The sequence below is a fragment of the Amblyomma maculatum genome, chromosome 10, assembly GCF_055883805.1.
Source record: "Amblyomma maculatum isolate TAMU_Amacu chromosome 10, ASM5588380v1, whole genome shotgun sequence".
Taxonomy (NCBI): Eukaryota; Metazoa; Arthropoda; class Arachnida; order Ixodida; family Ixodidae; genus Amblyomma; species Amblyomma maculatum.
Genome location: NC_139353.1, coordinates 8,018,696 through 8,090,784, shown reverse-complemented (window position 1 = coordinate 8,090,784; position 72,089 = coordinate 8,018,696). Strand labels below are relative to the sequence as shown.

At 45.4% G+C, this 72,089-nt stretch overlaps 3 long non-coding RNA genes and 1 pseudogene across 3 annotated transcripts; all 4 read right to left on the bottom strand.

Moving 5' to 3' along the window:
• Positions 1-34,745: 34,745 nt before the first annotated feature.
• LOC146175516 (uncharacterized) lies at positions 34,746-43,093 on the bottom strand. The gene is made up of 4 exons (XR_014701145.1): positions 43,064-43,093; positions 41,759-41,829; positions 38,262-38,351; positions 34,746-34,919 (listed from the first exon to the last, which is right to left on the bottom strand). It is a non-coding gene; the product is annotated as an uncharacterized LOC146175516 (long non-coding RNA).
• Positions 43,094-45,666: 2,573 nt separating this feature from the next.
• LOC146175514 (uncharacterized) lies at positions 45,667-58,735 on the bottom strand. Its single transcript, XR_014701144.1, has 3 exons — positions 58,699-58,735; positions 47,526-47,620; positions 45,667-45,812 (listed from the first exon to the last, which is right to left on the bottom strand). It is a non-coding gene; the product is annotated as an uncharacterized LOC146175514 (long non-coding RNA).
• Positions 56,551-57,384, bottom strand: LOC146175515 (uncharacterized; annotated as a pseudogene).
• Position 58,736: 1 nt separating the features above from the next.
• LOC146175513 (uncharacterized) lies at positions 58,737-62,143 on the bottom strand. Its single transcript, XR_014701143.1, has 3 exons — positions 61,972-62,143; positions 59,574-59,663; positions 58,737-58,889 (listed from the first exon to the last, which is right to left on the bottom strand). It is a non-coding gene; the product is annotated as an uncharacterized LOC146175513 (long non-coding RNA).
• Positions 62,144-72,089: the final 9,946 nt, after the last annotated feature.

The window sequence follows — 72,089 nt, the reverse complement described above, 5'->3', positions numbered from 1 at the left end:
GGCGGCATCTGGTAGCTGGCAAGTGGCATGGCCGAGCACTGTTTTTTTTTTTCGGTTTATGCGACATAAAGAGACCACGTGATAACAAAATGTTGGGAGGAAATGCGAAGTTGGGCTGCTTGATTGAGATGGCCGTAAAAATCAATATTCCAGTGCTCTTGAATGTCGAGTATGGCACGGTACATCTCGGATACGCCGGCATGTCCCAAATATGGCTAGAAGAAAACGGGGATGTACCGGGTGTCCAAGCTAACTTGGTCCGAGGAATGAAACATTACATAATTGAGGGTGGCTAGGGAAATCGATTGCATACAGCTTCCAGCCGTCTAGCGCATCATAAGCAATTTCTTGTGTCGGATAAATTTAATTAATTAATTAGGTTAATTTTTCTAATTTAGTAAATATTGCCTTCAGACTGTAAATGTGATTTGAGAAGTTGGAGAGCACCTTCAAAAACCCCATTCCATTTCTTTGCGATAAACAAAGCCTCATGTGCCCCGCCGTCATGATGCATGGTTAGGCGCTCGGCTACTGTGCCCAAGGATGCGGGATCGAATCCCAGCCGTGACAGCCGCAATTCGATGAAGGCGAAAAGCAAGGCGCCCGTGTATTGTGCGACGTCAGTGCACGTTAAAGAACTCCAGATTGTCGAAATTTTCGAAGCCCTCCCCTACAGCATCTCTCATAGCCTGAGTCGCTTTGGGACCTTAAACCCCACAAATCAAACCAAACCAAAGATTCACGTGTATCTTTTCCGAGCTCCAAAGAAAGCCCGCGAATTAAAAAAACAATACCGTTACTAGGGCATTCGCGCGTCACGATTGCCCTGCTCTCAACGGTGGATTGAGTGAACCAAAATCGCCTGCGGTTGTACCTGGATGGCTCCGTTCCATCATTAGGCTCATAAGTTGGCGATAGCTGCAGCCCGCTCCGCCATCTCACCGCGCTCGCTGCAATTTGCACCGTCGCATGCGCCGACTGGCTCACGCGGACGAAGGAACCACCGATGGCTTATAGGCTTGCCGCTGCAAACCACAGGAGCAGCTGATTTTGTCGTCTCAAGCCACCGTTGAGAGCAGGGAAATCGTTGCACACGAATGCGCAACGCGGGCGAAGGAACCACCGATGGCCTATAGGCTTGCCGCTGCAAACCACAGGAGCAGCTGATTTTGTCGTCTCAAGCCACCGTTGAGAGCAGGGAAATCGTTGCACACGAATGCGCAACGCGGGCGAAGGAACCACCGATGGCCTATAGGCTTGCCGCTGCAAACCACAGGAGCAGCTGATTTTGTCGTCTCAAGCCACCGTTGAGAGCAGGGAAATCGTTGCACACGAATGCGCAACGCGGACGAAGGAACCACCGATGGCCTATAGGCTTGCCGCTGCAAACCACAGGAGCAGCTGATTTTGTCGTCTCAAGCCACCGTTGAGAGCAGGGAAATCGTTGCACACGAATGCGCAACGCGGGCGAAGGAACCACCGATGGCCTATAGGCTTGCCGCTGCAAACCACAGGAGCAGCTGATTTTGTCGTCTCAAGCCACCGTTGAGAGCAGGGAAATCGTTGCACACGAATGCGCAACGCGGGCGAAGGAACCACCGATGGCCTATAGGCTTGCCGCTGCAAACCACAGGAGCAGCTGATTTTGTCGTCTCAAGCCACCGTTGAGAGCAGGGAAATCGTTGCACACGAATGCGCAACGCGGGCGAAGGAACCACCGATGGCCTATAGACTTGCCGCTGCAAACCACAGGAGCAGCTGATTTTGTCGTCTCAAGCCACCGTTGAGAGCAGGGAAATCGTTGCACACGAATGCGCAACGCGGGCGAAGGAACCACCGATGGCCTATAGGCTTGCCGCTGCAAACCCAGGAGCAGCTGATTTTGTCGTCTCAAGCCACCGTTGAGAGCAGGGAAAGCGTTGCACACGAATGCGCAACGCGGACGAAGGAACCACCGATGGCCTATAGGCTTGCCGCTGCAAACCACAGGAGCAGCTGATTTTGTCGTCTCAAGCCACCGTTGAGAGCAGGGAAATCGTTGCACACGAATGCGCAACGCGGGCGAAGGAACCACCGATGGCCTATAGGCTTGCCGCTGCAAACCACAGGAGCAGCTGATTTTGTCGTCTCAAGCCACCGTTGAGAGCAGGGAAATCGTTGCACACGAATGCGCAACGCGGGCGAAGGAACCACCGATGGCCTATAGGCTTGCCGCTGCAAACCACAGGAGCAGCTGATTTTGTCGTCTCAAGCCACCGTTGAGAGCAGGGAAATCGTTGCACACGAATGCGCAACGCGGGCGAAGGAACCACCGATGGCCTATAGGCTTGCCGCTGCAAACCACAGGAGCAGCTGATTTTGTCGTCTCAAGCCACCGTTGAGAGCAGGGAAATCGTTGCACACGAATGCGCAACGCGGGCGAAGGAACCACCGATGGCCTATAGGCTTGCCGCTGCAAACCACAGGAGCAGCTGATTTTGTCGTCTCAAGCCACCGTTGAGAGCAGGGAAATCGTTGCACACGAATGCGCAACGCGGGCGAATGAACCACCGATGGCCTATAGGCTTGCCGCTGCAAACCACAGGAGCAGCTGATTTTGTCGTCTCAAGCCACCGTTGAGAGCAGGGAAATCGTTGCACACGAATGCGCAACGCGGGCGAAGGAACCACCGATGGCCTATAGGCTTGCCGCTGCAAACCACAGGAGCAGCTGATTTTGTCGTCTCAAGCCACCGTTGAGAGCAGGGAAATCGTTGCACACGAATGCGCAACGCGGGCGAAGGAACCACCGATGGCCTATAGGCTTGCCGCTGCAAACCACAGGAGCAGCTGATTTTGTCGTCTCAAGCCACCGTTGAGAGCAGGGAAATCGTTGCACACGACTGCGCAACGCGGGCGAAGGAACCACCGATGGCCTATAGGCTTGCCGCTGCAAACCACAGGAGCAGCTGATTTTGTCGTCTCAAGCCACCGTTGAGAGCAGGGAAATCGTTGCACACGAATGCGCAACGCGGACGAAGGAACCACCGATGGCCTATAGGCTTGCCGCTGCAAACCACAGGAGCAGCTGATTTTGCCGTCTCAAGCCACCGTTGAGAGCAGGGAAATCGTTGCACACGAATGCGCAACGCGGGCGAAGGAACCACCGATGGCCTATAGGCTTGCCGCTGCAAACCACAGGAGCAGCTGATTTTGTCGTCTCAAGCCACCGTTGAGAGCAGGGAAATCGTTGCACACGAATGCGCAACGCGGGCGAAGGAACCACCGATGGCCTATAGGCTTGCCGCTGCAAACCACAGGAGCAGCTGATTTTGTCGTCTCAAGCCACCGTTGAGAGCAGGGAAATCGTTGCACACTAATGCGCAACGCGGGCGAAGGAACCACCGATGGCCTATAGGCTTGCCGCTGCAAACCACAGGAGCAGCTGATTTTGTCGTCTCAAGCCACCGTTGAGAGCAGGGAAATCGTTGCACACGAATGCGCAACGCGGGCGAAGGAACCACCGATGGCCTATAGGCGTGCCGCTGAAAACCACGGGAGCAGCTGATTTTGTCGTCTCAAGCCACCGTTGAGAGCAGGGAAATCGTTGCACACGAATGCGCAACGCGGGCGAAGGAACCACCGATGGCCTATAGGCTTGCCGCTGCAAACCACAGGAGCAGCTGATTTTGTCGTCTCAAGCCACCGTTGAGAGAAGGGAAATCGTTGCACACGAATGCGCAACGCGGGCGAAGGAACCACCGATGGCCTATAGGCGTGCCGCTGAAAACCACAGGAGCAGCTGATTTTGTCGTCTCAAGCCACCGTTGAGAGCAGGGAAATCGTTGCACACGAATGCGCAACGCGGGCGAAGGAACCACCGATGGCCTATAGGCGTGCCGCTGAAAACCACGGGAGCAGCTGATTTTGTCGTCTCAAGCCACCGTTGAGAGCCGGGAAATCGTGGCACACGAATGCGCAAGTCCCGTGAATGCTTCTTTACTTCGCGGGCTTTCTTTGGAACTCGGGAAAAAGATACACGTAAGCCTTTCTTTATAGCAAATAAATGAAATAAGGGTTTCATAAAGTGCTCGTCTACTTTGCATACGAACTGATTGTCTGAAGTCAGTATTACGTTAATTAGAAAAATTAACCTATTTAACTAATGAATCATTTCCGAAACAAACCTTAGCGGTGTTTTTTATTTTCAAGAATTTCCCCCCAGAAGAGCCAAGCACCAGACCTAGGGAAGTATTCCACCCATTGAAAAACTAATGGGCACCCGGTGGCACCAGGGATCGAACATGGTACCTCCAGAAGGAGAGGCGGATGCTCTTCAAGGCCACCGCTTTTGCTTCATTACACAAACCAATCGCCTCGGTCGCAAGCAGGCATCAGCGTGGTTAAGATGGGCGGTATGCTCGGTGTTATGAAACCGGGGCAATATACGATTTTTCGCATACGAAATAGCTTTGTTTTGTGATAATTGAATGATAATGCGACGCACGCTCTGCGCAAGCAGATTTGTGGCATCACGTAAGCAGTAAGGTGGTCCTCAAGCTACCAATCTACCAGAAAAATACGTACTGCGAATATATCTTTGGATCTGGTCACCCAAGTTTGCAGGGTGCCGATGGGGGCGACCATGCCGAGGAATCCGTAGTTCTGCACGTTGTCCGGTGCCAGCTTCGTGATAGCGAGCGTATTGTTTCTGACGATGGCTAGTGTGGTGATTCTGCAAAATAAAAAAAAGGCGTGCAATATGGAAACGGCTTGCCCGACTGGCCACGCGTCGTGAGGTGGCACGTGCTTCATCAGGCATGTCTTGGAAGCCATACGAAGATATAAACGGGCATAACGCCAAGGTGCCTTTGGCGCACAGTTCCCTTTATACGCTTCGGACTGCCAGCAAGACCGAGCATTTCGGCAATTACGGCGGTCAGTTCGTTTTTCTTTTCTTTCTTTCTTTCTTTTTTGTTGAAGCGACTCGAGAATTATGTTCTGCTGTGACATTCAGTCCAACCGCTTTACAAGTCACTCCGGGCCGTTCAACGCCTGGCGATTCTTTGTCTTTCTGCCTCTCTCTCTTTCGTTCTTTTTTTTCTCTTTCTTTCTTTCGTTTTTTTATCAACTTAGCTCTCTCTTGCTGTGCGATATGTCAAGGAACGAAAAATCTCCGATGGTCGAAATTTCTGGACCCCTCCACTACGGCGTATCTCATAACCTGAATCACTTTGGGACGTTGAACTCAATTAACCAAACCACCATTATCACGCATACTGACCAAGTAAGCTTCTAGAATTTTCCCCTCTCCTTTGCCTCTACATATAACAAGCAGGGTATCATCGATGAACAGAGGGTAGCAACCACACCTCTTGCCATGGTTAGACATATCTGCTGCATTATCAACATAACCCTAGAAATTGCTGTGTTACCGTAGTTGATAACTGATGCACCTGCCTGTTTGGCTGATGTAAACCTCCTCGCAGGCAAGCGAAAACCTTTAACCATGTGGCATATGACGTGAACAGGTTCTTATGCTGCGTCAAACAAGATTCTTTGACCGGCCTTTTGAGATGCACGAGCACAACCAAGGGAGGCAACGAAAAAACAATGAGGCCCTGCTTTACAACTACCAAGGCTAACTTGTAAGCGTACGGCGAAACCTCTAATTTCCTTCACTGAGTTGCAACACAGTCCTCGTGCTTCACATGCTCCCTCTTTATCCTCTGAAGCCCCGACTAAACCACCACAGTTAAAAGTGCTTAAGAGAATCCCGCGGCTTCCATAAGTTGGAATTGTTTGTCAAAGCTGTCTTTCATAGCGTGATGACAGCTTTTCGCCGGTGTGCTGTGAAAACAAATGATTGCAATGCCTCTTTGCTCTAGCTTTTACTGATCATATCCGAAAGAAAAATGTGCCTTAATTCTTGCTTCTAGGTAAAAACATCCAGTATGAATGCGCATGGTCATAAAATGTTAGTCGAAGTTCAGTAACCTTATGTAAAGGTTGTTAGAAAGTTCTAGGGTGAAAATCAGAGTGGTGAAGTTTTGAAAGCGTTTACAACATCGTGTACACCCCGCCGGGGTGGCGCAGTGGTTACGGTGCTCAACTACTATTCCCAAGGATGTGGGATCGAATCCAGGTCTCGGCGGCCGCTTTTCGCTGGAGGCGAAAAGCAAGGCGCCCGTGTGCTGTGCGATGTCAGTGCACGTAAAAAGACACCAGGTGGTCGAAATTTCCGAAATCCTCAACTACGGCGTCTCTCATAGCCCGAGTCGCTTTGGGAGGTTAAACCCCACAAACCAAACCAAAACATCGTCTACAAGTAATGAAAGTGAATCATTAGGATAAATTTCTGGTATCAAAAAATCGTCAGCGAACTTATATTGGTTTCTAGCTGCCTATTTTTTATATATATTTGCAAAATGATCCTACAAACCCACATTTTCTGTGTGACCATTCACACCATCGCGTTAGAATAATACATTGAAGTTTAAAACAAGACGTGGCTTGCTCGCATGCTGCTTACTTGATGTCAAATGACAGGCCGCCTTTCGTTGCCTTGTAGCCTTTGAGCACTGCTTTAAACTTGTTGAAGGATGTTTGAATTTTGCTCGCTACCACCTCTCCTTTTTGGAAGTAGACATGTGTGTAGTAAATGTAGTTGCAGAGGTTGTCCGGTGGGTACACGGTCGAAAGCGTGGCCGCAGGGCCCACTGTGCAGACGAGCTCCTTGACTGCAAAAAAAAGGACACGCTACGCCCACTGGTACACCATTAACACTGGTGCATTAAGGAACGCATTCGTTTCATATTAAAACGGAATCACGGCATTTTGATGAGAACAGTATTCGACACTGCTGTATTCCCTAAAGAATGCACCATTATTCGCGCTGTGAATAGGGCACTCATAGTACGCAAACATGGTGTCCATCGGTATGCCATGCAAAAAGCGACTGATAATGATCATCGCTTTTAATGTGAGGCCGCTTGATTTTGCTCATTCGCGCTTATATGTATGACGACTTTGCGAATGTCCTATACAACAAGCATGCGCCTGTCGCCCGCACTCAAATCGCTCTTAAGCTTCTCAGGTTTATGCAGATGCATAATGAGACCTGTGTATGTGCAAGTTTAAGGAATTGGCTGATACAGTATGAGTAGTTGGGCACATCCGATTTAAATCTAATGTAGAGACGTCGGTAAATGAGCAAGATTATTTTTCAGTAGGTCTGCAAGCATCCACAGAAATTATGCTTTACCCCGGTCAATATCACCACCGCACTTAATGCATGATTACTCATGGGGCTCTACCGGTTATCCAAAAAAACAGCGCGAACAAACGGGGACGACAGGAAGAAACAACAGAAACAGGCGCTGTTTCTGTTGTTTCTTCCTGTCGTCCCCGTTTGTTCGCACTGTTTTTTTTTTTTTTGATGATGTATCACCAACTCGCCCGCTTAACTATCCTGTTGAATCTACCGGTTAACCTCGAGCGCCTTCCATGTGCTGAGGTGCTATTCTTCTCCCTGTTATATGTGTGCCGACCTAACCAACATCTGCGGATTGCTACTACTTGGTTGGATTAGCACTGCCGCCTGATGCAGTATCGCTTACCCGGTGTCGGGGTAGTAGTCGTCGTTGTAGTAGTAGTGGTCGTAGTTGTTGTGGTCGTAGTAGTCGTAGTCGTCGTAGTAGTTGTCGTCGTAGTAGTCGTAGTTGTCGTCGTAGTCGTCGTAGTAGTCGTAGTTGTCGTAGTAGTTGTCGTTGTAGTAGTCGTTGTAGAAGTCGTAGTCGTCGTCGTCGTTGTAGATGCGATAATGTTTATCAATGTTGCCGTCGTTGTGGCTGCAATTGCATGCCCTGCCGGAATCGTATCGGTCACTGTCATCTCGGTAGTCGGCTTTTCAATCTCCTTCGGAGCAGTTTTCGGCATGATTATAACCACACCTTCACTGGTAGCCGCGCCGCCACTGCTGTCGCCGCCAACGGCGCCACCGCCGCCACGGCCTCTACCGCCACCGCCGCCGCCACGGCCGCCACCGCCTCCGCCGCCGTTGCCAGCACCGCCACGAGAGATGTCAGCATCCTCATTATCGACGTCCAAGTCTGCATGCATCCGATACTTCCTCAACAGTCATTTTTTACTCGCCTCTTAAAACATACAACATAACGCAATATAATTATAACGTTAATATTATTTTCAAACATGATCATTCTGCGTTGCTAAAAAGTCAGGTGTAATGCCGGATAGGAAAAAAACTTCAGGTGGGAGAAGACTTGATTGAGACATTAGCAAAGACACCGCATGGGCAGAGCCGTTGAGAGCGTCGGGTGGTCCTGTTTGTCATCTTGGCAGGATGATTTGCACATCTGGCGGCGTTTAAAATTCGTGAGCGTTTAGCGACTAGCACAGGAACGAGAATTTCATTCAATTTTACATACATGGCTATGTTACTACATCAACAATTACCTTCTTTGGGGGATTCGGGAGTTTATTCGAAAACATTGCAGCGATGTTGAACAAATATGCACTTACTCGAACTGTCATCTTGTCAGGGCCGTGAAAATGGCGACGATTGCGCATGACTATGACATCTGGCGGTGATTGACTCCCTCAATAGGGCTCGGTTGGCGCACCATGCAGCGGCCTTATTAGGCGGGTATACAAGCAGGGGAATAAGAGGTCCAGCCTCCCCATATCAATGCGTTCTATAGTACAGTTCCCCATTATGGCGGGATTCTTTATAGTCTGTGGACGAGCCCTGAGAAGCTGAGAAGCACCCTCAAGCTTAGGTGTCAATGAAACCGAGGACGAGACTTAGAACGTGAGTAAGGTCTGTCGAACTTTCAAGGACACCAACTAGGTTTCGGCGAGCAACTTGAGATCGGATCGGTTACAGCAAAATGTTCCTGTCACTAACCTCTCCTAAATTAGATGGTCGGAACTTGTTGACGGCGGGTGACTGTAAATGAACAGCGTCCTCGGCATTACGCCCAAAGCAGCTAACGACCTTCACTGGGGGATGGGATTGCCTCATGCCAATCATCTGAAAAAATATCTTACAGGCAGGAGTCCTTGAATTGTCGGTTAGTGCGTTAGCTCTAGATGGTTCACTCTGCCATTTAGCCACTGTGTGAAGTCTGAAACTTACAGGATCGGGCTGCAGCGCTGCGCGTCTTGTACGTGTCAGTGGTTTTTATCACTTCACGAGACTTGGTGTCATTGCCAAATAAGCAGGAACTCCCAACTTGGGGAGTACATTTCAGATGGGAACCGAACCCATCGGGACCCTTGGAGGCAGCGTCAGATGCGCTACTCCTATAGGCCACGCAGGCACACTCGCACTGCATGCTTATATGTAGGGCGGTCTCGCACACAATTTGGCCGATTACGACTGCCTCCTAATGAGTGAATGCGATCCAAAACCAATGTGAAAACAGAAATGCTATAGAGCACATATATCGGGTTTAGTTTAATCACGGTAAATCGCCGCACATTCTTTTTTGTGTGTGGTAAGAATCAGCACTACCCTATATTGAATTGTGACAGATATACGTAGACTACAACAAGAAATGGGACATGTATAAAATCATGACTACAGGTTAGGGTCACGCAAGCAAGAAGTGATATGCAGTATTTAACAATAGGAGAGGAGAAGGAATAGCAGTTAAAATAAAACCAATTTTACCTCGGAAGCTTCAAGAAAAACGCAACTGATTCTGTCAGACAGCAGTAATCTCTTTGTAAGGGCTCGAGCAAGTATGCTTCCCCCAGGATTAAGCAAAATCTAGCGAAACAGGGTAACATGACCAAGCCTGCTGTCCGTTACTTCAAATAAAGAAAAGGAAATGCATTTGAAAATTGTTGACCAAGATGCTTCATAGAAAACTATTTCTATCCAACCTAACCATCTGCATACACCTTAGTTTATAAACTTAACCTCCTTCAATTATGGACGTGTGTGGAACACAATGTATCGAAGCAAAATACAGCAAAAACCAAGAAAGAAACAAAAATAATTGATGGGAACATTCTTAGCATGCATCTAACCCCTCAGTGGGGTCGCTGATCCTTATGTATATCATTCGTCTAAACTTCATTACCTCCCTTCCATACATTTTTCATATGCAGCCACGTTTATTTAGTCAGCACTAGGATGCATAGTCTCACGATAAGTCGTTGTTTGTCTGTTTCTCTGATGTCACACATAGGTAGACCATAGAAAGAAATAAAATGCATGACCTGACTACGCCCAGCCTTCGTTTTCAAGCTAGTGGCGGGAACAGGAGAGCTCCGCTGGCCATTCAAGAGAACACCATGCTACCACTGCAACCGATCATAATTCGTGGTTAACTGCCACTACCCATCACGCTGTGCATTACATGTTGTTTTTTTTCATCTACCTGAAATCCCTGCGGGGCCAGAACACACACTGCTGTCACACTGCCCAAACTACACTAAGCCGTTCCACAGTTTCATAGTGCACTACCGCCAAGGTCTCCAGGTACCGATTTTGCCTATCTTTGCCTTACTTATGACCTTAAAACTCTCAGCCTCGAAGCGAAAGCGAAATGAAACGCGACTTGCTGCGGCATACAATTCGTACTGGACCAATTTAGGTAAATCAACAGCATTTCTTATTTTCCTTACAAAGTCACTCCTCCACACTAAGCTGTGCTTTTATTTTAAATCTGCTCTTATCTCACCCATCCTACAGCAATGGTAGGGGAGAAGTATACCTTATTAAACTAACGTGAAAAACAAAATGTGATTTGTATGTTTTAGAAACTATCGCGAATCAACATTTCCTGGCCTTGTCACAGCTGCGTACGTACCTTCGCTGCCTGCGGTTAACATGTATGCTACTCCAGCACTGAAGACGAGGAGAAGGCAGCATGCGATGACCGCTAACATCATGGTCTTGTTGTCCTCCCTGCAGTGCATTTGAGGCCCGATAACCACGTCAGTGCCAGCATCACTTTTCATGCAAAAATTTACAGCCACGGCTTTTAAAACATTGTAGCATAGGGCACACATAACCTTGTGGTAGTGTATAGCTTACAAAGGCTAATGTTTTCTGCTGCTGCTCAGGCGCGAGTTATATCGCCCAGTAGCGACAAAAGGGTGCAATCGCCGTTCTAGGACCAAGAAAAAGTTAGGGGGACGCTTAATCTTCGACTTGCGAGCTAAAGTAATGGCGCATTTCTTCCTTTTTAATTACTTTATTTTAAACTTTTATTGCGAAAGCAATACTACGACAGCCAAAGCGAGGGCGCGGGTGGACGCAGCTACGCCGTGAAAAGGCGTAGCTTCGGTCTCCTCATTAAAACATCAGCCTGCCATGACATTTGAATTCACGTTACCCCTATGCCACGGGCAGGAGCTGCCAACTCGGGTCGATCCTTTCATATGGGAGGGTGATATCAGAATTAGCCAGCCAGAATCATCTGCATTCTCATTACCCCTACGACACTCAGGGACGTGTACGCGGCTTGGTTGAAGCGTTACTTTATATTCGGGCTGGTAGCTTACGATGAGCTCCAGTGTCCCCAATAACGTAGCACCTTACACTGATAGGGCGTGATAGGGGAATAATGTAGCAGGCAAAAGAAGCTTCTGCCGTTGCTTTCACAATTCAATTAGGGTTACCCAGAGCTAAACTACCACAAATTTTTGTTTCGAACATTTAATTTTTAGAATTTGATTACTGTAACATCAGTACGCACCCCAAAAACTATTTAATAAGTTATCCACATATCAACGCCTTTACTGGGTGCCTAGCACACTTGGCAAAAACGGCTCTTCGGGAACCTATATACACTTGGTGCCCGCTGGCATGCGGAATGTATGCATTCAAATATCATTGGCCACGAACTCCTTTTATTGAATTTCTTCGCCTTTCTTAAATACCCGTGTTAGAGGAACTTGTTTCCCAATAAGAGCTTCATCGGGACACATTCCCAATTTTCTTTAGTTTTATTTGAATATGGGGTATTTGAAATTCCGGCCCGGGTCATGCTATTGTGACGTTATGACCCTCTGGACCCATCAGGATATTTCTCCACCTCCGTCAATGGCGTCGGCGCCTTTTTGGAGGAACGATCTGTCTACGCTTTCGCGTATTATATTCCCCTCCCCTGCTCCTGTGCCTCCGCTCACTTCATACCTTGCCTCTCTTTGGACAAAAGCCGATGATTCGGAAATTCCGCTTCAATGAAACGCATTTTGAGACCGCCAACGAACGCGACATTATTCACTCAAAGATGACTTTGTAAATGAGCCGGCAACAAGAAAGGAATAATTAGGTAACAACAACCATGATATAATTTGGATAATGATCTTGCGATTATTTAGAGGATAAGCGTAATATAAGCCCTCATCCTGTAGATCCGCAAAGCCTTATTCTTGGCACTCATCCTGCTGATACTCAGCTGATACGCAGTTTTTGTATGAAATTCAAACACATGTAGTCAGAACGAAAGGGACTCTGTAGTCTCTGCCGCTGAATCAAGGGCCTTCTAGTCTGGCCTCAGAGATCCGACAATAACCAATTCGGCGCACCATAGCCGTTTCCAAAAACAGCAAACTGTGGCGGCCCCTGCGCTTAGGCATTCTGGTACGTTTCGTGTTTCTCAAAGTGCTTTCACGGGAACAATTTTGTCCGGATTAGATTTCAGTGAATCAGACCAGCTTCAAATTTTTAATGGTGACATAAAGCCAAAAGAATGATGCCGCTACAGCGTTCCCAGTGGTTTTCTGTGGTCCTAAAATGTTCCGACAAATTTTGCCTAATTTGAACTTCGCCTCAGCTCATCCAGAAGAATGACTTGTGTAATACTTAAAGTACGCACATTAGGGTATGTAAAAGTTTATTATAAGGAGTATTCTGATTTAAGGCAAATTTACTCCATCATTACAGGCAGCCATTTCTCTAGGCGCCATTGCTGCATTTCAATCTCCCATGGTTTGAATTTGGAGGAGCGATAAAAACCATGCGTAATATAAGCGTAGATAAGACTCGCTGATTTCAGATGCGATTAGCACTTAAAATGAAGACTCTGGCGCGTCAACGAGGGTAGATAATAAAGTCGGAAAGAAAAAAGTATTTAATGCAAGTCCAAACTTGCGCATGAAATAAAACCATTAAAAAGGTCTGTGAAAACTACAAAATTATGCGAGACTAAGGAAGCCTAGAGGCGGCACGACAGAGGGAAAAGATAGGCATGCATGTGCAAAATAAAACAAACATTTACAGAAGAGTGATTTCAAGTAAATGTTTGCCCTTGTTATTTACTACTTGCTGAATTCCGAGCACTAAGTTACTGAAATGACTGCTTGTCCGATGAAGATGAGCCATTTAAAACTTAGTCATGCAACCAGTATCTGGCATGTAGATTGCTTCAAGGACACAGGATCTGCCTAACATTCGTATACAAAGCGCTTCAGAAATATGGAAAAAATATATTTCATTGACCACATTGTATAGCGCTAAACGCCCCTTGGTTACGTTTTCCTAGAACTTCCTTCAAAGTGATAACATTCGAAAGATACCATCAACATTAGTGGGCATATTTATACACAGTTTTTCACTCTGACGTGTGCCGTTAAGCTCCAGCGTCGTGCCGCTCCGATGTCCCCAAATGAGCAAAAGATGCCTATCTAGCAACTCTATCAGCCAGCTAAGGGCGTGCCCACAACGCCGGGGCCTGTTAGAACATGGGCACTGCCGGTAGCAGGGATTCCGGTACACACCTAATGGAAACTGTAAAACTATATGCTAAAACTGTCTATAGCTTTCCCAATTTCAGACGTCTGAATGCTATTAGAAGGATAACTCATGGCAAAATCACGATGCGTGAGCCTATGTTATCCAGAGTTGATCAAGGGATAACCTGTTTTTACCAAGAGATGGCGCGTTATGCACTGATACTTTGGAGCGCATAAGGATAGGCTTTACAAGATCCATCGAAACCAAAAGGGTAAATACTAACCCCTGGCTTCGTGTTTCAGCGCCTGAAAAAGAAAAAAAAAAAAGAATGTACTTGCGATCAACACCAACGGCCGCCCTAGACATTTCATAGTGATCAGAATCACGTGCGCTCAGACAGACGAAGCACAGTAGGATTTTGCAAACAAACAAGCAAACTAAAAAGGATTGGCAGCCTTTCACAAGCCATTACAGTTTATCATTTCTTTCCGCATGACCTCCAAGTGCCGAATGCTTGTGTCTTCTGTTATTGTTTTACAGCATATTCGGTGCATTACCGCAATGGCGTTGAATTCGTGTTGCTCAGAAAATTAGCCGTCGGCTTTGTGAGCAAAAAATGACGTGCATGGCGCTGTCAGGTGGTGCTGGCAGCTCGCATGGTCGGACAGTGATGCTCTGATGGTTTGAGCGGCTCAATGAAGCCACATAAAATCAGGAAGTTGGGACGAGCGCCCAACTGGGGCTCCTCATTTTGAAATGGGAAGGTGGAATGAGAATCATCCATGGCCTTACATGCCGAGCCAGGCAATTGCTACACCTAAGCCACGCACGCAAGTTGATACTGCTGGTCAAACTGGGGTTTTATACGTGGGTTGGTCTCTCACGCTATCGTGTCATGCCATCACAGGGGGAGCTTAAGTGTTCCCCATAATTTTTGCTCGGCCACCCATTTGCTGCTTTAATCGCTTTTAAATTCGTCTTTCACTTGTACGAGCTTCCTAATTAGTTTAAGTTTGCTTCCTCCTTTAAGGAGGCATATTCTCCAGAGAACCTCTTCGACGCTTGCGGTCAGTCTGCTTCTGGTAGTTTGTGGCCTGAACAGGAGGACCCCACACGTTTCATGAGTTTCATCAAACGTCATAACGTGTTTGGTAAATGTGACATTTAACGCATTCATTTTGGAAGGAAAATATTTCGGCGATTAGTATTAAATGGATAAATAAATGTGCAAGAAATACTTACCCGACATCATGCTCATCTCGGACATTCCTAAAAGAAAACGCACAGAAAGGTTAGAATCCCGGAATTGCATGTGAGAAGGAAGGAGAGCAGTTTGGTTACGTTGCGGCAGTAGTTGCAGAAGTCCCCAGTTAAGCCCTGCTTTTCGTGCATGTGTTGGTGAGGATCAGCAAAGTGATGCCGGATAAAAGAGGGAAAAGCTGCGTTCAGATTTCGAAAATTTATAAGCCTGAATGGGGAAAACGACTCTTAAAAAAAGCGCAGAGCGTCCTAGCATCAAACTTTAGGCATGGCGCACTGAGCTCTGTGAGGCTATCTAGCTAAAGCAGTAGGAACTGCAAATTGCGTCTTATTTCAGGATATAAACATAGAAAACGGGGGGAGACTATTGCATGCTATCATCTTAAAGCATGACGGGCGTACAACGCTAGGGCCTGGACACATTTGCCACAAACGGCAAAACTCGAAGGATTGCTACCGCACGTGACAAACCAGGAAAACCTCGAAATCTCGCACGTTATGGGCCTTAAATCCTACAAAGTGCTCTAAAGGTCCTTGATGTTTACATTTCTCGTTTGTGTTTTGCCTTCACCGCTTATTTTCGAACAGTTTCGAATGCTTATTATGCGGTAAGTAATTGCACGAACCCTCGCGGATTTTTATTTGTTGCTTCTGGCAAGCTCCGGCGTGCGGTATTATCTCTTCGTGTGTCCCGCCCAGAAGGATTTATGTTCTATGTTTATCGACGCTCTGTGTCGCTCAGTGTTGCTGATGCGGGGCCTCGTCATTTTCTTTGCCGCGAAAGGTGCACCTAGATGTATCGTCTTTGCCAAAAGTAACCGACCAGCCCCGCCGCCCGGCGGAGCAGGCGGAGCAGGCGCGGGCCGAGAGGCGGCGATAGGGTCCCGGTCGCTGGCCGCTGCTCTCTAGAGGAAGGCTGCTCTCCTGCAGCAAGCGTATGCTGGCCGACGTTTTCTCCCTCGCTCTCCTTCGCGGGATAATAAAAATTAATCGTGTAATTGTGTGCTTCATCATGACTGGCGCTGTGAAGCTGCACTCTTCATTAGAATTACAAGCAAGCGGGTTTATTATCAGCACGCAGCTCCTTTAGCTGTCACGATGGGGCTAATATTGTCTTTGATGCTGTTTTGGCCTATCGGAGAAGTAAGGAATGAAACGTATCTCAAAATTCTATGTGCTGTTTTCTGTGGCTCCCAGCCTTCTTTTTTTTGGCCACGATCGGCTTTTTTGTGCCACTTCGTTCAGTGGTGGAGAGAGAAAAATTTGGCAATATCTGGAGCCATTTCAAGTCCCCTTTTTTGCTGCGTGATGCACTCTTGTTATTCCGCACAGTACAAAGGTGTGTAATGCCTTTCTGGTGGCAATTCTTGCATTGATCTGCATAACTATTGTTAACAATGCCTGAAAAAATGTCACTCTCACACTTCTAACATACAGCACTCAATTTCATTATACTGCTAACACCTATATGTTCTCTAAGTGAATAGAAAACCTGACACGCGGCATTAAGACTGCGAATTAGTTTCGGTTTAGTATCTATTACTGAGCCAGTAGACTGATGGTGCAGTGCTCGCTGAGAGAATGGTAGCATCAGCAACTTGTTTAAAACTCTGGATGCAGCCTCTAGTGGCATGCAAGGTCACGTTCAGAGCCTGAAATTCTCCGCCCTTGCTGAAGTACATCGCGGCAGCATGGTGGCTCAAGGCATTACAACAAATTTATTTTTGTCGAATTTCATAATAGGAAGATATTTTTGGAGGATAATCCGTTAGAGAGAATTAACATCACGCATATGCAATACTGACAAATATTTCTGAGCCTGTTGCACTCCTTACTTAATTTTTCTGCATCTGCTTTTGCGTAACATTCGCAAAAACATTACACACTTCTGTGAGTCATCTAACAGCAGCAAATACGGCACTGGCTGATACCCCTCATCATATAAGTAGCAATAGTCGCACTTGAAACCGAAGGAGATATTGCCTCGTATTTCTCTTTCCTCCAGCTCAGCGTCACATCCGAGGAATAGGAACCGTAAGAAAAACCACAAAGAAATTTCGAGAAGCGTGCAGCAACTTGCTTCGACAACGCTCCCAAATGAGAAAACAGCAAGCGTTTTCAAACTCTTTGCATCTACAGGAGCTGCGTACTGATATTAAACACGGAAGGTGTTCTAACAAATAGCGCATGTTTCACAGCACCAGTCAAAAAGAGCGTTGAGCGAGCTTTGCTGCGCGCATCGCCCTCTCATAGTACAGTGATGCGAAGGCACGAAACTGTGTCCAAAATGCTACCCGCTTATATTTTATCATCCAAACAACGATAGCCAGGGGCACCCTTACGTCAGACACTTTACACTCGCCGCCGAGGATCGGCGGCCACAAAAGGCGATCACCGCGCCGCCTGTCCCTGCTCCTGCTCGGCATGCCGGTAGAGCTGCCCGGTTACTTTTGGAAAAGACGGTACCTCCAACAATTCTAGCCACTTGTGTCTCTTCCACTATGTTCTAGGCCGTGTGTTTCTCTTACTGCGGTTTTATCTATATTTTTCTTCGCGTGGTTTATATTAAGCACTGTCGAATGTAACGGGTAGTCGTAGTTCAACGACCAGTCAACAGTCTTTGCTTTTGTCGCCGCCGCTTAGTCTCTTAGTTATTTGAGGGTGCAAGTCATATCAATAAAATTTTCTTCTCATTTTCAGACCAGTCTCTATTGGTTGTTGACAGCATTGTCACTGCCTCGTTCCAATACGTCGGGCGGTCGCTTACACTATCGCATCCTTCTTAGTTGCCCAACATAATTTTTTTCTTTATTTTTTTAGCTGTTCTGGTATGCTGTCATACTGTTTGCCTTTCTTTTTCTGTGAATTATGTATCTTTTGTCGTGGATGTGGAGCCCGTCAAGCTAGAATCTTAGATTTTTCTCTTTGCCTCCCTCATCCTTGTGACGAAAAATACAGGCATTATTATTATTATTATTATTATTATTATTATTATTATTATTATTATTATTATTATTATTATTATTATTATTATTATTATTATTATTATTATTATTATTATTATTATTATTATTATTATTATTATTATTATCATCTCATTTACTGCTTCCATTGCTTTCATATCTGTCTTTTACTGGTATGAGATATCTCCCGAGTTTGTCTTCTTCCTCCTTTACGGAAGCATGTTCTACAGGAGATTCTGCCGACGCTTGCGGCCACTCTGCTTCTACAAATTTGTGGCTTGAACCGAAGCATCCCATAAGGTTGAAGGAGCTTCCCTGAACTACATAACGCGAGTATCAAATGTGACATTTTCGCTACTGATAGGAATTGGGAAGATCAATGTGACTGAAATACTTACCCGAGACCATGCTCATCTGAGACATTCCTGAAAAAAAGGAGCAGAGCGGTTAGAATCCTGGCATTACACGTGAATAGGAAGGCCTGCCGTTCGGGCATAGACTACTTAGCATCGGTAAAGTGATGTTTTAAAATATATGGAGGGAGCGCGTTCAGATTTGGACAACAAGCGTGAGTTTGAAAAAGGCACCTAATAAGAGCCCACGGTGTTCCAGTACCAGCACCTAAACTTTGCACACGGATCACTCAGCTGAGGCGCCTAGCGAAAGCCGCGGGGACAAAAAGTCTTTTATTTCATGGTAGAAAATGCAGAAAGTGTAAGGAGACTATTGTTTCCGATGTACCACAAGAATGGCAGGCATATTACGCTTGGATGTCTCGAAGCCTTCGCCTCTGCTTTCAGGGTGATCGGACTGCCCTCTACTACCCCGAGGCATGTTTGGACCCTCTTGGCAGTTGCATGCAGTGAGAAATGCTTGAGGCGTGTTCTCTTCGCGATAGACTAAAAACTACAATAACGGGACTGAACTGAACTGAACTCGAGAGAAAAAGATAGAATGCATGCGGTCCGTTTTAAGACCGACTAGAATTAAATCGACAAGCTGTTGCGAGCTGACGTTCTAGTCATATTCGGAATGCAGAACTTAAAAGGCATCCAACTTCACAAGATTATATATTACAATCGTTGTACGAGCGTGAAGAGCTCTTGCAAGGCGAATTCCGCAGGTGCATTTATATAAGGGAAGATGAGGCTCAAATAGTTGAATTGCCGAATTCCGCAGGTGCATTTATATCAGAGAAGATGCAGCTCGAATAATAACGATTTTTGTGAAGTTATTATCGCGCAATTACTTTTCTTTCAATTTCTTTCGCAAATAAATAATAAGCATTGTTTAACAATAAATACTAATAAGTAATAAGCAAATAATAAGCAAGTAAAAGACAGGCTGACAACGCGATGCAAAAGCGTCTTACTGCTTTTAAATATGAGTTGTGTTACTCGAGCATAATTTTCATCTAAAGGTTATTGTTGCCACAAACAAAAAGAAAAACTAAGGTAGAATCTATATTGAAAGCGATTGACTAATAAACGCGATGAATTCAGCTTTTGCTAAGGTCGACAACCATTACTAGTTTTCTTCGGTATATTCATTGTACAACTAAGGTCAAACTTTCCTTTTTAAATCATAAAGAAAAGGTAAAGTTAAGTCGAATTCAGTCTTTGATATTACGATTGTAACCAAGAAAGCTCAATATTCTTGCCATGCAAAGAAAAGCTAGCTGATTATTATTTAGCACACAGTGAAAGTTGACAATTTAAGGAGAAAGCCGGATCTGTAAATCGGTTAAGTATGTTTATCGGCGGCTTTTAAGATACAGAGACGCAATCGGGAAAGGATGTTTACGGAAATGGCTGTCGCAAAACCTTTTTTTTTTTTTTTTTCAACGGCCTTGTCACTGTGAATGTCGACCGATTGGATCTTGCGCTTTTTGTTTGTTTATGTTCGGTATAGACAAAGGCTCCTTTATCACTTTCCCTGCACAGCGTGACGCGCCGAGGTTAGTCTGGAATGATCACAGGGGCTGGTTTATTTAGGCATTTTTGCGTTTGCTTTAAATTGAGCACTGCCAAATGCAACGGGAATTCATAGTTCAACGCACGCCGAGCACTCTTGTTGTTATCGCCGCCGCCGAATGGCGTAGTTCTTTAGCGGGCACACGTCAGTCCAAGGAAGAGTTTATTCCAATGAAATCCAAGTCTCCTCGATTGTTCCTACAGCCTTGCCACTACCACGAAGCACGAGGCCTGAATATCATGACGATTGGTAAGTTATACAGGGGATCTTAAAAGCCAGACCATGTGATGCTCCCAACTGTGGATCAATAGGGCGTGGAAACCCAGAAAATCCATTTTAATGACGACAGCAATTCCTTCTGTGAGCGCAACTCTGAAATCTTCCATGTGCACCTCAAGGACTGGTAAGTAAACGCTCGCGTCACAAAATGCCAAGGTAACTTTTGAACAATAGATGATTGTTACAGTAAATCTCCGAAAAATACCAGTAACTTATTCATAGAAAATATACATTCGCTAAAAATATAGCTTAAGTTGCCTTCTGTAACGAAGACCTGAAGGAGTCACCCAATATCAAATTTAAATTGAAAAGTTCCAACATTTATTATAACCCAGTGAGTCTACAATTATAAAATAAAGTATTTCTTTCAAACCGCCCCGCCGCGGGGATGCTAGTGGTTAAAGCGCTCGGCTACTTTACCCGAGGATACGAAATCGAATCCCAGCTGCGGCGGCCGCTTTGCGCAAACCCCATAAACCAACCAACCATCCATCCAGAAGAGGGCGAATATGGGCGGGTGTTACATGCTGGAAAAGATATATAAAAGAGCACTACGGAACGCGGGTCAGGACAGGGAGAAGCAATCGAATGATTTACTGCTGAAAGGTGAGGCAGCATATAAAGAAAATGACAAGAGTAAAAAACAAACAAAAAAGAAAAACGGTTGGGTTGGTTTGGTTTGTGGGGTTTAACTTCCCAAAACGACCCAGGCAAAGTGACTACCTGGGGTCTTTTATCGTGCACTGACATCGCAAAGCATACGGGTGCCTTTCTGTCGCCGGTGAAAAGGAAACCGCACAATCTCACATCCCAATTTAAATCAAGCAACGTCCCTGAATAAGATACAGGTGTTATTTATGGAACAAAGTTATCGACAGGCTACTGATGGCGTCTTCTAGCTTTTCTATATTGGAAGCTTCAGAAATAAGCTTCGAGGTTTCAACTTTATATGGGGCGATTACAGTGGCCCGATTGAGATGCGCTTCGGAATTTTTACTTCCTGAGCAATGCATTGTAAGGTGAGCTGTACTAAACCTTTTGCATGTTCACGTAGTCGACCACTGATGCAGCGTCCCATCTTGCTCATGAAAAAATGACCACATGACGTTGGGAATACCAATAGTCGACAAATGTCTTTTTGTGCTTTTTCTGGCAGCCTTTTTTGCTTGTTCATCACACGTTTACACAATCCGCTCAGTTTATTCCTGACCAAAAAAAAAAAAATGACACCAATTCCCGATTTGTTCATAATTTTTTTTTTAGATTGTGAGAAAGTTTGCGCAAGTACTGGGTTTGCGCTGTTTTCTTTATTTCTGGCTCACCAGCATCGAAGCGCGTGTTATTTCGCAGCCTACATTCGGCAAACAAGGACTAAAGAACTCTTGACACAATCTTCATGCTGCAGATAGCATATTCACATGTGCGTAGAAACTGGCTTTTCTTCGATGCATACGAGAACGTTGCAGAGCGGCTCTTAGGCATGTATTGGCAATATTACAATAAGCAATATTGGAGTGAGCCGAGTAGAAAGGCAGAAGGCTCATTGTGGAAAGCGGCGAGTATGGCCTAACAAGGTTTTTAGAAAAGAAGTTCGTGCCAAGTTCAAAGAATTGAAGCCCGTCAAACCTATGAAACTGCGAGACAAAGCGGTCATATATCTGTACAAGCCGGCCTCTCTATGCTATAGCCTCGTCCGCGAAGGGATCTAAAGAAGCCAGCATATCAGTGTTATGCAGTGCCAAAACATACAAGATCACAGCCTGTTCAAAGCAATCACGTCCTAAAAAGGCGCGTTGCAGCGCGAAGTCGCTGTGTTCCTGCAGAATTAAGTTCCCTTCTCACCTGGAAGCGGACGACCCTTTCCTCATCTGAGTTTCGAAAGGGTGAATTCTGAAACAGCCCTGTTTAAGACTTCCTTCAGAAGGAATGCCTATGTCATGTATGCGTTTCTTGAGTTGATGTGAATGGCTCGTACTATTCTTTGCCTTAGAACTCCGCGACTGCGGAAATCAACCTTTGCATAGACCGCTTTGGCGTAACAAAGTTCCAAAACGAATATGGAAAGGACGTTAGCAGAGATTTATTTGCAGCCAACCTTTGTCACTATCGACGACAAATATTTCACCCAAAAAAAAGGAGTCTGCGTTGAATCTAGCATCGCTCCTACCTATACTTTGGCTTGTTATCGCAGGCTTCTTTCTTTAAACCAAGCTCGAGACATGAGCGCTGTTAAGGTAATGTGATACATGGAAGGCTTTTCAATAATAAATTGCAGTAATGACGCTCAGCACACTGATCGCCAGATTTTTGCATGTTCTGTAACAAACTTAATGATCTGCATATGAGCTGCAGCTAGTAATAGGCTCAGGATTTCGTACATAGAACTAATGATTTCTAACAACCATAATTGTTCAGCATACCCGCCGCGGTCCAGGAAGAGCCTTCTGCCTTTCCAATCGGCTCACTCGAAGACATTCAAAAGCATCATCGCCAAGGCACGCCTAAGAACCGCTCTGCAAAGATTATGTGCATCAAACAAAACTTAGTTTCTATGCGCAAGTGAATAGGCTATCTGCAGCAGGATACCCCTAGAAGATTCTGTCAGGTGTTGCTGAGTCCTTGCTTATCGAATGTATAGCACGAAAAAACCAGCGCTACGAGGCCGGTCAGGAGACAAAAAGAAAACGGCGTGCATCTCGCACAAAGAAAATTGTGAGCCAAATGAGCATTAGGTTGCTTTTTGTTTTCCACCAGGAATAAACAGAGAAGATTGTGCAAACGGGTGAACGACGCTGAAGCAAGAAAATGGACTGTGTTGCTGTTGTCTACAGGAAGCAGACTTTATGTTGCCATTTTCACATCGGCGAGGGAGACGCTGCATCAACGATCGAGTTCATGAATAATGAAAACATTTACAGAAGAGGTCTCGCAGAAACCACGTTGCAATCCATTGCATGGAGTGTAAAGATTGTGAAGCGCATATCAATCGGACCACTATTCCTGCCCAATATAAGGGTGACACCACGAGGCTCATTTTTGAGGCTTGAAATATACAAAGGCTACGCGATAACTACATGAGCAGCCGGTCGACAACCTTATTCCTAAGGAACATGTGTATCTTAATGATTGACGGTGTTTGATCTCATTCCGGTTGTGTGTATGCGGTTTCCTTCCCTTCTTTTTTACTCTTTCCGTTTCCTTTATATGCTGCCTACTTGTAGGAATCAACCATTTCGTTGGTAGTCGATACACGTGTTTGTCCCTCTTATCCCGTTTCCCGTAACGCTGTTATATTCGCTTCTTCAACCATACCACCTTCAGGACCGGTGAAGTACACCCCTGCTTTGTCTCAAGGGCTCCGGAATTACTTTTATCTCCATTTCCCTGACGACATGCTGTCGGTCTTTGCAAAATAACTAAACGGAGCTTACGTCCTAGAGTTAAGTTGTCTCAAGTAACACCACACCCTAGATAAAGCCATAATAGGCAACTACGATGATGTCGCCAAACCGGAACCTGCCACGAAGACGCATTTATCTGGCGCTTATTGATATAAACGCATTCACATGCACTGCCGCACAAGGGATACATCAAGCGCGAGCAATTCAGATCAGTATCGACTCAAACGCGAATGCTGCTGAGCAGTAATTTGCCCCAAGGGCATGCTGTTCGAGAGTCCGCGTTCTTCAAGGCATTCGCAATCACGTGGGTTATACTGCGAATGAAGCTTAGGAAACAACGCTCGAATTCTTAGCTTCCACCGAAAACCCTACTTAGGTCGTCAGATTCTTCCGTCTAAGCAGTAAATCACATTCAGGCTGCTGAAGTAACCCGAAAACAAACACAAAATTATCTCTAGGACACGTTGCCACAAATTAAAACATTCTCAACGATTACTACTGAATCTGTGGGAATGGAATTAAGAGTAATTTTCCCCCTATTGTCGGCCTTTTTTTCTAAACCGAGCAAAGATGCAGCTTTGCTGCTGCTGGAAATCACTCATCCTAGTTGTCGAAAAAGTGTTTCAATTCTAGGTTGCTGAGATCAATGTAGTCGGCAACGAATTTGCTGCTTTCGTTGGCCGAAGGTATAAGACATTACATCTCATCACACCACTACATTACCTTAACGATCTCCAGCAAGGGGGTATTACATAAAGGGTGGGTACACTTATATATATTATATACAAACAAACATATTAATTAGTTAAATATGGCCAACGAACTGTTCACATGCGACGTGGTTTCTGTGTAGATGAGCTCAGAAACATGATATACTAAACATAACCCCTATTCACTTCTGGAATATTCACTGGTATTATCCCTATTGGTAGACGACAAAGGTTCCGGATTTTTCCACGACAGAGGAAGTTTTCTCATAAAAACCTTCCACCACCGCATTGCTAACAGTGCAGCTAATCGAGAGTGGGACCAAACAAACATGTCCCCTAGAGAGACCAGTGCATCCACCATGTAAGCGGCGCTGGCCATCGAGGCACCCTGTATTGCGCAAGATCCAGTCCGCAGAGATGGCTTGAGGAACACAGTCGAGTTCCATAAGTAAGGGGTGGGAAAACGACGCTGTCCTTTCTGCGCTGCTCTGAATCCTGCTCGATGAAGCAAAGTTGTCTTCTTGATGCCCCTCCCTCGAACCGCAAAGTTCTAAATATTTCACTCCATCGCCTTACATACATTCAGGTTGTTCACTAGGGTGATGTTTCCCTAAATTTGCCAACAATGGGGCATAAGAGCATTTAACGCTTTGTACTCCTTATAGTTTCGCATAAAACGAAGAGCCAGAAATATCGCTGCAAATGTTGCTGTGTAACTTACCCGACATCTCGGTCGCTTCTGACATTTCAGCTGTGAGGAAGAACAAAGGAAATGCATAGCGTGAAATATTAGTCCAATATTTCCGAAAAGTGTCCCTATCGCTGCATGCGATATTAAAAAAAAAAAAAAAAAAAAAAAAACCTTTTTAGTAACTTAGTATTGAGGACGACAAATATACTTTGTGTTCTTTTCAGTTTTCTGAGACAAGGAAGAGAGCCGGCGACGTTAACCTGTTCTCCATTCGTTGACGGCCACCTAAAGTCTTAAGTAATTTATATCTTCTGCGACTTAATCAACTTTGAGGCGAAGTACCAACGCATCAGAAGCATGTATAGTAGGCGTACAGTAAGGCAGCACTGAAACGGCATGGTCATGCCTTTGCATACCTTTTTCCCTTCTTCTTACGCAGACGATAGTTGCTTCGAGTCCCTGGAGTGGCCATTACTTCCTCCATGATATGAAGTTCGAGACTCCTCCGTTCATGCCTCTTCATGCCTCCATGCAATCATCCTATACTTTCACACATCTCTTTCTGCAACTCCCTCATTAGTATCGGCCTATGACTACCTTACGGTCGTTCTGGATAGACAGGTACCTCCCTGCTTGGAGCACATTTTTAACTACCAATAATCAGCGCTTCAAAATGGGAAATCTTTGTGCCAGGATATTTGACATCCAGGTTGCACCGAAATTATGCCAAAGGCCTTTCCGCGATACTCGTGGGAGCTGTGATTTGTGCGTTATTTCCGGCTTGATACGATGGCACCCAGGTGTTTGCCAAATTTATACAGCAACTAGAAAACTTAAACCACCTTAATATGTGTCCGCCGCTTCAGGCCGCTGGCGACAAGGTAGTGATTAGAAAATGGAACCGGCACGCTTGTATATTTCTGCAGCTGAGCCTGCGTCGTCACAACACCACTTACCAATGTTTAGGTCGGCTTACTGCGGCGAGTACGGAAGGCAGCTGATAGCAAGTTCCGGCGATTTGATAAGGCTGAGTGGAAGGCGAGATAAAGCCTCTGTAAAAAAAACAGTACCGAGACTGCATTCAATGTGAGTTCAATCAGCCCCTTCTCTTGAAAGGACATATTAACAGCTGAAGGATTTCTTGCTAGATAAGTATTCGCCAAGGAAAGGAGACGTTACTGGCGCCACCAGTATAATTTGACCCTTGAATATTAGGAAAACCATTTAAGCACCGAAACGGGGTTCTATAGGATACGCCTAAGCAGGAGACATCTGAACTAGCTCTTATTAAAATAAATAAAGGGATTAAAAGCTGCTGAACCTAATGTGGAGCGAAAGGTTTTACTGCGGGCGACAGAGCGTTAAATGTTGAACGTAACTAGCGTTCCTTGAACGCATCAGAGTTCACTGGCGTTGTATCAGCACACACTTTCATGCCCTGCGCATGTAATGGCGGCAGGCACTTTCCTGCTCCACTCGGTTAGCTCTCCGCACGTAATCCTGGCAACAAGGCGGCCAGTTTCATAGCTCGCGATTCGACTGAACGAGCAAGCCCAACCCCACCGGGAATGAATACGCGCGACGCGCTCATGTACCACGATATCACCTTGCACTACCACCTTGTCTCACCTTACCCCCTTCGCACAAATATCTTTCCCAGCGCCACCAACATTTGTGGCGCCACCTTCAGACTCGCACCTTTCTTACCCCAAATCGTTTTGCCCTCCTCCAACTCGGGACGTACTCGAGGGCCTGCTGTTTATGCGACAACTCCCGCACCGATTACACTCATATCCCATACTGCCCGGCACACTTGCCCAATACTTCTTGTCACCTTTGTAGTCCACAGCAGTGGGAAGCTCCTTTGTCCAGCATCAAGCCGGATGTACAATTTCGGTGGTGACGTGGGCCTCCGGAATAAGCCGCGACTAGGCACGCCCTGGACGCCACAATTGGCAGTTCGAAGGCCGCCCGCAACGCTGCTACATAATTTCGTTGTTTTGTTTTTTTTTTTTTTGCCTTCATAATAAAAGTTTTTCACTACCACCTGTTCCGCTCGGTCAACTCTCTGCTGCGGCGCGCACATGCGCAGTGCGGAAACTACCTTTCTCCTCCACCCCGAGCCGGCGCAACTAGTTGCTATGGTTTCGGCGCCGCATGCGCAGTTGTGGCCACGGACAGGCATGGTGAAACTCGCTTCTACTAGCCTAGTGTAGCTATCGCTACAAAAGCCGTGGCATTTTCTACAGAAAGTTGCAGGTACTTGGTATTCTTTGAACCAAGAGACATCTTCCTGCCCGCCAACAGTGTGGCGGCTAGCTGTATGTGGCTTCGTTGCGGCCAGCGCGTATTATTACCTTCTCACTTGCTGTTCGCCTCTCTTCATCTAATGCGACCAAGATTCGCAAGGGACCACACGGCTGCACCATGTCGAACATAAGCTGAGAATTCTATTTCTATCTACAAGGCAAATAACACATGTGAAGATGGGACCGGAAAAGGATTTGTTGCATCATGACCACAGCATAAATTCCTCTGCAATTTTTGGAATGTGTTATCTGCTGTCACGGCCCTTCATTAAGCGGCTGTTCTACAGCACTAGCATCCACATTATACTGGAGAAAGCAATAAAGAAAACAGACGTTTTTAGAAACAGGTACACATCAGATGTCATCAAGCCATGTTTCGTCACGTAGTTTACTAAATTTCAAATCTCTCAGTGCGTGGCGGTCCACATAGCCCTGAGGGTCCGCAGCTAATCACCCCTTTATTAACAACCCTATGCAAATTATCGAGATTATCCTGGTGCAAAAGCCGCCATTATGAGGACAGGAAACGTGATGCACAAGTCTTCAGATTTGTGGTGATTCTCACCTGTTGTTCTCTTAAACATAGCACGGCGATTAGGCATTTATAGAATAGTGTACCGCGTTTGCTTTTGATGGACAAGGGTTAACAGAGGTATCAGTAAAATTTCAGTCTATACTTGACTGTGCAGTTCTGGAAATTGAAGTTGCGCAAAACGGATTTTCCTCTCAATATAAGCGTGAGAGCACTGTACACGACCAGAATTTCCGAGGCGAGAATACTTATCTCCTAAGCCTTCGCCAAAACTGTTACCTGGAAGGAGTCCAGGCAGGGGCTGCGTGGACACAGGTGAAAGTCTGGTGGGTGGTCGTGAAAGGTGGGCTCGCAGATCGCTGGTTTGACTGCGGTGAAGCCGGGTCTTGTACGTGTGCAAGTATGTGGTCAGCTGCCCGTTCACAGAAACAGGGTGGGCAGCTCGAACGAAGACTCCGAATCCTCCTCTTCTTCTTGCCTCCGAATACACGGCATACGCCCTCAATGGGAGATTGGACAATGTTTGGTAAAAAGAAGAAATTATTTTAAGGCAAAAACCTCATATATCATGAGACGAAATCTGTCATGGACGTTATATCGAAATTTGTGCGACGTTAGTGTGACGTAAGTGTCAACTGTTTTAGACAGAGCGAGAAGGTAGATGATTGTAGTCACAAGGTGTGATCAAGGTTTCTAGTTCTAAATTTATGTTAGAGGCTTGGAGGCCGTTACCGTCACCGTGCACACCTGCTCTCTCCATACGTCCGGGTGACTCCCGATATTTTACTGAGCTTTAAGATTTTATGACCGTTGCTCTATACCGATTGATAAATTGCCTTTGCATGTACCATAATGGTTTCTTGAAAACCTGTACTGTGGAACCTGCAGCTGCATGGTAATCGCCAGCATCACCATCAGTGGTCGCATCATCATCATCTACATCATCAGGGAATCCAACTGGAGGTTCTACACAGAGACAGAAACTGCGAGCAGTTTTAAGCTACTACTTGGAGTCGGGGGAAATTCCTGATGAACTGACATTGGGCAGAATGCTGTTCCTGTTCAAAGGCTCCGGCAATCGCAGCAGCCCTGCGGCGTACAGACCGATCACGGTGAACCCGATTATATAGAGGGTGTTTGCGCAAATCCTACGCAGACGAATCCAGGCATGGGCGGAGCGAGAGGAAGTGCTGGGCGAGCTGCATCAGGGTTTCGTCAGGGCCGGAGATTGGAGGACAATTTGTTCATTCTGACGCAGTGTATCGAACTCGTCACGGGACATGGTAGGGAGCTCTGGGCTGCCTTCCTTGGATGTGGAGAAGGCATACGACTGCGTGCAACAAGATTTCCTGTGGAGGATATGCTGCGCCTCAGGGGTCTTCCTGAAGAGGTCATCGCGCGGCTACGCGCCCTCTATACAGACACCAAGGTATTTGTGGAGTTGCAAGGCCTCCAATCTCGTCCGATCGAGGTGCAGCGGGTTCTACGACTGGGATGCCCTCTCTCCCCGCGGTTATTCATGCTGCTTCTGAGCGATCTTGAGGGTGAACTGGAAAGGTGTGGCGAGGGTTTTGACTTGTCATACATGGACAGTGGCCGGGTAGTGCAACAGGTCCTACCGGGCCTGCTGTACGCAGGCGACATTGTGCTTACGGCAGGCTCAGAGGCAGGACTGCAAAAGTTGCTAGATATCTGCACAGCGCATGCGGAGGAGTTGGGTCTACAGTTCAGCTCGAGGAAGAGTGCAGTACTGGGCTGGTCGCATGTCAGGACGGCTGTGGAACCGAGACTACTATTACAAAGGCACGAAATTCTTTGGGCTTCAACCTACAGGTACCTCGAGATAGACCTCATGACACAGCATGCCTACCTGGTAGACTACGAGAGCAGCCTCCACGCGAAGGCGGTGCGCAGCCAGAATGTCCTCAGAGCCAAGTCATTGTGGTCGTTCAATAAAATGGAGGTCCTACGCACCATATGGAAGGCGGTGATGTTGCCAGTTCTGACATATGCAATTGCAGTGTTGTGTACCACGTCTTCGACGCGGGAATTTATGGAGCGAAGACAGAAAGAGGTGGGAAGACAGGCACTGGGAGCCCATTGTTCATCCCCTAACGAGGCGGTGCAGAGTGATGTTGGCTGGTCCTCCTTCGAGTCCCGGGAGGCAGTGGCCAATATTAGTTTTGAAATGCGTTCGTGGACTCTGGGGGCGGACCGCTGGGTTCATCGAGTACAACGCTGCCTTTTGTACTGCGGAGTATGCAAACGCTGGAAGAGGAGGGTATGTGAACTGACTGCAAGGTATGAGGTACCACTGCTAACAGTAACAAACACTAAAGACACGTGCTGGACTACTTCGAATGTGCGTGAACATGTGGCAGCGGCGGAGTCCAGGCTGTAGCGAACTGGTGCAGCGGCCAAGCCGGCTTTTGGTATGTACTCCACGCACAAGAGGGATATCACTCAGGAGCGGTTCTATGACAACTTCCTGGGGAGCGCCCTGCTTTTTGAGGCCCGTACGGGGGTGCTGCGCGCGAAGAAATGGCACTCGCGGATCGAGGGCAAAGACAACGCCGATGTCTTGTGTGCGATGTGCGGGCGGGAGACAGAGACGATCGAACATATAGTGATGACTTGCCAAGTGCTCTTACCAGGTCAGCCTAGTGGGTCGACTTTGCCGCAGGTGCTGGGTTTCACGTCTGGACAGCTGCAAGGAGACGCTTCGGTGGACAGTGATGCGACACAGCGGAATGAGAGGGCTGAGGCTATGAAGACAACCAAACGATGCCTTGAGAATTGGATAAGGCTGACTAGATAAATGGTGTTGGTGGCATTGCGCCGCGGTGGGACAGAATCCGTCACAGTAGGGAATTTACTTGACTAAGACTTCTATGGTCCACCTGGTAAAAAAGGGAAGCCTCAGCACCAATCCAATCCAAACCAAATCTAAATCCAGATACGAACGCAAAAGTGCTGTAGAGGCAAAACATCGCCTTGAGAACTGAAAAGACTATCAATCACTATTGAAATTGATGGTGTTGGTGGCATCAGTAGCACAGCGGACAGGCTAAGCCATAGTGAGGATTTGGCTAGGACGTTTTGCTGTCCGCTAGTTAAAAAGGGGTAACATTCACAACCGTTGCAGTCCAAAACAAGCCGATCAAATCCTGATCAAGGAAAAGCTAAAGTCATTTTGAATAGCTTTGTTATAGCCGATTCGCACTTCCAAGTTACGAAGGGCCTGTGACCGGCTATAGCACGCGACCAGGGAAGCTCTCAGCTTGACCAATGTCCATACTTGCAAAGGCGACCCGCTGGTAACTTTCCCGAATTGGTTGATTTCTTGGAAATATACTTATGGATCTTGACTGTTCAACCACAACAAGCGGATGTATAGCTAACTTTCACTCACTCACTCACTCACTCACTCACTCACTCACTCACTCACTCACTCACTCACCCACTCACTCACTCACTCTATTTCACTCAGTGAAATAAATAGAATTGAATTCACTTCATTTGAGCTGCTGATTGCTCAAAGGTAAAACCACAAAATCGAGCAGCATATGATTGGCCTGAGAAGGCTTCTTTGACTAATGCAAAAATCTGCGACACTCGCTTTTCGACCAGAACGGTAGCACCACCGCTGCAAATCTCAAGTGTGCACAGGCCTTTACAGTGGTCACCCTATAGTTACATTTCATGTTTGATGTTGCAGCCGTCGATGTGTATGTTGAGGGTTAGCTACTCCGCCTGTGTGCACATAGTAAGTATTAGTGCGACTGAAGTCATGACACTATCAAAGCCCTAGAACAGATATTTTCAGATTTCGTGACCTTGGTCATCTGAATTTCCTTTCTTCATGACATTAAGAAAACGCGAACTTTTTAAATTTTGCACACCATGTATGGATGCGATATTAGCATTTTCTATGGCGCAAAACTGATTTCAAAGTGAAATTAGAACTGAATCTCACTCATCAATGTGCAACACAACCCACCAACATCTGAACATTCAAAAGGGCGATTTATTCTGGGTTGAACAAAACTACTCCGATAGCTTTTTTAAGCTATAGCAAACTATGCGACTACAAGATCCATGCAAAAGCAAGCATGAGGAACTGCCTCCCTCTTCATCAACCCATCCTCGTTGTCGGGAATAAAAAATATTTGATTTTTGATCCGATCAGGTTGGCAGATGCCGCTGTTAGGCGCATGTAAATAGAGCAAATTGTGATTGTTTAGAAATAAAGAATTGGACCGCAACTGCTTCAAATTTAGTTTTAAGATCACTTTCGTAAGTGGCAACACCACTCTGAATTATAGCATAGCAGCACATCTAGGAAGCAAACTTGATTTCTTTGTATCACCACGAACAAAATTATAATTTTCAGAAATTTAATTTGCGGCGGTCCTCAGTTTCTCTTCTGTGCACATAGGGCTCGTGAAGAAAGTTAATTTAAAACATGTACACTATCGACGAAAGAAGTCAATGGACTACTGCTCAGGCAGCCGAAGTTGCGCGGCCGCACCGCGGCGCTGCTATCCAGCTACGCTTAGAGTCACTGGAAAAAAATTTCACAGTACCGCATTTCTTTTCCCCGCGCCACCATCGCGTTGGTTGGCCCAATCGTATCAAGTGACTACAAGGCGCCATATACTTTCCAAGTGCCCGATGGCGCCGGCTGAGGATAGCCAGACCGAGAGCAGTTTCCCTACAGCTTTCGTGCTGACATCACGCTGACATTATGCCCGGCTGCTGCACCTTCGGCTACAGCAACCGAACACAGTCAGGAAAGACTTTTTTTTCCATTCCGACCGGAAAAAATTACCGGGATCGTCGTTCAGACTGGCTGCACAGAATAAGCCGGAATAACTTCAAGCCTACGAAAAACACCCGTTTGTGCGAGATAAGCAGATCTCCCTTGTGCTTTTCGGCGCTGTTTTAGATCTTTAAGTGAAATTCACGTGGTATCTGCAGCATATGATGCTATGCAGATACGAGTTCGATCAATGCAGGGCCGCCGCGCAGGGATGTTTCGCGCATTGCACGCTTGACGCGTGCACGTGAGTACGCGCTTGTTGCATGCGTGGCACACAGCCTCAACCAAAAACCATGAAACTTGAAGATTTCGCGTTTACCGCACGCGCATCGGTGCGCTGTCATGATCTTTTCGGTGCACGTAAGCTCGCTCGGGCATCGACCACCGGCAGGTCTTTTCCGGGGATCGCGACAATCATTGATAAAACCCAAATCAAGTCTTGCGTCTACATATTGCCAGCTTTCTGTGCAGTTGTGCTGACAGTTGCATAAAAATATAAATGGGTAAGTTTTAAGCAACCCCTAAAGTTGCGTGTTTGCAGCTATATGCACATTTAGTTCCTAAATTTTTAATGTTCGCATTGCGTAGATTTAAATATTTATGGAGCGCTTTCTGTTCAAATGTAGTGTTGAGATGCCTCCATAGGCTTTTTATTGCAACTGCCTTCTATGTTTTTTAAGTGGCTGAAACAGGGCTTCATCCAAAAAAAAGCCTTAGGAAAAGAGGAACCCCACAGGACAGCCCAGTGTTTGGGCGACTAGCCTCACATTTCTTACCATATAAACACCTTTGCAGGACCATTTTTGTGCTGAAGACTTTAATGAACCTTGAGTGGATGGGAAGAAGAGGCTCAAGCACAAAACAGTGTCAACCCTATTTAAAAATTTTATATGGGGGACACGGGAGTTGTGGGAGTGGTAGGAGGTGTAGAAGTGGTAATAGTTTCATGTTATGGAGGTTGTAGAATATTGTTACGGGGTCCATATAACAATATGGTCAGCGGCCCTTGTTGTGGGGAAAATGTTGTTGCAGGCTAAAAAGACGTTCATATAAATGAAATAACATCAATAAATTAAAAGAAAGCAGTAGCCAAGCCAGAAATCGAACCATTATCACGCACACCAGCTCAGTACGCTAACCGCGGCACCACAGATACCTTTTTTTCTTCTTTGCAAAATATACATAATGACCAAATTCACAGTACAAAATATGTACAAGGTTTGCCGGCCGCTTGCTGGCCGCGAACAATGGAGTCGTTTCATTTGTGCAAGATTTCTAAACACTACCTCGATTTGAGCATAACATTCTGTATCTTTCAAAACATCATGTATTTTCATAATACTCTCGGCAAAATATTCATACATGGATCTGGCACCAGCGTCACCGTGACGATAATCCATCGCACTGAGCCACACAGAATGCAGGCCCAGCAGGAATGGCATCCTATGGTAGTGCATCTTCGTGAATTGGCAGAATTCTGATACCTTTCGGTATAAGAGGAATATCCTTTTGAATGGTATGCTGTAATAGAACTGTGCTGGCAACTTTCACGATGGATGTATTCAATGACGGCATGAAGGACAGTAAGTTCTACAAACGTATTTGAAGTCTTGGGAGATGCCTTTACTACTAAATGATTGGTCTTTCTTTACCGGGATCGCAAGAAAATTCTTGATCAGTGATAGAAAGCGGCAGCTTCTTAGGCAAGTTTTTATACATCATGCAGACGTTTTTGCCTATATATGCAACAATGTAGGTTTCTAGAGAATTGTCCGGACATGATCAGCAAGACCGTCGTTTTGAAGTCAGTGACGTGCTTGTGGGTGCGTCGCACATAATGGTAAGAGGTAGGTATCAGCCGGGTACATTCAGAGCTGCTTCAAGTACGGCAGCTGCATAGCTAATCATTTTATTGTCACCTTAGCAACCACCTTTTGTGTTTTGTACGCGACAGTCTCTGTTTAGTGCCTACGATTGAAGCAGTTTAATTTGGGCATTCTCTTCTTTGTGTTTAGGCATCATAAATGACGTGCTATTGCACTTACAGTTTTTTTGTGCTGTGACATACCCGGAGAATAGAAACAACTCTGAGCGTAAAAGTTATATGGCATTTTATTTACAATACTCAATCGCGATTTTTCGGTCGAGCAGTGTAATTCGTGCATAAATATTTGTCTCGGTTATAAACACGAACTTTATGCCCAGAACATTGGTCAGGCCAAGTTACGTTCATCTTATAGCTTGCAGCAGCACTTTCTTCCACCCAGAGCATGCATAGTGCTCGTTCTGGAATTGAAACGTTTGCACCACACCATTATGTAAAATAAAGAGATTCTCATCCCGCTGAACAAATAAAGGTAGGTCATTGTATAGAAACTTTGTTAGCTTCAAAGAAACTTTTCGTTATCTGTGCATGGGATATGCGACTCGCGGAGATTCAGGAAAAGTAATTTTACTCTAAACGAATTTCGATTTTTCAGAACAGACAAGAAAACAAATGAGAGCAGAAATAAGATTTCATGTTTTTCGAATTGATAAGATAACACTTTGAAGTCTCGATGGAACCGCATTTTGGCATGCCAAGAGAACGTATGGATGACTTAAAGTGAACCAGTTTGTCGAGCTGAGATATTTAAATTGCTCATATGTCGCTCATAAATGATTCTGCAGGCAATTATCTTTGTTTCTATAGAAACCACACTTTTGGGCCACCTTTCATTGCGACGAAACTGTGGCATATCGTAAATGTGTATGTGGTGGCAAATGGTGTAAACTAGAATAGCGATAGTTTAGCATTTAAAGATTTTTTAGCGCTTGTACAACAGTTAAAACTATCATAAATAAACAATTGACTGCGTTTTTGATAATAAATAGCAAGTAACTGCAAGCCTTAGAAGAGGTGACTAACAAATCTGTCGATTGTTATGGTGCATTTATACAACATGCGAAACCATTGCTGTCAAGAACTTGTTTCAAGATTTTTTTTCAAACTTTCTGGGTATGTGCATTTCTATAGTCAGAAGCCTTGCTGAAATCACTGGGTGCTGAGTCATTTTGACTGAGTTGAAAATGTGGTGCCTATTAAAGGCAATACGTGTAAAAAAGTGATCGTAAGAGAAAAATTTATGTCTCGCAGGATAACAGTTGTGGAGCGACACAACAAGTATTTGCCAATTTATAGGAACTGCAAGACTCCAGAAAGTGCAGGATAACAAAATATCACATTTTGATTGTAATAAACTATCTGAATGTTTCGAATGTCGTAGGTACCATTCGTTAAAAAACAAGCAGTTAAGTTGTGGCAGGAAGACTTTTGCCCTATGTCTGCAACGTGCAACAAACCTAAAGAAATTCCGACCTTCTTCTCGTTATGTAATAGAATTCCACAACCCTGTCATTATTTAACTGCTTAAACGATTGTGCGGTTGATTTGTATAAAACCCAGACACTACGTTCATAGAGAGAGAGAGAGAAACAACTTTTTTGTCCGCGATGTCACGAATTAAGGCAGGTAGATAAGGATATGCTATGTAAGGGTATGTTTGTAAGGCTATGCTATGTTAATAGCATATCTTTTATAAAATAAGTGAACAAGTAACTAAAATAGATAATCAGCTTTTTTTTTAGTCTTAAGGGGAAGTGTGATATTGCTATTGAAGGCTGTCCAAATCTGAGACTCGTTTTATAATTTTCTTATTAAGCAATTTGTTCCTAAATGTCCAGCGTAGAAGATACATATCCGCAAGCTTTTTGAGTGCCTTTTTGTACACTGCGCACTAATAAAATGGCGTCGCTTTCATTTTTTTATGCACGAAGTGCAGACGCCGTTTGTGCTTTGAATAATGCAGAAGAAAGAACAGTACTATTTGGATGGTTATAGTACTCGTAGCAACGCAGTTTTGAAGCGAAAGCTTCACTACACCAGGTAATTCGAGCCGTCGGCTATGCACGCTTTTCATCTTGAGGAAGATTTAGGGCTCGAACTTCTGTGTTAAGCCTGGTGGTCGCCATGTGACATTGGGGCATAGTCACGTAGGCCGCCAAGTGGCCCGTGACTCAAAATTAAGGTCACGTGACCTGGTAGTCGCCACGTGACTTGAGGCATAGTCACGTAGGCTTCCAAGTTGTCCGTGACCGCTGTCAAGGTCAAGGTCTCGTGAGGTGCTGTCGGTCATGCATGGTTTTCAGCTTGAAGGAGATTTAGAGGTCAAACTTCTGTGTTAAGCCTGGTGGACACCATGTGTCTATGGTGCTAGTCACGTAGGTCATCAAGTAGCCCGTGACCACAACGTGAAGGTCACATGACGTCAATGTGACGTGGATGTAGAGGGCGCTAGAGGGTCGATACTTGTATAAATAGGAGCCCCCTGGCTACTGCCTAGGTTACAACTCTGCGCGAGATGGAGGAGGATGACCACTCTGCTACAGTAGCGCGTCGGAGCGCGAAAAATGCACGTCAGCATGAAGCCCTGAAAAGAAGGCGTGCCGAAGAAACCGATGAGGAATGGTCTTTACGTTTGGAGAAATGCACAATATGTTTAGTTTAAGCTTGGCAGTGAGCTTAGTCATGTACATGAAGCTTTCGCTTCCCGCCATGGTTAACCAAAGTTAAAACACCAGCTAATAATTTACAGCTCTGCAATGCACGAGAGCCGACTGAACAAGCTTCTAGAATAAATATTGCACATTCCATATATTTCGACGCACGTTGCCGATGAAGAAAATTTAAAAACCGTTACCATTCGTGTTGACGGCTTTCCGTTTCGCGATACGGTATCGTCCATTAAAATAAAAGCATGGCCAGTTACGTTTAGGAAGATAATAATTTGATTTATAGCGTTTAACGTCCGAAAGCAACTCAGGCCATGAGAGAAGCCGTAGTGAAGGGCTCCGAAAATTTCGATCACCTAGAGTTCTTTAACGTGCACTGGCATCTCACAGCTATAGACACTTTGCCTCCATCGAAAAGCGGCCGTCGCAGCAGGAATTCGATCACGCCTACTGGGACATAGGAGTCTAACGCCCTATCCACGGCTCTCCACGGCGGGTTTTAGCAAATTATTTCTCGAACCATGAACCCTATAACGAGAAAACTGTCTGCCCCGCTGTGCCATCCACCTCCAAAAGCCTCACCAAGGTCTCTCTCATATTTGTTTAATTTCCATGTCGGTAAACATTAAATAGGATCTCCCGGCCGATGAAACCTGTTTATATTCATCACAGAGAACAGTTGTCGTTGAACCTCGTGCAATGCAATAATGATTTTAGAATACCTTGTACGTCAAAGGCGCATAAAAGTTAGGACCAGAGTGCGAAGACTAAATGCTTGGTAAAGTGAGTCATATGTACGAGTGCTTCAACAATAACTGGAGCACTGAAAAACGACAGGACAGTAGTACATATGGAGAACTATTCTGTGGTGTGCAGTAAGTGTGTGCGGTCATATAAACAGCGTCTTGGTTTGCTTCACCAATTAATGGGGAAGAATATTAGGCTTCCAGATTATTTTCTTGCCGCAAACTCACAACACAAACAATGACAGTGTCATTGTCTCTTTAAGCATTTTAAATTGCAAATCAACCAACGTGCAGACCCAATTACAAAAGGCACGTAAAGCATGTACCGTACCTTGACCTGCTGGGGACACTCCTAAAGTAATGCTGTTGAAATCGGCCTGTATGACCTCATATGTCGTACTGAATGCATCTGGAATTCTACCTGGGGAAATGGAAAGAGGTGCCTTATATATGTCGCGTATTTCTGAGCGGACGTATACGCGAACAGTTCTCTAGTGCTTGAAAAGTAATGCTAATGAGAGACGTAGGGCGATTTTTAAAATCCGCGTAATTTAACCAAGTTTACTACACATTCTTCGTCCTTCTTCCTTTCTGCGGACCTTAGCCTGCTGGCAAATGAACTATTCCTTTTAGAACTCATACCTTAAGGAGGATACTTTTTGCGGGAAACCAGATTTTTTTAATTACAATTCTGGACAATGGTATAGATGTGATTGCCGATAAGTTAAAGTAGGACGCGGGGGCTACTCTCTTTCAGAAACCTGAGCAGGCCGTTGCTCTTAGCTCTGTCTGTTAGACAGAAGCTAGGTTTTACTCTTTGGCAAGGTAACAAAAGCTGCCCAACCATATAGAATTCATTCGCGGTTTTCGCTTGAGTTGTTACGTGAGGAATTTTATAAATGAAGTAATCTTTCACACTGTTTAGTTGTACAGTCCAACATGCAGGCAAGCGTTTGGCAAGAATATTTGTCCCCGCTTTGCATCACGAAGCGTTGCAATCAGCCACACCTACGGCGGTGCATCTATTACCACTCACAGCGTTAGAGATGCCTCCAGTAGCACTCTAACGAATATGATTTTGTGGTAGACATAATCTCTTCAGCATCTAGGCTATAGCAATAGTTGATCTTGAAACACGTTCGGAGCACGAAAAAACAACAACGAGGACACGAGAAATAAACACGACGCTACGTCACCCTATCATTCACAGTAAACGTGGTCCGTCTGAATCTATAACATATGGCTGCGATATTCAATTTAAATTATTTCCCCCACTGATTAAAAGGGACAACGCTCCTTCCAAAATCTGACTCACTGACGCCGGTTTAACGCGATAGCGTTAATGGTGCCATTCAGCAGAAAGTTTGATGTCGACGTTGTCGGCGTTGGGAGCGAAAAACCACAAGGATGCCTCGAGCATAGGGTAGCTGGCAGCAGATTAGCCGGACATTGTCTGATTAATCGGCGAGTTTCCTAACCAATCGGCGAGTTGTGTGACGTTGCGAGATCACATGATGCGGCCGACATTGCTAAGGCTGCTAACTCGGGTAGCTCCTTTGAGATGGGAGTGTGAGATGAGAATGGAATCCACCGCTATTCCTAAATCCTGAGTAACACTAGTTGTCCCCAAGTCACGCACCAACGTTCATATGGCTAGTTAAAATGGGGCTCACTGTCTATGATTGGTGGTCTTTCACACAATATTAAACTTACACGAGTATGTTAATAAGTATGTACGAGGGGAGTCAACAGCCACTAACTTATATACTATTTACATAATTATTTTTTTATTTTAGTTTCAGCACCATGCAAAATGCAAAGCAGTGGCAGAAACAGAAACTAAAGCCAGTTGGTGCTTACTAGCCCTCTGATTTTGCGCTGTTCGGAGAGGTAACTTTGCATACCTCAGAAAAAGATTTTTCTGAACAAGCAAGGCATGAGATCAAACGCTACTTTTGGTACTATTTTAGAGTTACAAAAACAGTTTTACATATTGACAGTGCCACAAATAACAGATCAAAAATTAGTCAATACAATCTTATATTCCATCAACATTTTGCAAAAAAAAAAACTAAATGTTTCACAGCGCACGTAAAATAACATGCATTGCATTTTGTAGTTTTGAAAACTTAACACGGAACAGAAAATGAACACAATAACACGTTCACAAGAAAAAAAGTAAATTTTCTGTCTACAGAAGCTTTACTTTACCAAAAGTAAAAGTAGTTCAGGACCTAGCTAAATATACGGAGGTGCCAACTCTAAACTGGCGAGTGCCTAATGTTTTCTTTGTATAGTGGTCGCTCTGTGTTTTGGCACTTTAATGTTGCATTTGCTGGCCTGTGAGAGTGCTGTTTCAAACTGTGACCCATGGTAACTGGGCGGCAGGTTCCTGCAGTGTACAGTCATGGATAACACGTTTGTGGGACTCAGACTCCAAGGAGGAAAAAAAAAATACTTGAAGGCTGCCTCACCAGCCAGTCAGCTGGTATTTGTTACGGTGACAATAGCGTTAATATTTCCTTATATTTTATAGCTTTACTTGATCTGGTTCGTCTGGCCCTGCAGAACAAATTTTGCTGAAAATTCATAACGCACAGATGGTCGTCCATGACTGTAAGCCTTAGCGATGTGGCCGCTGTAAAATCTCACGTGGGTGCTGTGATTCGGTTTAACCATGATTATTACGGGATTTTGGCATTTACACGTTGAAGAGTAAGCCACTGCAACAAATGCGAAAATCAGAAGCACTTCCTAATTAGACTTTGCTGGTATTTAAGCACCAACTTATAAAATACAAAATTTTAAGTTTATATCCTAAAATGAACGAGCCACTATTTCTTGTCAACAAAGGTCACGAGTTTTGATGTTTCATTGAATGTTGCAGAAAAAAGAAGCATCAATTAGGGTTGAAAGGCAAGGTACATTAAATGAAAGCTATAAGGCAATTGCTTCGCTAATCAATGACCTTAACAGTTGTGTAGCTGCTGTGCGATACACGAACGCATTAATTACACAGGCTGTGTACGGTCGGATAATTCAGAACATACACGCCAGTTAGAGAACGCATATCAGTCAAGCCGCCGTCCCAAATATCAAGGTACATGACATATATGTGGCGGTAGTACGCGACGATAAAAAACTGTTTAATTATATTTATGACTACATCTATGGTTCTTCCAAGATACACACGAAAGATGGCATGCTGTTCATGTAGTCCTGTTGCGCCGAGTTCTATGCTTTTTTCATGATTTGTCGCCAGTAACATGTAATATTGGCATTGTATGCCATGTAAGTTGGGACCGGTTTGCTTTAGAGCCGCCGTTGTTACGATGCATTTATATTCGTATGTGCTTTAGGCATTTGCTAGAAAATTTTTCTCATAACTTTAAAATTGATTTTGACCATGAACGGCGAACATTGCGACCTTGAAAGACTAGCTGCTACGTGGATATTCCGCTCTTGCCACAGAATTGGATTGGAAACGTTTTTATCGTCAGATAGTTTCTGATCCTTACAGGCGCAAATTCTCCAATATAGAGTATGTTTCAGCGCTCCATTAGCCTGCTTTCGTGTTGTCCATGACATCATAGGCAGCAGAAGACAATAATACACAAGTAGTGACATTTGTTTTCAACACAGCTGGCTGGCGTTTAACTTAAAGACATATATAAGGTTACAAATGATCTTCATGCTTCATAGTGTATTTTTTGCGCCCTAAAATATTTTCAGATATCCTTTTGAGGCTACCATAAAATATGTCTGCTCTTTCTCTTTGTGAGTTTTCTTAATGCTGAAGCCCCAACATAGAAAACAACCATGCCTTACCAACAACATCCACTTCAAGAAATACTTTGTTAGGTGTTGTAGATTTCAGAACAATATCGGCTGTAACATCTCTAGAATAAAAAAGAGCGGCTTATTTTAGTGCCAGCTGAACAGAGCATTACTATGCAGTACAAGGGTGGAGATAGCTTTCAAGTATATATATATTCCTTTGCCATCTTGGGCTTAGGTTTGACATCCCCTTTCAACAATTTTCAGAGAGCAATGCGACTGCATATTCTTCCGGTACTCTTCCCCAACTGCTGTAGCCTGTAGGGCTAAATAATGAAAATGTAGTACCAATGTCATAGAGAAAGGCTGGGGAATTTCGCGACATTCTCGCCAAGAATTACCGTTCTTTCCGGCGCATGCGCAAACAGTGCTTTGAATTCTAGAATCGCGCCAAAATCTAATAAGAGCCCTCTGGGACTATTCAGGGTCGCTGCCTCTCAAACTTAACTGCGCTTGCCCTAGTTTTTGATTTCTACTTGTGGCTCCCAAGCAAAAACCACTCTGAGTGCAGGACTTGAGACCTGCTTAGACTAGATAGGTTGTTTCAATTTGCCGTGTAAGAACACAAAATGAGAGATGTGGTGCTACTTCGTCCTCATCTCGTTTTGTCGGTTTCCACACAGTGTATTCAAGGTATATAGCAATGCAGTACCAACTAGCCTCCTTGGTCACATTGTTAACTTTATCGTAGCTGTTGCAACCAAATTAAGCACGCTCATTGGTAATGCGTCTTTAAAGCTTGCTCATTGTAGGCTATCATGAGGCAGCGATAGCAATGTCTGACTTTTGGTTTTGCTGCACTCAAGAGCCAACACGTGAAAACAGATTGTCATGCACGCTAGCGTCGTCTTTTTCCGTATTCAGGTGAACGATTCCTCAAGATATCCTGTTTTAACTTGTATTTTTCGTTCACAGCAGTAGCTTAGAATACGCTTAAAAAAAGCGATCTATGTGTATTCCAACCAGACATTGAATGATTTTACGCAACGCAGAAAAATTGTTGTGCCATGCAACTCTCAAATTTTAAGCAATTCAATAAGTATTTTATTATGCAGGTTTGATCTACCAAGCCTCCAGCCTTGTTCGAGGCAACCTGTGATGAAACTAATGGGAAAATATTTCATTATTTCGATGTATTATTTCTAGTGCTTCAAAAGATTTGTTGGGTGGAATATGATATCTTTATTTCCCGGGGTTTTTCTAGAAGGGTTAAATATCTTAATACCTTTTAATTGCTTCAGTTTTCCACATCAAAACTCACCGAGATTGTCGGAGGATCAAACTTAGCTTACGTACCGTTTGAACCACGCTTGAGCATGATTTCTGAAATAAATATCAAGAAACCGTTAAGGCTTTTATATAGAGGTTTTCGAAAGTTGGATTCCCAGCAACGTTCCCACTATGAGTGGTGACGATGTCCTGTCTGCATGAAACACTAACGCCTAAGCCCACATACCTGACATAACTGCACATGGCAAAATCTAGAAAGGTCTCTCTTCAAGACCTACACCGTCTAACTTTTTCGATGTTCTTAATAGAAATTCTTATTATAATTTTATAACCTTGTTTATAGAGGACTGCGTCCATTGCAGCCGCTGTAGAATTCTTTCATTGTACTGCCACATATGGTTCACCAACACCCTTATTCCGCAATGCCTGCATTACTATTGATGCTCTGACTGAGTTAAATGTTTTCTTGTCGTATTTGAAAATAATATGTGGGCGGATGGAGTTAGTTTATGGGGTTTAGCGTCCCAAAGTGACTAAGGCTATGAGGAACGCCGTAGTGGAGGGCTCCGGATATTTCGACCACCTCGGGTACTTTAGCGTGCACTGACATCGCACAGAACATGGGCGCCTTGCTTTTCGCCTCCATCAGAAAGTGGCCACCAGAGCTGGGATTCGATCCCGCCTGCTTGGACGCAGCCGTCGAGCACTCGGATCACTGCATCGCCATGAAGGGGCATATGGGCTGAGAGTACGTTCTTGCACATGGTTAATAGTGTGAATACGATATATTGTCGAGTAGCGTTTACCACAGCCCGCCTGGTCCTTCGTCTGATTGAAGTATAAGGTTGCCCTTCTATTAGCGATTGCATTTGCAAAATACCTTTTTGTGGGCGAAAATAACCTAATCGAAATGTTATTTTTCAGCTCCCTGAGATCTCCTCTCCTATGAATAATGATAATGTTAGCGTTTTCAGGCTATCTTTGTTAAGTACGCGATCCAACATTTCATCCATATTATCGTTTCCTATGACGGTTACCATAAGCTTAATGAAGAATTCGGAGTGCTGCAAATGTTCTCATAGCTTTTATCTTGAAATTGCGACTCAAACCTAATACTCGTCCCGTGTTGCACTCCGCAAATATGCGGCATCAGTGCGAAGAATATATCACCCGCCTGAAGTTTGCTAAAATTGCATCATGTTAAAATAAACTTAGTTGGCATATATGATTCAATTTTGATCTCTTAATGTGAAGGTCGGCCCAAGTCCATTCTTTTGATTATTATCTTAGACTAAATTTACGCTGTAAATTATAGCTCTGTATAATGGGCCATTTGTGCACACCTTGTGCACCGGCGTTTCCCAAAGTTTAATTAAGCGTCTAAATGCTGTACCACGTATACCACAATCTTAGCTTCAGGCAGACACATCGGCTGTTGCTGGTGCAGAAGTGACTGCTCAGCGAGCAGTTTCTATTTTTATCACTGGCAGCCAGAAACAGCACGGTCATTTTTTACTGATTTCCGAACTATTCTGCAATCGATAATGACATGATGTGCATTTGAGCGGCTTACAGATAACCATTAACAACATACTTTCCGATGCCTGTGGAAGACATCTCAGCAATATGCTGCCGTAGTTTGCTGCTCAGTGCGGCATTGAAGGAAAGGTTTACGCATACTGCCCTCAAGGTTGCACAGAGTGGTCCACTCATTGTGATCAACATTCTTTTTTCTCAGTGTGATGGCGTAATACGCGCGGCTGCTCAAACATACCGGTCACAACGCACACTATGACAAGACCTGTATCATCAATATTATCTAATCATAGGTATGAGACCGCCTGCGAAATTACACTTTGTGATCTGAGTTAAGGAGGTCCCGCGTGCCTCCTCTAGATTCGTCTTTTATGGCTTACATTAATTGCTCTTTCCACAAATCAGTCTCTACGCCAACCCGTTGGACACATATTATACAAAAAAACCTTGGATATTGATTCTTAAGCTGCAGCCGTCTCCTGGAAAGTGAATCAGGTCTACGTCATGTTCCGCCCTCAGCATAGATAATGAACTGGAACCCATGTTTAACTCAGGGACGGCATTACGGGAAAGAAAGCCCTGTTGCCATTTTTGACGATACACGCTCTATGTGCACCCTATGAAAATCTTATGTGCGATAAGTGGATGCTTGAAGTGTGTTTAAATTTATTTTCCCTTCTTGAAAAATTTCATGCGCAGTAGCCTTCAGGCCATAGTGCCTATATACATCTCAACGAAAGCACTCCCTTGCAGCAACTGGTCGAACCACAATTTGCAAATATCTTCGGACAGCAGTTAATATCTCACAGCACGATGTTAGTTATATCGATTACTGTATTTCGCATTGTTCCGAAATCGTTCGACAAGCGTTGTAAAAGATACAATGACTTTTACATACGTTCAGATTCGAGCCCACATGTCAGCTCTCTTGCATATTACTGTTTCAAATCGCAGTTTCGTTGCAGGAATTTTCGCAGTTCCGCCATTTTTACGATGTTTTTGGATCAAAGAACACGTTTCACATGCACAAATGTTCAATCACTTTAAAGATATTTCATTTCTTGATTATTACTTTTTCTAACAAGGTGTTATGTAATATCCTCAGAAGTAAACCGTGTCTCACATACTTGTACTCGACCGGCTTCGAGTAGTCAAGTCTACGCCGTGCTCCACCGCTGATATTGGCAATATATGTGGACATCGTACATCTTGATCGAGAGATGTCGCTCAAATCTGCTGACACCCAAGCCAGCACAATTCCTGCCTTGCTTTCAATCAACTGCACAGAAATGATATTCAGGGTGGTTGTACTTTTTTTGCATGTAAAAATTCGGCAGCGCTTATATTGATATTTTAGTATAATAGTCTGTAGTTGGGTTTGCTGCTGAATAATCAATATATGGCAAACAGTACTGTGCTCTGAATTTTAGGAGATGGCGGTTGCGGCAATTTAGAACTTTGCTTTTATGAAAGCAGCTTTCTATTTTATTGCAATATGGTGCGTGCAGCCAGCGGATCAGATCGTTTATGATCTGGTGGCTATGTGAATTTAAGTTCATTTTAGGCTCCAGTTGCATCACACAAACTAAAAATGTTAACTGATGAAGGCCCCAAGTCGTATACTGAAGTTAAGCTCTTCGCCAGATACGAGAAACTAAAAAACAAGAACCTGCAGCATAAAACAAAAAAAAACCTAGCGAAGAAGAAATAATACACGTTTATAAAAATTAAAAGGTTATTAATTCGATCAAAATACCTCAGAGACGAAGTAGCATACACATGACACGTTGAATATAATAAGCGCTTACCAGTCATATTAGTAAACCCAAAAACTTCATACTACGAAACAAAAGTACTGAAAAGGGGAACGCCAAGTCAAATATTATTTTGGTTACAAAATTTTAGGGGCAACAGGTTTTATTAATACTGATGAAATGCGCTAGCATTTCCCTTTTATTCGCCAATCTATGGCGGTTCTATATTAAATATGATTTCAATCCAGATATGATTCCATTGTCTTTCAGTCGCCAATCTGTCCTTTTGTAGATCTATTCTAATTTCCCTTCGATCGCAATTGTGGTTTACCGTTGATCTGATTCGCTCATAATCGCGTTTTTATTTATTTCTGCTCAGTCGTTTTTAGTCAGTATCATTTTTATCCGCCATTCTTAGCTCAGCCTTTCGTGGCTCTCCCCTAAAAGTTAACAGAAGAATTATCTCAGCCCTCTCCACCTGCCAGTAGTGGAAGGTAGTAAATGCTCAGCACAGTTTACTTAAAGGAGCCTTTCAGACCTGCCATAGAAAAATAACGTTTTACTCGCATTGACAGCCGCGTATTAAAAACAACGGTAATAGTTAGTAAATTATATAGTGAAATGGCACAAACATCAACAATTGGTTGAGTTTGAAAACGGGAATTATAAAGAATGATTACTGCAAATCGTCAATTTTCCTTTTATTTCTGTTTTACCGGTGAACATCATATTGGCCACATACATTTGAATACAAAATTTCAATTTTTAACCACTTAGATTTATTATATTGTATTATGAGGCTATCAAAAGGAATAAAAAATAAAATGCTTCTGGCCGAGACACTTCGATGCGAAAGTACATAAGCACAATACGCTAAATTTGTTTGACACAGAATTTAACTTAATTATTGAGCGAAGATCTGCTCACAAAAGGAGAAAGCGCCGGCCGTGATAGCAGCATGTGACCTCCACAATCAAGGGATTAATTGAAAAGTGACATTGTACTATCCGAATATTGTACCTAAAACACGAAAAACTTCCGCGGAAGTTGTGGAAACCCCTTTTTGAGATGCGGTATTTTTTCACAACTATGGTACCGTCTTGCGCAGAAAACACTGCGATATTATTTAGTGCTACTGTCTGTTAAAAACGAGTTCAATGAAAGAACAATGAACATCCACCATGGCAGTGTTTTGAAGGAGCATCCCCGTAGAGATTCCTGCAGTTGTAGGAACTTACTTTTAAAGCAGTTGTCAAGGTCGACGATGGTTCATTTGGTATATTACTCCTTTTCTGGCGATTTTTTGGACGAAGGTGTTCAACAGGGTCAGGACCTGAGGTTGCAGTAGAGAGCAAACGAAGTTTCATATATAGGCTCTTTTAGATATTGTAACACTACTGATGATTTAGGGGCTTCTCTGCCACGTCTTTTTCGGAGTTCCTAAAAACGCCTGTAATGCCACGCCGCCGTGCCAGTCTGCCAAATTGGAAGCATTTGGACACCCTAAAAAAAAACATAATGTAAGCTGAGCAAATTGATTGCCAGGAGCATACCTGCTTCGTCTACGCAAAATCTAAACTTTTCTCTGTGAAATGCACACTGAGCAATGGCGCACACCAGCCGGGAAGTCCCCTATATTTGACCATGTCAGTGCACATGTGATTTCCCACAATCGCGAAGCACATTGCTGTTGCTCGACACTGTTGCAATGTCACATCAACAGACATGGCGTTTTATGTCAAACCTTATCTTCCTTTTCTGCCTGTATTCTATGATGAGACATATAAACAATTACAATTAACTTTATCTTGGAGGGATCACAACATTAGCACGGCTCTACTTTTTGAACGCCGGACAAAACTATGGCAGGCAGGCTTGAGCAGCTGCCTCACCATAACCTAAAACGACAACACAAAAGGATTGCCATGAATTTGCCTCTTCCCTTAAGGAGAAAAGGCTAAAAGATACAATTGTGTCGTTTTGTACGCTGCTTGTCTAATATGGTTGTGCTGACTTGAACAAACAACTTTTGTTTGCACTTTTGTCATACTTGAAAAAGCGCAGAATAAGACATACGCGAAACTGCAGCAGCTTCGGTGCTCACAAGTAACTACCCGATATCGGCGTGTAGAAGGAGCACACTGCTCATAGCCAATAGTGGGCAGGGAATTCAGGAAAGCGTGCCAGCCACTAAGTCAATGCTGCCATTTGGCGAAAACTAGTCTAAAAACCTGTACAGCAGCGCAAAGCACGGCGTGCAACTTGAACTTCATCTTACGAAGCAATGTTCTTCTAGACGTGGTGAAAAATTATGTATACAGCTACGGATATCGATGTGTATTGCGGAACATCATAAAGATTCTTCAGGCAAAACTCATTTTCTCGGGTGCTGAGCGCAATGGTGCATAGCGTACATTTGTCGACAGACGCCGTAAAATGAAGAACTTGCATGGCGCGCTAGCATTTTGGGACACGGAAGCCCACAGCAAAAACTGCGAGTGCTAAGTTGTAGGAAGATACATGTAGGCTATCTTCATAGGGACAGCATAAGCAGACATGCGAGGTAGTGGGTCGCATGAACAGAAAACCATGTTGCGACTGCGCAATCAAGCGAAATCCAAGAAAGAAAAGACCAAGCAATACGAGAATATTCCCTTACAGTAAGGCGCAAATGCGGCCCAAAGTACATGGAGCACGCTTTGATGGTAAATATATGTATATGCTTGTAGTAGACATTTCAACACGTTCTTATGAAAGAAGAATGCTTCTTCCTGTCGTATATGAAAAGTGTGATTACGATCAGAAAAGAACAGTGTGCTCTGTTTGATTATGCTCGTAACTCTACAAGTAACATGGTCGTCCTTTAAGCTAAATAGACGTGTAGGATGGCAACGTGCGTATTGATTAATTTGAGCTCGAAAAGCTGTCTTGATTTAGAAATGCCGCTTTTGTTAACAAATCAGTAAGTTATTACTATAATATTGCAACGAAAATTTGTAATCTTTGTTGCTGCTAACAGCCACCGCCACATGCTCTTATCATCGTGCTTGTAGAGCGCAAATATCTGCGTTGGCCGAAGGCGCTCGTGCACTTGCTTCTTCAAGGTTCTAGAAGATTGCTTAAGACTTTAGTTTGTGATCTCGAACTTTCTTTGCTGTTAACACACGTAGCGCGGCTCAGATCAGCGCTGATTCTGTATTCGACAATCACCGATCTGTGAGGGCTTTTCGCTGCCGCCGAGTTGCCGATCATTTAAGGCTAAATGCAGCCCGATAAAGACTACGTTTCGAATCTATCTCCATCATAGTATCTATTTGCTTCGGTCTGGTCACAATTACGTGATAAGTCCTGCTGGTAACACATAATTATAACTTTATTTCACCACCACAAAGTACATGGTGGCAGGATGCCAATAGTAAAAGCTGCCTCTTGGGCAGCTTGACAAGGCCACAGGCACCCAGCCGTTTACTTTGGCAGCAAAAGTAGCACATCATATATAGAAAAACGACAATACATGTATCACAGAAACCTACATACGCACATGACAAGTATTCGTCACAAAAACAAAAAAAAACCACATAGATAATTATTCGCATGCAAAAAAAAATCACCATGTAAAATTTTTACTTTCATAATGGAGTGTCGTTCAGTAGGAAATATTCAAGCAGTTTTTTGTATGAGGTATATTCTAGAGGGATATTATTGAAATAAAGGGAATTCAGGAGACGTGGCAGCGTATTTTCCTGTGTTTGACAGCCATATGTTGTTCTGTATGTTCTGTACTTATCGATATTTCTCGTTTCGTAGACTTTGTAGCGGAGTTCAGTGTTAGCCAGTTTATGAAAAAAAAAAAAAAGACGTGTTATTAGTAATCTCGCGTTTTAAAGCGCGGCATAAATGAAAGTTATACTGTTTAGTAATCGGAAGTATTTTGTAGGCTGAGATGGATAGAGGTCATTTTGGCTATATTTTTTTTTGCTCAAAAAAATTACGTAAGCAATGGAGGTCGAGCCCACTATGAAATATATTTTTAAGGACAAAGAAGAAGCGGGCAGTGGCGCAGGCAGGAGTGCTCGCGCTAGGCCCGCCGGCATATATTAAATTTCCCTTATATTCATCGATCATCTTCTGTCCTGTTTTCTTTCTTCCTCGGCTTGCCACTCCGTAACATTTTGGTTGGAGGTGCGGGGTATGCTCATTTCACCTCATCCCGGCTCGGAGCTTCGGCGTCCTTTGTCTGCTTACGCCATCAGCAGCGGGTTTCTGGGAGTCATCGTCTGGTTCTTCCCAAGCCTGCCAGACCTGACGCGACCTCGCAGTTTTCCCTCCCCATCCCTCGCCCCGACCACAGGACACGACGAAAGGGAAATGCAGCCAAGCGACTCCACTGACCCGAGATGCCACCAAGCACGACCACAAGACGTATATACGACGAGAGACCCTATTGACCATATGACCCCACCGACCCGTGATGCCGACCAAAGACCCCAACGATGCAAGACGCCGCCACACATGAAGACATCCTCCCTGCTCATGCCATGCGATGCGTGTCTGGGCTTCGGCCATCGGATTTTGACTACCTGTGGCCCGAAAGCGTCTGGGGCCAGGTTTCACTCAGGGATCATCGTGGCACAAGCTGCTGTCTTCTTCCCTGCCTCTTTTATCTTCGTCCATCCAGTCACGCCCATTGTCATGTCATATACCCATTGCCGTCGACAATCTTTCTCGTCCACGATCGGGACGATCACTCGGTGGTCCCGGGTAAGGTTACGGACGAAGTAGAACCGGGCCGTGGTGCGGGTAGGAGGGCTCATGCTAGGACCGCCGGCAATCAATTGGTTTCATCTTCACCAGTCACCTCCTGTCCTATTTCCTTTCTTCATTGGCTTGCCGCCTCGTAACAATATATTGAAAACATACCAGAGATGGGGTAGGGTTAAATTTTGATTGATCCACAGTTTTAGGATGTTTAGATCTTACGAACTTTAATTCTTAGTCGACCGGAAGTATTAACAAAAAATGGCTGCAGTTGAAGCTAATGGCCTGTTATATACATGTTCTCAATGACGAGTACAAGCAAATAATATTTTGGTGCAGGCCCCAAGCAGAGAAAGTTGAACTAAAATGGGCTTTTACAGGAACATAAAGTTTCGCCACATTGTACATGGTTGTGGGTACGTCGAAATATTCACTCATGCGTCATTATGTGGCGCATAATAGGAAAGGCAGATCTAAGTCAATTTAATCCATCATTTCGCCCTTATCATACAAATTCTTTTATTCATCTTCTAGGTCTGTGCATGTTTCTTAATTCATGTTTTGTTTTTATATAATTTAGCGACGCTGATAAAAATGCAGAAAGGCTAGGAGCCCAGCACGGCCGGTGCGCATGAAATCACCACTCTTGGTCATTTGATACGCTATTCATTAGGACGCTGATCTCGGTTGAATGATTCGTAGTTCGTTTACGGTAACGAAATGAAAGATTAGCCCTTCTACAGTGAATTTCTGTCACGCCAGCGAAATAGGCCCTAATAGTTGCTGTCATAAGCCCCCCTCTATTTCTAAATAAGCGATCAGCTGAATAAAATTCTGTAGGATGAGGGTTACTCAAAGGTAGTTGGACACGGAAAGCAGCGACGAACACAGCCCGCAGATAATTAGGTCGAACACGCGTAACAATAGCAATGTCACTGACAGGAATGTTTCAAATGTACTTCCTTCTCTTTCAGGGCCCATTTGGTGGAGTCGTCGAGTAAGAACATCAGTCGTGGAGCTCCGCAGCCATACTCTCGCGACACCCGTGATGCCTGAGGACGTTAGACGTCAGGCCATGGAAGCGGACCCGGCTGTCATCTGTGCCGGCTCCCTTCTTCAGTGCTACCCGGCTATCTTCTGCAGGGCCGATGAGCTTGACGCAGAAGATTGTCTCACCTCCAACAAACGGATGAGCTTCTACAAGTTAAACTATGACACAAAGCTTAACAACTTCATATCTTATCAAAACTTCTATTGGGCCATTTGGAAGTTCATATCTTATCTTACTGGTGTCGCTAACTTGTGGTGCCGAATCTAAGAGGAGGACATCCGAACTTGGACCGCCTTCATGATGAGTTTCTCAGAAGTGTTCGGCCAACTGGTTGACGGGAACTCCGTGCTGGACAGCGCATACGTGAGCGGTAGCAGCAGATGGGCGAAAGCTTTACAGGCTACATAGATGTTGTTCACTTATGCAAACGGGTGAATTCCAACATGTCGGAAGCAGAGAAGATAAAGCTGATCTTGAAAGGTATGAACTGTGACACCTTTTTTTTTTCAGATGCTGTTTGCCCTTGCACACCGTTTCCGAAGTCTTTACGCTCTGCCAGAGCTCCGAGGATCTGCGCAAGAAAAGGGCGCCGACTCATCAGCACGCAGCTCAAGTTCAATCACTTATCATACTGACGCCGAAAACCCACAGCCCCGCTATGCTGCAGCGCATCAAAGATTTTGTTCAGAAAAAGGTGGCGCGTCAGCTTCCCCTTCTGCCTGGCTCTCAAGAACAGCCACTTTATTTGGCCCCCACTCTCCGTCAAGCCATTCAAAACGACGATGCTGAGCTAGTCCAGTCCTACCACCCGCCATCCCCTGTCCCGTGTGTGTGTGTGTCTCCTTTTTCGTGTGTCTCGTTAAACTGCGCTGCTCGTATACTGATATGCAATACCAGCTAGCCCGTCTCATCGTTCTTGTGTCGGCGCTCCGCTGACTTACGTCGACATTACCACAAGCCCTATCGCCGGTCCCCCGACATACGCCAAGGTCCTCGCAAAACATTGATTGCCTACTTTCCCTGCGATGTCAGGGCATGTCAAATTGCCGGCATCATCGCATCTACGACCGGCTCCACGAGCGAGAAACACCTGGCGCACAAATTATAACCGTCTATTTTGCTGTATTTTCTGACTGCCTGGCCATATTGCCCGCTATTGCCGTCGCTGTTACTCAATACCAGCACCACCTGGCCAAGATTCTAGGTACCGGCCTTCATTACGTGAGGCACTAAATGTTGGATGGGGGTTTATTCAAAGAGACTGAGACCCAAAAGGCCGCGGCTACCGCAGCCCGTAAACAGTCAGGTCGAACACGTGCAGCGACAGCAATGTCACTGACAGGAATGTTCCAGATGTACGTCTTTCTCGACCCAATGTATTTAATCGCTTAAAGAAACCGAGCTGCGAACTAGGCAAAGCAAGTTAGTCCATACAAGCGATTAAAGCTAATAATCATCAAGATTGCGTGGTATGGTTCTTCCTCTTGTCGGGACCGTTCACTGTGGCTGAAATGAACACGAGAAAGAGTGTCTATAACTTGTAGTTGAAAGAGGTCAAGCAAAATATAGCTTAGAAAGGCTGCAGAGAAACTGCTTGGCTGCGGCTTCGTTAGCATATAGGCCAGTGTTAGTGCCCTGTACCTATAGGTCTGCGCGCGCCCGTAGCGTAGCCGAACTGACAAAACGTCCACTCTGTAGATTCCACGAAGTCGAGACTTTTCACAGCGCAAATCAGTGATAGAGACCTGCACACAAAGAAGCAAAGGAAAAGAAAAATGCTATGGTGTGTTGTCGCAGATGGCAAGCGTTCGTCTCCTAAATATATACATCTGTGTGTGTGTGTGTGTGTGTGTGTGTGTGTGTGTGTGTGTGTGTGTGTGTGTGTGTGTGTGTGTGTGTGTGTGTGTGTGTGTGTGTGTGTGTGTGTGTGTGTGTGTGTGTGTGTGTGTGTGTGTGTGTGTGTGTGTGTGTGTGTGTGTGTGTGTGTGTGTGTGTGTGTGTGTGTGTGTGTGTGTGTGTGAGTGTGTGTGTGTGTGTGTGTGTGTGTGTGTGTGTGTGTGTGTGTGTGTGTGTGTGTGTGTGTGTGTGTGTGTGTGTGTGTGTGTGTGTGTGTGTGTGTGTGTGTGTGTGTGTGTGTGTGTGTGTGTGTGTGTGTGTGTGTGTGTGTGTGTGTGTGTGTGTGTGTGTGTGTGTGTGTGTGTGTGTGTGTGTGTGTGTGTGTGTGTGTGTGTGTGTGTGTGTGTGTGTGTGTGTGTGTGTGTGTGTGTGTGTGTGTGTGTGTGTGTGTGTGTGTGTGTGTGTGTGTGTGTGTGTGTGTGTGTGTGTGTGTGTGTGTGTGTGTGTGTGTGTGTGTGTGTGTGTGTGCGTGTCGCGTAAACTCCCGTCTGGATAGCGCGGAGTCTGGACAGTGATCAATCATCTGGTACCTCTGTCCGAAAACTGCGTCCGTAAATTTGATTATTATGGTCCTCTTCAAGAATAGAGCTCGAGTAAAGTCCACAATGAATTTGAGGGCCAACTTATGGTTCTTCGATTATTTCCTCAATCTACTGCAGCCATACAAAAGCGGTTTGCGGCAAGTGAAACGTCGTTAATTCTATCTCCGCTAATAAGGAAGCCCGGACAACTTGGACGGCCGACATGAACCCGGCGAGAAAATTTTAATTTCGATGCAGTCATGTACTGCAATCACCTTAAATTCCAGCGGGTTGATAAGATTATCTGGCGGATACGTCACTTTCGGGGGGGGGGGGGGGGGGAGAACAGGTGTTTCGTAAACATTTATAGTTTATAAAAGGCCCTTAAAGTAGGAGGCTGATTAATTCGAACGCTTCATGGGCCACAGCAAATATTTCGGACAAGCTCCCAGAGCGGAGCCGTGTCTGACTAGCACAGCTGGAATTTGTTCAGCTGTATATGCTTCCGCTAGCCTAAATCACCAGGCGCGATAATATTCGCGCACCATTCGTGTGCGCGCAACGGCAGGAAAGAAGGGAGAGACGTCCGGAGGAGTGGGTCACTGCAAAGCAGTGCATCCGTTTGCCTTTTCCTGATTTTCCTAGGTTCGCCCCAAACCAGTGCGACAGCGGCCCCAGTCGCGCCTGGAGCAGCTACGTTAGTAGACGTTTGCGCTTTTCATTACGATCGTTGTGTGTCATTGGTCATTTAATTCTGTTATCAGGAGGCCTAAAGCTCTACCGACATGCGTTCACCTCACTTCCGCCCGTATGATAAGCCCATTCCTAAAGTACGCAGAGATAGCGCGCTCGTCGAATGCTGCTCGCTGTTCGCGCAGGGAAAACTGCTAATGCGATGAAAGCGTACATGAGTACAAGCTATGCGTTTTAGAGCTGTTAAGAAGAAAACTTGCTACGAATAGGGGTATATGCAGCGGTATGTGCTGGCGTATGCAATATTCAGAACAATTTCAGTGAAACGACTGACCTGTTCGCCAACATCACTAATTTAGTTTAAAAGCGACCAGTCGATTGAAGAGAAGAAACCGAAGAGGCCAACATTGTCCACACATGCATGCGTGAAACGGGGCTAATTTCCCAAGGACCTGTATTAGTAAAAAGTGGTGCAGTGACTGAAGTCGTAATTAGAGGTGGAGGATAAAATCCGTCACTACGAGTCAGTGATATGTCAGAGCTCGAGACTCGGACACTTTTAATATTAGCTAAACGAATGTCAAACACATATCCGAACTGTTTTAGTTAGACTGTGTTGCTGCAAATAGTTAAATGCTATAAAATCTAGTAACACATTGCGCTTGCTTGCTACATGATGATTGTAGTGAGAATATTTATTGGTGTTCCAGTTGATGTCTGGAGTATTAAGTTTTCCAAAATGAGTATTCTGTTCTTTAATGTGTGAAGTGATAACATGTTCGACAGATTGAAGTACATCATCATAGGCAGGAGAAGGCAGATTATAAGGAATATAGTAAGCTGCCAACAAAAGTGTTTCATTACTATTTAAAGCGAGCTCAAGCCAGACAGATTCATCGAGAGGTTTCAAGTCAGAATATCGAACACTGAACAGAACTGTTAATGATAATGGGCAGTCAGTTCCCTTCACTTTGTTTAATTCCTGTTTTGGAGCGGTCGGTTAGAAAAACAGAATAATTATTGGCAAAGAAATCACTGGAAGGATTATCACTTGAAAGCCAGGTTCCAGTTACAGCCGGATAACAAGAAGCCAAAACACTTGAAATAAAATTCTAGGGGCACTTTCTACCAATAAAGTGCGATGAGCCGAAATCATCTGTTGGGCGGGGATCCGAAGTCCTCCACAACTGCATCTCTATCTCTTTCTAATTCCCACCTGCCTCCTTTTTCTTACGACTCGGTTGATGGTGGTGGTAAGAACATTTATTGGCTATACAAGGGTCAGGAGGTATGTTTGGACCAGCCCATAAGGGACCGGTCCTTACAAGCACTAGGTGAAGGTCTCTAGTTTGGGACCCCAGTGGCGGTTGCCGCCGCCCGGGCGCGTCTGACTAAGGCTTGTTGGGCCTATAAGTCGTGGCAGCCGAGCAGGATCGCCTTCCAGTCCTCCCGGGTTGGGTTTGGGATGGGGAGAATAGGCGGGTTGGAGGGGCAAGTCCACACTATGTGATAGATGTCAGAATGCAGCGGTGCACAGTGTGGCCAGCTGCCACTAAAGGAGTGGTCAAAATGTTTTAGCGCTGCCGGGCACAGCAATGTATTGGTGAAAAGGCGGAGAAGGAGCCGCTCATCCGCCTTTTTGAGGCCTTTACATGGGCTGGGGTAAAGGCGATGACAATTTCTGTAGTACATCGTGATATCTTTGAAGGTGTAGACCGGATTAAAATCAGGTTCCTGATCGGGTGGGAAGGAGAAAACAGCCCGGTGAAAGAGCGCGCGGCCGGCTGCGTCTGCTGCCTCGTCTTCTGCCAAGCCCTGATGAGCAGGGGCCCATATAAGGTAACGGTGTGCGGGGTCTGTATCCCGTATGCAATTTAAGTAGGTTTTATAGGCTAGGAAGGGAGTCCAGCCTTGTTTGACGTTCCGCAAGGCTCCTCGCGAGTCGGTAATTATGTATTTTGAATCTGAGTGCGAGGCCGCGAGAGCAATCGCCACCTCTTCTGCGTGTGTTGCACTGTAGGCTCTGAAGGTGAGACCGTTAACCGTTTTGCTGTTGTGAACTACAGCGGCCGTATACCATCCCCTGTGGTGAGGGCCGGAGGCGTCCACGTAGTAGGCACCTGTTTTGTTGCCATAACGCAGGCTAGGGCTTCCGCTCGTGCCATGGGCGCCGACCATTATTATCTTCGTGTGATATATTGGCTGGTGTCAGCGGGAAATTGTCCGCGGGCCTTTGCTTTCGTGTAAACCAATTTGAAAGGCCGCTGATTCCTGCTGTACTGTGTCTGCTTTTGTATGCTGTGTGGTGCGGCGTTCGAGGAAGCGCCAAATTAAAGGCGCCGTACGGACGCCTGGATCTAGCGCCCAGCGGAGTCAGCTTCATAAAAGCGCGAATCGCCTGGTGACGTCGTCCCTAGGCGTGACGCGGTGACTAGGTGTGCCGTCATTATGACATCACTTCCGGGTATCAGACATTGCCGGATGTGACGTCATGACGCCGTCACATCCGGTCATATCGTGACGTCATGGTCGATGACGTCACCCTGTGATGTCGTCATAGTCACATTCATTTCAAGGCCCTGTATACTATATCACTGACGACGCCATCGTTTATTTCAAGGTTCGACATACTACACTATTGATGACGGCATCATTAATTTCAAGGTAGGAGATACTCTACCAGTGATGTCGTCATCATTCATTTCAAGGTGCGAAATACTACACCCTGATAACGTCATCAATTTTAAGGAACGACATAATACACCACTGACGACGTCATCAAACTAAAGTCATTAAAGGCTTTTGCCCCAAAAATCTTCAGTTCCCTTACTACGAAGACCTTGGACCTTTTGATGTCCAAATTAAGAGTCACTGAAGTTTATAGTCAGCTCGGAAAATGCAATAATAATAACAATAATAAATGTGCATTATTCCACCTATGAAGTGAGGTAGTGCGAGAAAAACCCTGAGACATCAGCTTGACGAGTTCCGTGCTCCCAGATTACAAAATAACCTGTTGCTTATATCTGATATTTCTCGTTTTTCTATGGGCACCCAGTTTTCATGTCAATTTTACTCCTCGTGCGATACGCTGCCTGGATGGATGCGTTCAGGACCAAAGGTTTAGCCTTTTTTATTATTATTATTTTCCTTCCAACTCAAGATGAATCATAATTGTTACTGGAGGGAGGTTGTAAGCAATTGTTTTTAGTATTCCCTAATCACCTGCATCCAATTACCTCCAGCAGGCTAACGTGCTGTTCGCCTGGTCTTAATTTTAGCCCGTGAAGTAACATTTAAATGTGACTTCTTTAATTTTTAGATGCTTCTTAAGAGCTTCAGCATTCTAACAGGTTTGAGTTTTAGTTTTGCCGCCAGCGAAAACAGTTGCTGTTACCAGAAACAAGTATCGAATTCACGGTTAAGATATTTTGACGGCTTGATAGTCAGGTCTAATCTCGTGCTTTAAAGATGTTTTCACTGGTCTCTTACCGCAGTTCTCCTCCGTGACGCAGCTACCATCGCCGTGACGCAGCTACCATCGTCGTGTTGGTAGAGATGGTCTTTGCAAGCGCACCTCTGAACGCCGGCCGTGCAGGTCCAGGACGCCACTCCTTTACATGTCTGTCCGGGAATGTATCCCGAGTTGGGACACCTGATGCGCTTCTCAGTTGACTTGCATGCTGTGCAGTGGCCGTGAAAACCGGAAAATTGTAGCGGGTATGCAACACTGACTGCCACCGCTACAAATGCTTATATGTCTCTAGAGGCAAAGAAATAACGACATTTGTTGCGCAGTCAGCCTATTCATAAAATGCGTCACTAACAGCCCGCAACATCGTCAATTATCCTATGAGTGTAAACAGGATGATCTTTAACATCACCTATGTAAGGCCGCTTTGGTTAGTGGCGGGTGTTTCCGACGGCCTCATCGTCTAAGAAGGATGGTCCGAAATGAAATTACTATGTTCTGTCCTGCGTGTGTAATCACTTGTTGCTATCGTTCCTGCTACACGTTCTCCGCCGAATTAACATGTACCTCGAAGGATCGATTTAAAGAAGAAAAACCTCAAGTTTAGTGGCTGCTTATCAACAATCCTCTCAGAACAAATGTCCTAAGTACTATAAATGTGATGGCTGTAAAATACTAGTTAAAGGAATTGTGACCTGCAGCGCAGGTAGGCATGCTGCATCCGTTTTTGTGCGCATTCGAAGCAGTAACTATAAATGAAATATTGAAATCTTGTTCTTTGATCTCCCAACTAAACTGATTATCTCTGAGACAAATCAAGATGGGACAATGAGAAGCGTGCAGACTGCTTTCCTACCATTCGCGGAAGGCGGGAAACAAAGAAAGAGATAATTACCTTCTGTCGTGGACCAAAATAATGCGAAAAGCAGAAATCTCAAGTTATATAAAATCTGCATATTCCTTCCGGGCTTTGAAGAGCGCTACCCTGGAAGCAGTTGCATGCAGTGCTTAATTGGAGGAAGTAGGCATACGGAGAACATGTTTGCGAAAGAATGCTATATCAGGGAGCGACGGAAACAGATCTATGTTGGCAAAGATTACGGCGCCCATTTGCAATCGCAATAAGAAGTCGCTCTTTTAAGAGAGGTAGACATGACCCTCCCCTCATCTTGTTTCCCTTCACAATTCATCTGTGGCCAAGGGCCGTGAGCATCGTTATCAAGAAAGAAAACCCGGCACTTGTGCTTGAGAAACAAATGAAGCTCTCCGCTCACATTAATGGCAGCGTTAGGATGCTGTCTTCCCTCACTAGGTAAATTTCAGTGCAATGCGCGATTTCTTGTTTCTCGCTTTGTGACACTTTACCCCATTTTCTAAACATCTAATGCCATTTCGAGGTCAAGGTCTGAAATACTTCTCTGCGCTTGCTATCACAGCGGTTTTGTTTCGAATTATGTACTCTGCATTGAAATCCTAACTACCATTTCGCTCCATTCAGAGGTACCAGGATGGAATGCTCATTTTTATTACACCTTCTATGTACTTCTTGCTTCTTCGGCATCACAACACATTTTTTTGCGTCTAAGAGTTCGAATAATATTTCAGCTACAATAATAATGAATTGTTTATTTATTGCACGTTTCTGCCTGCTATACTGTGGTAATATTTGTCAAAATATTTCAGTATGTTAAATATTTCCTTTTGTCCTATGGCCAGTGCAGTTTCAATTGCTACATGCTTTACTCGCTGGTAGCATTTGGCCAATTCTTTTTTTTGAATATTTTTGTCGCTTAATTGTTCGAGCTTCTCGCTGGGACAAGCGAAATGAAGGACAAGCGAAAGCCGAAGGGCTCAATAAAAAGAATGGTACAGGTATTTTTCTTAAGCATTGCCTCCGTCTGCCCGGTACGCTGAGCGCCCGAGCGCAAATGGTGTGTGTCCCTGCGCCACCAAACAAGTTTCGTCACTACTACAATTTCCAATCGTTTCTGCCGAATAAGCTCTCCTCTTCAAATGTTCACATCATTGAAGGAGCAGACTAGCAGGCAGGAAACAAAGACCACTTGACGCTACCTCAAGGCAAACGTGTTGGTTCAGTCAGGAAGGCGATAGAAGGCGCGTTGATGTGTGTAAAAGTGAGTGCCTGTTGTGTGTGTTGCCATTTTGGTATCTGGTGACGGAACACTTTTATGTCCTTGCGCCCCTTTATGCATAAACACCTATTTGTGGAACACCTTCGCCCGTGTGTTTTCTCATGCTCCGGAATAATGTCTCACAATTGTGCTCCCAAAAACAGTGCAATTATTATTGATACGTTTTCAGAGATTTTGTTTAGTACTTTGTGATAATTAAGGAAGTAATTAGTGATCAGCGTCCGCCTTAGCGCAGCAATATAGCTACAGTGGAAAGCAGTCCGCCTTTTTTAGTCTTTGTATGGGAGCAAAATCTATTTCATACCATGGTTTGAACACTTTTTCCCTTCTTGTACACCACAGTATGTCCACGAACTCAGCTAACCGTTTAGACCGAATTCATAAAGATCTTATATGTCGCGCGATAACTTACTGCCCGTTCGCGAATTCCATATAATATATAGAACAATATTTCAATAGAATACATACAATCGTAGCTGCGCGTTTTTACAGAACTCTTGTAAAAACTTGCTTTTGAGTACTCTGTAGGAAAGGTTAGTCTAGCAACACCGAACATATCGGCAATCGAAAAAACAATCTCCTCCTCTAACCCTCAAGTGAGCGCACGCTGGTACGCAAACAACGAAAAAAATATTAGAGAAGGGAACAAGTTACGATTGCGCCTCGCCCAAGTCATTGAGGAGCGTCATTTTAGTGTGCGCACCGAGAAAGCCATGACGATGTCAACGGGAAAGAGGCGCGCAAAGAGGTGTCACCCTAATCGGTCGCGAGCAGTCAGCAAGAGAACTTTTGAAACATTATTGGCAAGAAATATTGGCTCCGCGCAGAGCTTTTAAATTCGACTCAAATACTCGCAAAGACAACCTCTGTGGAATTCTTGCTTTAAAATATTACCCCAATTATGTTTAAGGGTGCCTTTGGGCCTCCACAAATTGCGAAGTTCGATGCTGCGTTTATGAGTATGTGTGATATCATAAGGCGAAGTAAACTGATGACGAACCGCTCTGCCTTTTTGCGGGTGAACGAAGGCTTACTAGGTGTACAAGTTAAAGACGTGTCGCCTAGTTTACACACAGTTCAAGTAAATGCAGTTCTTGAAAGAGCTGACGTTAATTTAAATGTGCATAAATATATACTTACCTGCAAAAGCACGCAATCTCAACAACTACAGGATTTCATGCATGCGAAAACATCACCAGTTCTAACAAATATACAGGCGATTGGCCAGTTGTGTCACGCAAGTTGCGGCTGCTACTTATAGGTTTGACTGCGCTGGCCTTCACTTCGCGATAACTTCTGTGATCAGTGTGGAGCCGGAACACACAGCTGCGGCACTAAGCAGCGACTGACAACTGCTTAGGTAGCCCCAATGACAAAACAGCTTTCGCAAAGTGCGTAAAGGGCATCCAGTCAGGTCTAACGAGGCTGGCATTACACGCAAAACGCTGTACTTTCAAAACAATAACCTAACGCCGCTGATGAAAACGGGAAGGCAAAGGTACCATAATCCAAAAAGCAAAATTAAGTGGCGACATAAGTAATGTCGCTTGTATAGTTGGGCACGAAACTAGAATTGAAATAAAAACCACTAAAATCCCCAATCTCGACATTTTATTTATTTTTTTTTTCTGCTAACAGGCGATGCGTATTAGTTTTGCTCTTAAAGGCCACACTCAGATATGCCTTATCAAAATGAGTAAAATAGAGTGAAGAAGGATCGGCAGGATTGACGTTCGTATAATACACAGTGGAATGTGCAACGCATAAACAGATTTGCAAGTTTGGAAGAACGGGCTAGTTGGTAAATCATCTTGGAAAGCAAAATAGCGCACTTCAAAACACAGACACAGGAAGGGAACGACAACAGAGCGCTGACTTCAACTGGTTTTTTTATTAGAGAGTGGCACAATATATATGTACAAAAAGTGGGCGCGAAAAAATTGATAACTGCTGAGTTTGCACGTGGCGTAAAACACGGAACGCAAAGTTAAAAGGCGCACGATAACAATATAGGTCAAAGCAAGGCAGAACGGCAGGGCTATGAAAAATGAAGAAGAAGCGAAAAAGGGGGAGGCTAATAGGTAAAAACACTTAAAGATGGCACGATCCGAAGATACGTAAACTAAATTCGAAAAAAATTCAGAAGGGGCATAAGAGCGATAAGAGTCAAAGGGGGCATTAAGAGCGGTAAAAAACACAAAAGGGGCATTAAGAGCGATAAAAGAACTCTTAATTGTCATTTTGTTCTTTTATCGCTCTTAATGCCCCCTTTGGCTTTTATCGCTCTTATGCCCCTTTTGAATTTTTTTTCGAATTTAGTTTACGTATCTTCGGATCATGCCATCTTTAAGTGTTTTTACCTATTAGCCTCCCCCTTTTTCGCTTCTTCTTCATTTTTCATAGCCCTGCCGTTCTGCCTTGCTTTGACCTATATTGTTATCGTGCGCCTTTTAACTTTGAGTTCCGTGTTTTACGCCACGTGCAAACTCAGCAGTTGTTATCAATTCTTTCGCGCCCACTTTTCGTACATATATATTGTGTCACTCTCTAATAAAAAACCAGTTGAAGTCAGCGCTGTGTTGTCGTTCCCTTCCTGTGTCTGTGTTTTGAAGTACGCTATTTTGCTTTCCAAGCATAAACAGACGCATGACAAAAAAAGAAAGAACACACAGACGAGCGTTGACTCGCAGCTGATTTTTTTATTCGAAAGAACAAACATTTTTATAGCACTTTCGTCAAGTCATATAAAACATGCGAGAGCACTAGCGCAAATGACATTGCAAAGCGTACAAGAATATTACCATTACTAGAAGAAATTATATCGAAAATGAAACTCTCCAGCCCCATTTCACCCCTTCCCATAGCCTCCAGAACTTAGACAAGAGTACGTGTTACCAATGGACGAGGCCAAGCATTGTTGACTGGCGTAACAGATGGCTCGCTTTCACAGCGCGATTGCCTTTTCCGGCGAAGTAAGCCTCCATCAATTCTCGTTGTTTTATCTCGATGCCGAAATCGAAGTTTTGTGTTGGTGACTTAAGGGCGGCAATTCCTACTTCTTTTTCATATCAAGGATCCGCCTTCAAAAAAAACGGATCCGTCAGCCATGGTCTTGCCCGACGAAGGAAAAATCGAGCCTCTCTTAAAAACAGCAGTCTATTCCGGATAAACGAAAAAGGATTAAAAAGAAAGGCGACACCATTGGGCGCCACAGCGCAGCAAACATGCGGTCGATGCGGGCGACAATGTACCACCAAAAATAAAACAGAACGAGGGTCAGGACTTTAACGCGGCAACACAAAACACACAGCGGCGCGAATACGGCAAACAATGGGGCCAAAGCGCTAATGGCGGTACAACAAACGTTGCTGCTCGCGTAGCAGTAACTCATGCAAAAACGCCTAAGCCATTCCTGCAGACACTGCTTTCGTCTTCGTCTGGCTGGTCTTCGTTCAGCTCTCCGTGTGCATCCCGCTGGCTCGTGACGCTGGTCGGCCGCGCAACTCCTCTCGCTGACCTCCCGCCAGGCCAAAGCCACGAGCCATGCTTACGACGCGCTTATCTACCCTCGTTACAGCGCCAATAACATGCCCCCCCCCCCCCCCCCCCCTGATTGGCAGCTCATTCATGCGCGTTCGCGATGCCCGAGCAAACACCAATACAAATATGAAAAGGCGCGTGTGGTTTGAATCATGAAAAGAGGCTGCAGGGCCCCGCACATTTTTTCAGCAATCGTGTCAGTTATCTTTCCAATAAAAGCAGATAGACAGAGGATTCAGACGTGCTTGTAGACGAATATTTATGCACCTTACGGTTTGTCCTATATATGTATAACTTATTTTTGACAATGGTATACGTAAACTACGGCACACGCACATTTCACAATCATTGGCCTTTGAGACACCTGGCCACAAAATGGGCTAAATTTTAGTGACATCTCATAACGGTTTCGGATCTAATGGCAGAGCCCGCTCAACTTATACGGCACTGAAAGAAACGATGGCAGCCTCGAAACGACCCACTACGTTTTTGAAATTGCGGGATTTCTGTGCACATATACACCCTGCCGAATTCCTAAAGCCTTATTCTGTTTAGGATTCACAAGCCGCTCCCTTGCCCGTTACAAATGATTTTTGCATGTTGCCGGTATGGCAGATACTTAAAGGTTACATTTGTTGGCCGCCAGAAAACGTGTGACAGCCCACTCTACGCTGTTATGATGACACGTGTTATCTAGGCCTGAGTGGATTCTCTCACATGCGATTCTATTTATTGCACTATTAGAGAGCCCATATTAATAGTTTAACACAAGATTGTGGGATTTTGAGGAATACAACCAACATATATGTGGTCATTTCTAAACAGAGAAACTTAAAAATCGGGGACCATTCTACCAAGGCACTTATACAGTGGAAGACTATCGGGGTTATTTTTTAAATAACCCATCAAAGCGGGCTAGACGCGGAAGCCACCTTCTGGCCCCAGCGTACGAGCCCTAATATACAAAGCTGTGACCCCTAACCCGCGGTACGAGAACTCACCACTGCGGTTGGTTCGGGCCATATGGGATAACCACGAGTTGCGCACTCCAACAGGCTTTATTCTGCCTGCGTACACGGTAAAACAGCCCTCAAGAAAATTCCGCAGCGAGCGAGCGTCCCTCTCGCTTGCAGGAGTGAGATAAAACCCACCAAAAGGGCGAAGCACAGGTAAAAAGGAGAGAGGAAAGTTGTTTAACGCGCTTGGATGGGGGTCCCAGGAATGGAGGTTTGATTCCGGGTGAAGGCAGGATTTTTGTTTTTCTCATGAAGTGATCAGGATTAATAAAAAGTGGAATTCCGCGGAACCTCGCGTAGTGGCACACTTCTCGCGGACGCACAGATGGACACGCTGGCGAGTCATGAGCCGCAAAAGGTTTTTGCCTTAATATGGAGCCGAGCGGTGCCATTAGCACGGCGATTCTTATCGGCAATGGTCGGACAATGGAACCGGCTGAGAATCCTATGGCTCTTTTTCGCGCAGTGAGTCCGCTATTGCTGCCTCCAGGCAGTGCCGAGGCGTATACTACCGGTGCCTGCGTGTCCCTCTGGTAGGATCAAATGGCGACCGAGCGTTTCTCCGATTCCTTAACCGATGTCACTGCACTGCCCTGGCTTCCGGGTCCACCCGCATTGGAAGTACTCGGTCCCCGTCAGGCGGTTTCCTCGGTGGGCCTCCAGGTGTGACGTACTTGTAGTCAAAACGCCTTTTGCCAGCGGGCCGTGCAATGACTGCACGGTGGTGATCAGGGCATCCCCGCCCTTATGAACGACGGGAATGGAAGATTAGGCCTGCATATGGCTTGCACTAGTAGAAGTGATCAAAATTGCCTCCGGCTCGTTCGACGGTCCGGTAACAAGTTCAATATACTCCATGGAGCTTACTTGGCGCGCTCTACCTTCTCCATCAGGCATGCACTTTCCCTCACCTTGGTGCTGTCTGCTGCCAGCGTAAGAAAACATTGATAAACGATTCCTGCCCTTCTTTTCTCTGCGAGCAGGGCTTCCGACGACTTGCGCAGTGAGGCACCGGGCCACTCCGGCAAGTGAGGCCACAGCCATGAGAACGGGCGCTGTGGTAGACACAAGCGCCCGTTCCACGAGCTCCATCTCACTCGCTTCATGGCCAACCGGAAACCGTATTTCTTCGTGGTCTGCCTAACGGTGTCAGCAGGCTCTGGGTCCAGGAAATCGGCCACTCTTTGGACAGCTTTTATTTCAACGCCGCAACTGTTGCCGGGTGAAAGTGGGCCGGCGAAATTGACTGATTGCGGTGACCCGGGCCGGTAACGGGCGAATGCCAGGTGCACTGACGCGATGGCCGAAAAAGTTCAAGTCTGAAACGCCTAACTCGTTTTTCGGTCCGTTGATTAAAAGACCAAAGCGGTTGAGTCTTGCGAGCATTGGACGCAGGTGCAGCTTGTGAGCATCTGCAATGGGACTGAAAGCGAGAATGTCGTCAAGCTAGGCAAATCAGCACCTCAAACCAAGTAGGACTTGGTCAACAAAGCTCTGAAAAGTCTGGGCCGCATTACGAAGACCGAAAGGCATCCTCAGATGTTTAAATATGGCGGCGCCCGATGTCAAGATTTACCAATTTCCGGCCGTATGTCTGTATGTTGGTCCGTTGACTGCGGTCAGAGGTGGAGCGTCTGAAGGGCGCAGTCGCTCAGGCAACGTAGGCAGAACAACACAGATCTTGGCCCTAATGTCGATGAGGTACCGGACTTTCGTAACACAGTCAGTAACGTGGAAGAGGCGACTGGATCAGGAGCCGAGAACACCGGTCGCCTTCAGTGTTCGACCGGACCGTTTCCCGCGAAGGAACAGAGCTGGCGACATTTGAGAGTGCGAGAGCTGCAACGGCGATGGCATCAAGCAAAGGGCCTTGGCGGACGGAGAGTGGTGGCCAGGAATTCTGGAACTGCTAAGGTGGGGTGGAGATGAAGAACGCGGTCGGCGATTACGAAGGGCCGCAACCTCAGCTGTAAGCCGCGCTACCTGCCGGTTAGCTCCTCAATGATAGCGGTAGACGGGAGTAGCGATCGTCAGCAGCTGCCTGAGTAACTGAGGGGCAAGAGGCCGATGCATTGTTGCCACAGAAGGAAGACCGACGTCCATGATCTTATCTGCCAGCGTAGCCAAGGATTCCAAGGCCTGAGACAAATACACGTTCAGGATAATGCTCATCTGCGGTGGCAGACGCTGCAGAAAGAGTTCCCGCAGGTGTGCGCTGTTGCGTGAGGTAGCCAAGACCCCAGCCAGGGCAGTCATGTGAAGCAACAACTCGGCAGGCTTGTAATCTCCGAGCTCTCCTGTGGTAAGGACCTGCTGGAAATGGCGCGGCTTCGATTCAGAAGTTCGTTGGATGAGCATCGCCCTAATATGCTAATATGATTATAAGGGCTTTCGGCAGACGGAGAGCGGAGGACGTCGCGAACAACCGCAACAGTAGTATGCTTGAGCGCACCAATGACGATCAAACATTGTTTCCTGCGAAGTGACAGGGTGTCGGCGGAACAATTGTCCTCAATGGTGAGGAACCAAAGTTACGAGTTCGATGACCAGAAGTCAGAGAACTTGAGGGCGGAGACATCGGACTTGAGATGGTGGTGTGAGGTGACGTAGACGGTAGTTAGGTGGAGGATCCATGGGCATGGCTTACACGATGGAAGGTAGGCAGGATCTCTTGCTCCTGGCGGTGGTAGGCATATCGAAGCGGCTGATGCAGGCGCAGGGCAGCAGCAGAGCGAAGACGCGAAGTCTGGAGTCGCCAGATTTGTGGAGGTGAATCACAGACACAAGTCGCTGCCGGGTCTCCACAAATATATTTGGCGGAACCCGTTCAGCCAGGCGGAAACGGGACCATGCGCCGCCGGCATTCAGTTCAGCAGCCACGAAAATCCTATCTCCGCGTGCTTGGCAGGCGTGCTGCAACTGTCGTCGTCTTCTGCGGCCGGACCACGATAGCAAGCTTATATATCCTTATATCCTTTTAAAGCGCCAATATTTTAATCCATAAGAAAGTGGACGTACGTCAAGGACTTGAAACAAATATGGGGGATATTAAGTGCCCCCTTTAAAGGTTTGACGCGACAGAGTAGGCGTCCACTCTACATATATAGCCCCGCTTTAACCACGCCGCATCTACGTACCTGCGTGGCCTAGGAGGCAGGCTGCTTCTGACATTACCCTCTTGTGAAAGTAGAGGCCCATTGGCAGCTCGTGCCGAACGTAATGTGAGGTAGCCCTACGTCCAGTTAAGGCTTGGCTATGTGAGCGGCCAGCTACTGCCTGCCAGTGTCATGCTAGCGATGTTTCGCTCACAATGCCAATGCCGTCGGACGGCCGCCGACACCGGAGTTTCGGTGAGCAGGGGCCTTTAAAACTCTCGTGTCAAAACATAGCACTCAGCTGCGGTTCGTTTTTCACTAAGCATTTAATATGGTAACCAAGATAGCATTAGAACAAACTTGGACTTTAATAAACCAAAAGAGAAAGCATTCCGTAAGGACACCTTCACAAACTATATTTACCAGGCACAGAGGTGATGTAGAAATCCGCGGGATATAACTAGCCCATGTAGATAGCCTCAATAGATGGTGAGGACGCATCTGAGTCAGTCAAATTTTAAGAATTGTTACAAGTATTGAGGAACCAGGTTGTAAATAAGCGATGAGCTAAAGTACTGCAAGATGTCTACAGTGGATGCACAGCAAGCATTGTGCTTCAAATAGTAAGATAAGAAAAACGCAATAAGGATGTATGCTAGGCTTGGAGTCACGATCTGTCTGATAGTATTCACTGCATATTTCCAGGTGCTATTCAGAGACCTATACTAGAAAGAATCAGCAATGAGGTTTAATGAAAAATACTTTCGTAATCAGCGATTCGCTGATGACATTTCCGTGTTAGTTCATGGGATGAGTCGCGAAATATATTGAGCGACGTAGTAAGCCACAGAATAGTGGTCGCATTAAAAATTGGTAGCGCTAAGCATTGCAGCTCAGCGCGCCAGGCAACTGATTTATGTATTTGCCGTCGAAAGACCTGGATCGTCATAAGGCTGCTGCCCTGCCTCCACATGGTTGTCCACATGCATGCAGAGAACGAACACAGCTGCTTTGAAGTCTCTATCCCGTTTTTTTTTTTTTCTTTTTTTTGCCACAGCAACGACGCAGCGTCCACCACAAAGCCGTAAGCGCCCGCAGGCCAGCACGGCTGACCAAGCAGCTCGAGTTACGGGTTAGATCGACGGATTCAAAGCCCTCGGTGCGACCGACTGCCGCCCCTCAAAGACCCGCAAGGTAGGATGTTACGTCCTCGCTCTCCGGCTGCCGCTCCGGGGGCCACATTTCGGGTGCAGCAAACCGGAAGGCGCGTTCCGAAATTCAGCAGGACGGTTGCTGAGAGAAGGGTCTGTTTAAAGCTAAGATTTGTTCGAAGAAGAAAAAACTAGGCGCCCCTCGAGGCATTTGCATGGGTGGTATATGCGTGTCGTGTAGAATGAGATGGTGCCACTGGAACCATCGATGTGGCAGTGGCGGATACCGTCCAGCATGCTCAGAACGGAAGATTGCACGCCTGCGAATACACTGCATCGCCGCGCATGCGCAGAACACAGTATCCTGCTCCGGTGGGTGTTATAAATGGCTTCACTGGTTTATCCAGGAGGGCTCCCTTAAACCCAGAGCGATTCAGCTAACGCTAAAAATATTTTGTGCAGAAACTAGTGCACGGGATGATAAATAGTAAGGAGGTGGAAGGGATAAGAAAATGTTGTGACCACAGATCCGGATAACGAGTGTAATATAATTAAATAATAAAGGCCTGATGCGCATTCCGCACGTACTCTCCGATCAGTGGTGTTACGCAGGCAGCCCCGAGCTTGGCGCTTTTCCGAGCTTTACCCGAGTTTGGTTGACGGCAGTCATTGAATGAGATTGTGCAGCAAGCGCAGAAAGCGCGAAACTAACTACAATAAAATGCGGAGCTAAGGCAAAGCACCTCAACATGAGAGCTCTCTACACGCACTGCTTCCTCATTTCAGCACATAGGACACTGAGCAGCTCACCAGTGACGCGTATTGTTATCACCTCAACAAGCTATGGCTTGTTAGATTTGTGGGGTCTAACGTCCCAAAGCGACTAAGGCTCTGAAAGACCTACGCACAATGAATTACGCACTATCTATGTTCAGTTCAGTTCAGTTCAGTTCAGTTCAGTCGTTCAGTCGTGTCCGACTCTTCGTGACCCTATGGACCATTTCACGCCACGCTTTCCGGTCTCTCACTATCTTCCTAACATCACATACTTCATCTGCAGTGCCTCGAGGATGCCATCTAACCATCGCGTTCGCTGCCTACCCCTTCTCCGGCGACCGTCAACATTTCCCAACATCAAATCTTTCTCCAGCGACTCCTCTCTTCTCATCAGATGACCAAAGTAGCTGAGTTTTAACTTTAGAATTTGACCCTCCAATGAGCAGTCAGGGTTTATGGTCGACAATATCGACTGATTTGATCTGGCAGTCCAAGGAACTCTCAAGAGTCTTCGCCAGCACCACAATTCAAACGCGTCAATTCTTCGGCGGTCAGCCTTGTTCACAGTCCAACTCTCGCATCCATACATCACAACTGGAAAGACCATAGCATGAGTTATACGGATCTTGGTTGGCAGACTAATGTCTCTGCTCTTTACTAGGCGGTCAAGGCTAACCATTGCTCTCTTTCCCAGAAGCAGGCGTCTCCTAATTTCATGGCTGCAGTCTCCTTCCGAGGTAATCTTGGAGCCCAAGAAGAGAAAATCTGTCACAGCTTCCACTTCTTGTCCATTGATGCTCCAGGACTTGATAGGGCAAGACGCCATGATCTTTGTCTTTTTGATGTTCAGTTTAAGCCCAAACTTCTCACTCTCTTCTTGTACGCGCATCAGAAGTCTCTTGAGTTCCACTTCACTTTCTGCCATTAAAGTGGTATCATCCGCATATCTAAGGTTGTTGATACGTTTTCCAGCAATCTTCACTCCATATGAAGACTCGTCCAGACCGGCCTTCCTCATGATGCACTCTGCATATAGGTTAAATAGGCAGGGCGACAGTATGCAGCCTTGCCTCACTCCTTTCTCAATCGGAAACCAATCGGTAAGACCATGCCCAGTTCTGACTGTGGCCTCTTGTCCTTCATACAGATTCCTGAGGAGACAGATGAGGTGAATTGGAACTCCAATCTCTTGGAGAGCTTGCCACAATCTGCTGTGATCTACGCAGTCAAACGCTTTCGCAAAATCAATAAAGCAGAAGTAGATGGGTTTCTGGAACTCTCTTGCTTTTTCCATGATCCAGCGGAGGTTGGCAATTTGGTCTCTAGTTCCTCTGCCCTTGCGAAACCCAGCTTGCACGTCCGGAAGCTCCCGATCCACATACTGCTGCAGCCTACCTTGGAGGATTTTCAACATCACCTTGCTAGCATGCGAAATAAGTGCGATCGTGCGGTAGTTGGAACAATCTTTGGCACTGCCTTTCTTTGGAATGGGGATGTAAACTGACCTCCTCCAATCCTGTGGCCACTGCAGAGTTGTCCAAATCTTCTGACATAATGTATGCAGAATGCTAACAGCGTCATGGTTGAGGTTTTGAAGCAACTCAGCTGGAATGCCATCACTTCCGCTGGCTTTCTTCTTAGCAAGACTGGCTAAGGCCCATTCAACTTCACTCTTCAGG